Source organism: Cynocephalus volans, chromosome 5 (genome assembly GCF_027409185.1).
Source record: "Cynocephalus volans isolate mCynVol1 chromosome 5, mCynVol1.pri, whole genome shotgun sequence".
Classification (NCBI taxonomy): Eukaryota; Metazoa; Chordata; class Mammalia; order Dermoptera; family Cynocephalidae; genus Cynocephalus; species Cynocephalus volans.
This window is the reverse complement of record NC_084464.1, coordinates 144,743,824-144,815,912: the sequence shown is the minus strand read 5'-3', so window position 1 is coordinate 144,815,912 and position 72,089 is coordinate 144,743,824.

Here is a 72,089-nt window from a genome sequence, read left to right as displayed (position 1 = left end):
TTTGTCTGGATAAAATACAGCTTTTAATTCATTTCTGGGGCACCGCTACCCAAAGGATATGAAGGATCAGTGAAAAAAAAAAGGCAGCCACAGAAAGCCAAGATTACCCCAAGGGCAAATGCTTTTACTAGTGCTGCCATCCATTGGGAGACTAAATCGTGACAGTTAGAGGTGGAAAAGCTGAGTCAGGACGTTCTTCATTAGTCCACACAACTATAAGGGGCTAGATTGTTCCCAGAACACAAATACTGTTAACTTCCATCAGAAACAAATGTAAATTTCTCCCTAGCCCATGTATTCCCAGTTTAGACTCACAGGCTTTCCACATAATAAAAATATCCAAATTTGAGCTCATTATCAAAAAATCACCAAATAAACAAGGAAATAAGCTACCATGAGTAAGAGTCAGCAGAAATAATTGCCAAGATATTTAAGCCCCAAAAGACTTTAGATGGGAAATTATCTACTTTAGACATAAAATGATTATATAAGAGATATTTTAAAAATTTGAGGGGATAATAAAAATGAGCAAATAATAATAGACTATCAAAACTTACTGGGTAGAATTAAGTTTCAATTAATTAGGAGGTATAAATTTTCTATATATCTATGTCTCTAAATAGCTTCAAGATGTAGTGAAAAAAGATAAATTGGACTTCAAAAACAAACACTTTTGTACATCACAGTAAATTATAAAGAATGTAAAAAGAGAACCTACAGAATAGGATAAAATATTTGCAATTCATGTATCTGATAAAGTATTAACATGCAGAATATATAAAGATCTCCTACAACTTAACAACAAAAGGACAGATAACTCAATTAAAAAACAGACAAAAGATTTGAATGGATATTTCTCAAAAGAAGATATATGAGTGGTTAATAATCACATGAGAAGATGCTCAACATCACTAATCATTAGGGAGATGAAGATCAAAACCACAGTATAAAATACCATGTTACAACTATTCGCATAGTTGTAATTTTTTTTTTAATAGAAAGTAAAAAGTGTTGGCAAAGATGTGAAGTAATTGAAACTCTTGTACACTGCTGGTAAGAATGTAGAATGGTGCAGCCTCTGTGAAAAATAGTTTGGTAGTCCTTCAAAATGCATAACAGAATTATCACATGACTCAGCAATTTCACCCCTAGGTGTATATCCCAAAGAACTAAAACAGTGGTTCAAACAGGTATTTGTATGCCAACGTTTATTGCAGCCTTATTCACAATAGCCAAAACATGTAAACAACACAAATGTCCATCAACAGGTGAAAAGATTGTTGCAAGGTTGCTTGTACAGAGGAATCCAAGACCAACGTTTGTATTACAACTCTTTATTAGTTAATAGCTCTTTTTGGTGTGACAGCTCTTTTTGGTGTGACAGTGCTTTATTGCTTGCAAGCAAGAAGAGCATGAGCATCAGGATAGTGTCTCCCCAATTAAGGAAAGGGGCATCCTTATATAGCCGAAACTTCCTGCCCAAGTTCTCATTTAGGTCCTCTTATACAAATGAGGGATGCAAGTCTGTTAACTCAGATTGGTTGGCTATGAGACACAGCTCATTGGTCAGCTCTGGAGCCAAATTTGCATTCGGCCCTTAGGGCGGTACAAAACTGCTGTTACCTTTCCTTAGCACATGGGTGCAGGAAGCAAGCTAGGTTACAGAGGCTAAAGTTTGCGATTAAGACAGCCAAGCATAAAATTTCTAAAACAGTTTCTCCAGCAGAAGGGGGCAGGTTTAACAATCAGAAAATGCTCAGGGTTCCCTGCTTCAAGATAAACAAAATGTGTTGTATACATACAATGAAAATTATTCAGCCATAAAAAGTAATAATGTTCTGATACATGCTACAATGTGGATAAAACTTGAAAACATTATGCTAAGTGAAATGTCAGTCATAAAGGACACATTTATGTGATTCTGCTTATATGTAATATCTAGAATAGGCAAAGTCATAGAGATAGCAAGTGGATTAGATGTTACCAGAGGCTGGGGAAGAGAGGAAAAGGGAGTTATTGCTTATAGATTATAAAGTTTCTGTTTGGGGTGATGAAAAAGTTTTGTAAATAGATAATGGTGATGGTTGCACAACATTGGGAATGTAACAAATACCACTGAATTATACACATAATAATGATTAAAATGTCTAATTTTGTTATATATGTTCTATTTTTTTTTCTTTTTCTGACTGGTAAAAGGTTTGCAACCCTTGGCACGGTGTTGTCTGCACCAGGCTCAGCCAGTGAGTGCACCAGCCATCCCTATATAGGATCTGAACCCACAGCCTCAGCACTACCAGTGCCGCACTCTCCCGAGTGAGCCACGGGGCCGGCCCCATATATGTTCTATTTATTACCACAATAAAAATATGTTAAGCAAAAGCAGATAAAACTACAGAAAGTAGTGGATAAATCTTCATTACTGGGAGACTTCAACTTACCTCTCAAATATTTATAAACAGACTTTGTCATTATGGATAGGACAGGAAGTCAAAAACCAGTAAAGACAAAAATTTAAATGGCACAAATAACAAGCTTGACTTAATAAATTTTAAAGCACAGCATTTCCAACTTAGAGCATGGAACTTTGACTCAAGCACATGGTAGAACTTTTATAAAACCTGATCACAAATCAAGCCCAAAGCAAATCTTAGTAATGTGCATAAAATCATACAGACTACATTCTCTGCTGTGTACGCAGTAAGGTAACAAGTAAAAGATAAAATAAATTAAGAAAACATACACAATTTCAAATAATTCATGGTTGAAAAAGTAGAAATCATAATGAAAATCAAAAAGTACTTATAACAACTATAATGAAAATATTATATTAAATTCTAGGAGTTCTTACAGAGAAATTTATAACTGCAGATGCTTATTTTAGAAGAGAGACAGCATCCATGTAAAGAAGTTACAAAAAGAATAATTGAATAATTCCAAAAAGTAGAAAATATGGAGAGAACAGACAGGAGCATAAGTTAATAAAACAGAAAATAAATGAATAAGAACAAAGCCAAGAGTTGAGTAAGGTTGATGAAATAGACAAATTCCTAGAAAGGTCAATTAACAAAAAAGAGGGCAGACCCAGATGCTCAATATTAAGAACAGAAAAGGAGAACATATAACTACAGGCATAGAATTTAGAATATAGTATGCGAATATTATGAGCATCTTGAGGCCAATAATTTTGAAAATTTGTGAATAGACAAATTTCATAAATAATATAATTTGCCAGAACTGACTCGAGAGGAATGCCTAAATTGTCCTACAACAATTAAATAGAGTCAACAGATAAAAATTTTCCAACAAAGAAAGTTCTAGGCCCTGACAGTTTTGCAGCTGAGTTACCATGGCACTTAATATTATGATTACACATTCTGTCTATGAGGTTAATATATCTTTGATACCAAACTAGTCTCTTGTGCTTCTGCCATTGCCACAACAAGAACTTTCAACAAGCCTGATAGTTGAGGGTGGACGAAAGACATGTGCAGCAGACCAGACCCCTCTTGTAGCTTGGAGTCACATATATATGGGCCCAGCCTAGATCAGCTGACCACAACCTACCCACAGATATGTATCTGAGTAGAAATAACTGAGTTTGGTCATGGTTTTTTATGTAGCATTATTTTGTCAGTAGCTAACTTATTTACTGCAATAAAGCATTTAATAAAATTCAACTATTCATGCTAAACTATTAGTTAATTAGGAATAAAAGAGAATCTCCTTTTCTGCATAAAGTGTATCTTCCAATAAAACTCAGTAAGCATGATGAAAACTTGTACACTCATAATCCTTACACACTAGAAATGTGCATTTCTAAGAAATGTCCTAGAGAAACTCTTGCACCAGAAGACACGTGCAATCATTTCACTAGCATTACTATTTATTATTATTGCAAAAAACTAGAAACGACTCACAATGTCTTTGGAATGGCAAATATAAAAATAAATAATTGAATATTCACACAATGGAATATTAAGCAGCAGTGCATATGAAGGAACTATAACAATATGAAAAACACAGATGAGTCTTACCTAAGAATACTGAAAACAGCAAAATGTTCAGAACTATGTACAGCATGAATTTATTTTTATAAATTTCAAAACATAGATGTTCTTAAGTTGAATGTGGTTCCTTACTGCTTATTTTACTATTATGACTATAATTTGTGTATTTGTTACATATATCCATCTATTGATATGGTATTAAATATGGTGATATGGAATAAAATATGTGATGTTTATGCCAGAATTGTATTATTATAATAGTTGATAAGTCAATAAAAATGTATTAAACGCACCATATTTTAGCCTTGGTAAGTTTTATGAGGAACTTACAATGTAGAGCAATTGAAGGAATTTGTAGTATTGCTATTTACGTGGTATTATATTTTTGTGATTATTTTTGCAGCTATAGGAATGTAAATGTCCTTTGAAGAAGACAGGTGAAAGGAAATTTGAAGCTTTGGAATATTATATTTTATTTATTTGTGGATGGCTGTCATACAGTCAGGAAGAATATGATAGTATCTACTCTCGGTGTTACTATTCAGAATTTCACTGGTATCCATTGGTCAGGCAAGTATAAAACTATCATTTGTATATGATCTGATCATCTATCTAGAACGTCTAAGAAAATCAACTGAAAAAACTGTTAAGGTATTTGTATATAAAATTCAGTACACAATAACTTTTCTAATTAGGGCAATTTACAAAAGCAGCAAAAACCAAAAAGCAGTGAGAATTAAACCTAACAGGAGATCTGAAAGACCATTACGAAAAGCAATATAACACTCTTTGAAAGATATATGAACCAACTTAAATAAAGGCAGAAGCATAGCATGTTCCTGGAAGAGAATATTTAACCTTAAAAGATATTATTTCTCCCCAAATTAACCTACAAATTTAATGCAATCCCATATAAAGTCTAAAAGAGCTATTTATGGAACTTGACAGGTTTAGTTTAAAGTTCAGCTGAAGAGAAAAATAGCCAACAATAGCTTGAAGAAAGATCAAAAAGTGGCATTTGCTCAATCACATTCAAAATATCTAGTGTAAAGCTATAGTAGCTAAACCTATATGAATAATTGTTCAGAAATAAGGAGCTTGATTGTGCAGAAAAAGAGAGTGCAAGGTTAAATTCAGCTTCATAGCAAAATTTGATATGTGACAAAGGCAATGCCATATGTTACCTTTTGGGGAAGTTAATGAGGAAGAAACTGGCTATTAAAATATATAGTCATGGCACAATTAGCCAACAATTTGGAAATACAATTAAGTTTTTCCCTACTCACACTTTCACAAAATTTTTTTGAGATGGATTAAACAACTATACATAAATAAGTGAAATGAGTATAAAATTATGTTGAAAAAATAAAGAGAATATTCATTTATAAATGAGGGCTTTGAAGGGTTTCCTTAAAAAGGCCCTAAATTCAGAAGTCATAAATGAGAAAGTTGTCATATATAGGTACATAAAAATTAAAAACTCTTAAATAACAAACATCACAATAATTAAAAGACAAATGACATACTGGGAAAAAATATATTATACATGTGACAGACAAAAGACTATTCACAATAATTTATAAGCAGGCCATAAATTATAAAATAAAAAAACAAGACAATTAAGTAAATAACTACAAATGGCTTAAAAACATTTTAAAAGATGCTCAACCTCATTAACGAGCAGAAAAATGTAAATGAAAAGAATGAAATCCTGCCATTTGCAGTAGCATGAATGAGCTTGATGAAAATTTTAAGTGAAATAATCCAGGCACAGAAGGAGAGATACCATGTTCTCACTCATAAGTGGGAGCTAAAAAAGAAGAAGGAAAGAAAGAAGAGAAAGAGAAATTAAGAAAGAACAAAGAAAAAGAAAAAATAATAAGTTGAACTTTCAGAAAGAGAAAGAACTGTGGTTACTAGAGGCGGGAAATGGGGAAAGGAGATGGTGAGAGTTGGTTAATGGACACAAAACAGCTAAATAGGAAAAATAGGTTCTATTGGTGTACAATTGAGCTAATTATCTATAATTATCGATAATTTTCTGCATGTTATCAAATGGCTAGAAGAGATCAAATGTCCTCATCACAAGGAACAATTAAGTTTTGAAATGATGAATATGCTAATTACCCTAATTAAAACATCACAGGTTGAATACATGTACTGATATTCAACTCTGTACCCCACAAATACATATAGTCAATGTTTCAATTTAAGAAGAAACAACTAAGAACAAACTTACAAAAATGAAAAGAAAATGGTATTTTTCCCCATTAGGGTAGCAAAACTTACAAAGCTTGATCATATCCACAGTAGTTGGGAAGATTGTAGTTGGGAGTACTAGTTCACACTGTTTGTTGTGTACAGCCTTTAGGAGGGAACATTTTCAGGATCTGACAAAATTTAATGTGCATAGTCTTTTACCCTGTGATTCTATCCCTAGATGTGTTTTCTAAAGAAATCAACTCCATTTGTTTAAAGATGCAAATACAAGGATTTGATAGCAAAGAAAAACCGGAATCAACCTACACATCCATTGGTAGTGAACTAGTTGAACTCCAGTATGTTTGTTCTGTAGGATAATCACACAGATTGTATATGTGTGTGTGTATATATATCTCAACATGGAAAGATCTTCAACACATACTGTAAAGTGGAAGAGCAAATTGCTGATATTAAGTACAGATTATGTCATTTAGGCAAAGATTTGTTTAAAAACAAAATTACATGTATGTATGTGTGTGTACATACACACATATATAAATATATGCATATATGTAATGTATATATAATATATAATAAATATTTGTGTGTATACATACACACATATCTATAAACATATGCATATATATATAATATGTCTTGCATATTGCATGGAAAGTGATCTGAGAGAATTTACAGCCTGCTATTAACTCTGATTACCTCTGGAAGAGGGGAGTGAGATTTAGGTGTGTTTGCACAGGTAGTAAAATTGGACTATTCTTATGGTGTAACATTTCTGTGCTTGAATTTTTAAAATAAAATATGTTTTTCATATAATTAAAAATAAATCAGAACAGGTGTAAACAAACCACAGTAACTGAAAATGTAAGTAAACGAATATGACATTTTGTAATATGTAAGTAAAAATGTAAGCAAAAGAATATGAATTGATCAGCAGAGAAATTTCTGGAACTGGGTTTTAGGGAGGTGGGTTGGTGTAGTGTACATGCTTGAGTGGAGCGAGTGGAAGGCAGCAAGCAGACTTCCTGAGTTCCGGCTGCACGGACTGTCACTCCCACCTCAGTGAGAATCCCAACAGACATCTGTCTGGGTCATCGCTGAGTAGAGTATCAAGCTGTATTTCAAGTTATGACTAAGATTCATTGCTTTTAATTAGTTACTAAAGGTAGATGTGTGATAAAATAGTCTACAAAAATGCTTATGTATGAGTAAGCTAGAAATACCTAATTTTTTGAGAATTGATGAAAGTTAGGATCTTCTCTCTGGAAAAATGTACTTACATATAACTTTTTGTACACAATGTCTCTACCGTAAATTTGCCACTTGACTTTATGCTAAGAGGGAATGATATATTTATTGCAGAGGGTTAATCCTACATTCCTCCCTCCCCCTCATCACACACACACATGAACACAAGTTTTTTTGGATGGTTTCAATTACCATACCCAGCTTGGTATGTTCTCTTTTCTTCTATCCAGTATTTCTGAAAATGTGTAAAATACAAGACAGGAACTCTTGCAGGATAGTCACATTTTGTGAATAAACATAAATACATGTGAAACAATAAAACAATATAAATTTGGTTGTCATATTTTAATACTGTTAATATGTACTCAGTGTGTAGTAGTGCCAAGCACTCTTCTAACTGAGAGGAAACAGGAAAAGAGAAGTTAAGGAACTTGCTCACGGTAGCACAGCTGGTAAGTGGCAGAAGTGGGACTGAACCCAAGTAGTCTGTCCCCCGAGCCTATACTTTTACGAACTGTGATAAATGAAAGTGTCAAGTGAATCCCACTTTCTTCTCACACTTGTATCCTGGCTTTAAGGAGATGGAGGGTCTTCCCAGAAAGGTTTGTCATGGCGGAACTTGCTGCTTGTCCTTGAGGATTTCCCCCTTCTAAGGGTCCCTCTGAAATCACTGTCCCAATAACTTCTCAAGGACCTGATATGCTGGCTCATATCTAGGACTCATCACCCAAACCCAAATACTTCGCTGGAAGCAAGAGAAACCAGTTTGCTTTTGCTTGCACTCGCTGTCTTTTCTGTTTGCTCTGTTTTGGAGACCTTATTTATCTGTCCTTTCTCTCCTCCTGAAAGTCACTTTCAGTCTCCTCAGGAGGCCGTCTCTCTTCAGTTAGCAGTTTCTTTTTCCTGTGATGCGGCACACAACATATGGCACTGGGTTTTCTGGTTGTTGCTCCATCACTAAACATTACTACTGTAGGTTTAGACATGAACGGAGCCTAAATCCAGTGTGGACAGAGAACAGGTATGTCTCTCCTTCAATCTCTTCATCCTGGCTTCATTCACTGCTTTTCCTCTAGGCTGCTTGTACACAAACTGTGGCATTGACTTTTAAAATTGCTCCCCAAATGCACAAACCTCCCAGCTGCCTCCTATTCAAATTCCTTCTCCAGTCCTGACTGTATTGACTGGCGTGTTTAAAGCAAAGCAAAGCCCATCGGCCACTTCAATAAGCCCAAATGACAAAAGGTTCTACACAAGAACTGACTCACTGCTTATGATTTTTGCTCAACTGTTCAATTTAGGCAGGGATATTTTTTCAGACAAGAAACATTTTTCAGTCTTTTAAGTAGACTTAGATCCCACTTTAAAAGAAAGATCACAGTTGATAAAGGTTGAGAACAAGAACGGGAAAGGGATTTAAATGCACACTCTCCTAAGCTGATGAACGAGGGGATTGAGGAGAAAAGAGGCCATATTTCAGTCAGAGTGTTTGATCACTGATTAGAAAGGCCACTAATGACCAGTTTTACATTAATATTTCATGCTGATATGCTCCTGTTGGATATTTGATATGCCAAATCTGCACAAAGTTTAGGGTTATTTTCTTAGAGAACATGTCTAGATTTGACTCTTAAAAGTAAAGTTATAAAATTGATTACATTAGTGACTTTTTAAGGAGAATATTCGTTGTGTTATATGGTTAAACTTTTTTCTCTTTTTAATTTATTTTGTACCATTTCCCTTAGGATTCAAACAGCATATTCTAAAATTTCAGTCAAGTAAATAGTCTGTAGTCTGTGGCAGCCTGCTGGCTAACACTCACGTTCACCTGCCCTCCCAGTCTCCTGCTTATTCCCTATTCCTCACCTTCCATTTCACACCTGAAGGAAGGAAGACAGGAAGGAAAGAAGAAATAGTAAGGGTGGGGTCAGGGAGAAACCCCCTTATTATACAAATTTTATTTTGAGAATTTACTGTGCACCAGCCCAGCGTGAAGTACTTTCTTTAAATACGGTGATTTTATTCACCCCAACCAAAGTACAGCAAGACACAACCAGTATTTTCAAGCTGTAAGGTACCTAAGTAATTATCCCTTCCTTTTATTTTTTAGATGAGAAGACTGTAATCAGGAAGGTTATCACACAGTTGGTTAGTGACAGTGTCAGGAAAAAGCTACAAATTTCTCAACTACTGGATTAAGGCTTTTTCTATAATTCTTATCCATCTTTGAACAGAACTCTGGAAAAATTTAACACATTCAGTGGAAATCTCAGGAGGTACAAAGTTCTAGAAACGCTTCAATCCAGCCAATATCATATCAACTCCTTCTTAGCTAAAGATGATGGTGACTAGTCCCTACCTGTAATAGTCTGTTTCTGTTGCTTATAACATGGAACTGGGTGATTTGTAAGAAAACAAAATTTATTGCTTACAGTTCAGAGGCTAGGAATTCCAAAGTCCAGGGAATGCTTTTGGATAGGGTCTTCCTTGATGGTGGCTTCAGCGACACAGGGTATCACCTTGCAAGATGGCAGAAGCAGAGAGAGAGAGATCCTTTCAAAGCTCTCAGAACCACGCCCATGACAACCACTAAACCATCAAATTAATCACTTCTTCAAGGCTCCACCTTTCAGTTACCATAATAAGATTTGGTGGGACTGTAAATCAGTACAGCCATTATGGAAAACAGTATGGAGTTTCCTCAAACAACTACAGATAGAACTGCCGTATGATCTAGTAATTCCACTGCTGGGTATATACCCAAAGGAACTGAAATGTTTATCACAGCCCTATTTACAATCACTAAGCGTTGGAACTAACCAAATCTACCCTTAAAGACCCCCCACTCTCAACAGTTACAGTATGGATTAAGTTTAAGGAGGAAATTCAGTCCAAGGCATCCCCTGGCCCTGCAAAACTCAAGTCCTTTTCACATATGAATGTATTCATTTCATCCCCAAAGTTTTAACTCGTGTCAACTCAAAGATCCAAAGTCCAAAGTCCCATCTGTGAAATCAAAACAAGTTATCTATGTCCAAGATACAATGGTGGGACTTACTGCCATTCAAAAAGGGAGAAATAGGCCAAAAGAAAGGGGTACCAGGTCCTAAGCAAGTCTGAAACCCAGCAGGGCAGGCATCAAATCTCAAAGCTGGTGAATCATGTATCTTGATTCCATGTTTGACATCCTCTTCATGCTGGTGTGGGGATTGGGTCCCCAAGTCTGTGGGCATCTCCTCTTCTATGGCTTTTCTGGTCTCAGGCCACACTTCAGCTCTCCCAGGCTGGTGTTTCACTCTGGTAGCTTCACAGGTTTGGGGTCTTGATGGAAGTCCTGCTCCCGTGGCTCCACTAGGCATGGTGCTGTTGTGATTTTTCTGCTACAACTCAGACTCCACATTTCCATTCAGCATTGCTCTAGTGAAAGCCGTCTCTGGTGACTATGCCCCTGTGACAGATCTCTTCTTGGGTCCCCAGGCTTTTCCGTACATCGTTTGAAATTGGGATGGAGGCTCCCAAGCCTCTACATCTCTAGCATTCTGCCAGCCTGCAGATTTAACACCACGTGGTCACCGCCAAGTCTTCTGGCTTGTAGCTTCCAAAGCTGTGGGTCCAGCCACACCTGGGGCCAATTTAGTCATGGCTGGAACAGCCAAAAACACTAGGATGCTGGTATGGGGAGAAGCATCCTGAGGTGTCCCTGGGCAGTGAGCCTGTGGAGGGTACCTCAAGCCTATTCCCCAAGACCATCCTGTCTCCCTAGGTCTCTGGGCCTGTAATGGAAGATGCGGCCTCCAAGATGTCTGAAATGCCTTCACAGTCTTTTCCCCCTTCTCTTGATAATCCCTTTCTTCTGAGCTAATCTCCTCAGCAAAATGTCACTGGGCTACACCATAGAATTGTTCTCCTGAAACTGTTCTCTGCTTCTCTACCACATGGCTAGGCTGACAATTTTCCAAATCTTTATCCTGTGCTTTCCTTTTAATAATAAGTTCTGGTGTTATGTCATGCTTTGCTGCTATAACTCAGCATAGGCTGTTGTAAGTAGACATTTGCCTTTCTGAATGCTTTGCTGTTTAGAAATTTCTTCTGCCAAGTACCCTGGTTCAGCATCTGTAAGTTCCACATTTCATAAAACTTTTGGGCATGAACAGAATGCAGCCAAGTTCCTTGCCCATTCATAGCAAGGGTGATCTTTGCCCCAGTTTCCAATGAACTCCTTCTTATCTCTATCTGAGATCTCCTTATTATGGCCTTTACTGTCCACATGTCTATAGACATTCTGCTCACCATCATTTAACCAGTCTCTAATAAGTTCCAAACTTTCCCTCATTTTCTCATCTTCTAAACTTGCACCAGCAGCTAGGCTTTTTCTAGCCTGGTCCTCCAAATTCTTCCAGTTCCTCAACACTCAGTTCCAAAGCTGCTTCCACATTTTCATGTATATGTTATAATCAACTACCCACTTCTCTGATACCAATTTTCTGTATTAGTCCATTTCTGTTGCTTATGACAGAAATTCCTGGAACTGGGTGATTTTTAAGAAAACAAAATTTATTGCTTATAGTTTCTGAGGCTGGGAATTCCAAAGTCCAGGAAATGATTCTGGTGAGGGACTTCTTTGGAGGTGGCTTCAGCAACACAGAGTGCCACATTGCAAGATGGCATAATTAGAGAGAGAGAGATATAGCTCCTAAGGTGTTCTGCTTTTAAAGCCCTCAGAACCTTGCCCACAACCACCACTAAACCACCAACTTAGTCACCTCTTCAAGACCCCCCCTTTCAATAACCACAATAGGATTTCCCACCCTCATCGGTCACAGAGGAGATTAACTTTGGGGGAACATACATTTACTTATTTTTTAATTTAATTATTTTTAATTTTATCATTACACAATGCAAACATTTTTTGTGGCCCTTTACCAATTTCTCCTTAAATCCATTCCACCTCCTTCTTTCCCCCCTCTGGTGACCTCAGTATTGTTCTCTCCTTTTGAAAGTTCCAGGAATTACTGCAATTATTCTTCCTTTCTTCCTTCCTTCCTTCCTTCCTTCCTTCCTTCCTTCCTTCCTTCCTTCCTTCCTTCCTTCCTTCCTTCCTTCCTTCCTTCCTTCCTTCCTTCCTTCCTCCCTCTCTCTCTCTTTCTTTCTTTCTTTCTAACTCCCACTTATGAGTGAGGATATGCAGTATTTGTCTTTCTGTTCCTGGCTCATTTAACTTAACATAATTTTCTCTAATTTCATCCATGTGGCCACAGATGGCAGAATTTCATTCTTTTTTTATGGCAGAGAAGTATTCCATTGTGTATATATACAACATTTTCCTTATTGAATCATCCATTGATGAACATTTAGGTTAGTTCCAACGCTTAGTGATTGTAAATAGAGCTGTGATAAACATTTCAGTTCCTTTGGGTATTTACCCAGCAGTGGAATTACTAGATCATATGGCAGTTCTATCTGTAGTTGTTTGAGGAAACTCCGTACTGTTTTCCATAATGGCTGTACTGATTTACAGTCCCACCAACAGTGTAGGAGGGGTCCCCTTTCTTCACATCCTCATCAGCATTTGTTATTCTCTGTCTTTTCCACACTAGCCAGTCTAACTGTTATGAAGTGATATCTTAATGTAGTTTTGATTTGTGTTTCCCTTTCTTCACATCTTCATCAGCATTTAGTATTCTCTGTCTTTTCCATACTGGCCAGTTAACTGTCATGAGATGATATCTCAATGTAGTTTTGATGTGTGTTTCCCTGATGCTTAGTGATGGTGAGCATTTTTTCATGTGTTTGTTGGCCATTTGTATATCTTCCTTTTAGAAATGCCTATTGTGTTCCTTTGACCATTTTTTAATCTGGTCATTTGTTTGTTTACTGTTAAGTTGTTTGAGTTCCTTGATATTCTGGATATTAATCCCTTAATGGATACATAGTTTGCCAATAATTTCTCCCATTTTTTAGGTTGTCTTTTTTCTGTTAACTGATTTCTTTTATTGATCTTTGGTATCATTTTTGGGGTTTCTGTTTCATTTAGTTCTGCTCTGATCTTAATTATTTCTGTCTGTCTACTCACTTTGGGATTGGACTGTTTCTTGTTTTTCTAGTTCTTTGAGGTATAGCATTAAGCTGTTTGTTTGAAATCCTAGTGTTCTTTTGATGTAAGTATTAATTGCAATAAAATTTCCTGTCAGTACTGCTTTTGCAGTATCCCACAGTTTTTGGAATGATGTGTCTTTATTTTAGGTAGTTTCAAGAAATTTTTTGATTTCCTGTCTAATTTCTTCTTAGAGTCATATATTGTTCAGGAGAATGTTGTTTACTTTCCACGTATTTGTATAGTTTCCTGAGTTTTTCTTGTTATTGCTATTTAGTTTTAATCCATTGTGGTCTGAAAAGATACTTGAAATGATTTCAATTTTTTAGGTTTGTTGAGGCTTGATTTGTGACCTAACGTGTTCTATCATGGAGAATGTTCTATATGCTGAAGAGAAGAATATATATTCTGTAGTTTTTGGATGAGATGTTCTGTAGATATCTGCCAGGTCTAATTGGTCTAAATTGTAGTTTAATTCTTGTGTTTGTCTGCTGATTTGTTGCCTAGATGATTTGTCCAGTGCTGAGAGAGGGATGTTCAAGTCCCCTATTATTATCATATTGGGGTCTCTTTCTTTATGCTGAATAGTCTTTGCTTTATATATCTGGGTGCTCTGATGTTAGGTGCATATGTATTTATGATGGTTATATCTTCTTGCTGGATAGATCCCTTTATCATTATATAGTGCCCTTGTTTGTCTCTTCTTATGGTTTTTTGTTTAAAGTCTATTTTATCTGATATAAGAATAGTCACTCTTGCTCATTTTGGCTTTCCATTTGTGTGGTATGCCTTTTTCTATCCCTTCACTATTAGTCTGTATGTATCTTTACATGTAAGGTGAGTCTCTTGAAGACAGCATATAGTTGGGTCTAGCCTTTCAATCTAATCAGTCAGTCTGTGTCTTTTGCATGGGGAGTTTAATCCATTTACATTTAGGGTTGTTATTGAAAGTTATTGTCTCACTCCTGGCATTTTATCAATTTTCAATGGGATGTTTTAAATATATTTTGTTCCTTTCTTCCCATTTTATTGTTTTTCTTTGATATTTGTTGGCTTTTTGAGACGGTAAGATTTAGTTTCTTTCTCTTTCTTATTTGCATTTTTGTTCTATCAGTGAGTTTTATTTTCTCTTGTGTATTTGTGGTAGTGATTATCATTTTTCAGATTTCAGATGCAGGACTCCCCTATGGATTTCTTACAGGACTGGTCATGTGGTGGTGAACTCCCAAAGTTTTTGCTTGTCTGGAAAATAAACTATTTCTCCCTCATTTCAGATTGATAACCTATCTGGGCATAGTACTCTTAGCTGTCAATATTTTTTTCTTTTAGTATTTTGGATGTATCATCCCATTTTCTTCTTGCCTATAGAGTTTCTGTTGAGAAGTCTGCTGTTAGTCTGATAGGGTCTCCCTTACAGGTGACTTGACTCTTTTCTCTTGCTGCTTTTAGGATTATCTCTTTGTCTTTGAGTTTTGCCAGTTTGACTATGAAGTGTCTTAGAGAATATCTTTTTGGATTGAATCTGTTTGGGGATCTTTGAGTCTCCTGGATATGATGGTCCATGTCTCTCCCCATATCTGGAAAGTTTTCTGTTATTATTTCATGGAATAGTTTTTCAATGCCTTTTTCTTTCTCCTCCCTTTCTAGAACACCTATGATTTGAATTTTTGGGTGCTAAAGGTTGTCTGCTAGCTCTCTTAGATTTTCTTCATTTATTAAAATTCTTTTTTCCTCTTTTTATGGTCTGCCTGGGTTATTTCAAAAAGACTATCTTCAAGATCAGAAATTCTTTTTTCTGCTTGCTTTAGCCTGCTGCTTAAACTCTCTTCTGTTTTTTTATTTCATTAAATGAATCTTTCAGTTCCATGAGTTCTTCTACATTCTGTTATTAGGATTAATCTCTTTTTATATTTCTTCCTTCATCTCCTTGATTTTTTTTCTCATTTCATTATGTTGTCCAACTGAGTCTTCTCATGTCTCTTTGAGTTTCCTTAAGATCATTGCTCAGAATTCCTTTTTGGTCATTAGAAGGATTTCCTGCTCTACAGGGTCTGGTATTTGAGAATTACTGTACTCTTTTGGTTGTGTCATATTTTCTTGGATTTCCTTATTTCTAGTACGTCTACATTGATGTCTGGTAACCTGGTAAAGTGATTATTTCTTTTATTACTCTGGAGTAGGCTTTGAGGAGAGAGATTTCCTCTTTTTCTGGTCTCTGCTAGTGACTCTCTTTGTGTCAATGCAGTCAAATGGCTAGCAGGCTGTCTGCATGGTGGCTGTGGCTGCTATTGAGGTGGCTAGCTGCTTTTGCAGCAGCCATGGCTGTGGTGGTTGCTGTGTTGGGCCCTCCACACAGAAGTGGTGTTTATGGCATGTTCCTGCCTTCTGCCAGGCAGGGGGGTGCTGCCCACGGCTCCTGCTTAGGACCCTGTGTGTGCTCCTGCCTTCTGAAAGGCAGTGGGGTCTGCTCACCACTCTTACTTAAGACCCTGTTTATGCCCCTGACTTCTGCTGCATGGTGGGGGCTGCCCATGGCTCTTGCCCCTATAGGCACCTGAGTTCAAAAATTGCTCTAAACAGAAGTAGGAGTAAGTGGCCTTTTACATTCAGAGATTATTTATTTAGCTCTTTTTAAAAGATATTGAACTCCACAGGTTTAAGTTTAAGTCCAATCCAAGAGTCTGAAGGAAAAAAGACAGGAGAGAAGGCAAATAAGAGAGGGAAAGAATCCCAGCTACTTTGGGGGAGACATTTAATTCATGGCACTACCCATCTCTCCTGATAGGAGTGGGAGGAACTAGTATTTTCTATTATGTTTAGTTCAGGCCTTTAAAAATTCTCAATTATGACTATTTTAAATACTTAAATGGATGTTAAAGTTAAGAAATAGAAACCTACATTTATTCTTAGCTCAGTATTAACTCCCTCAAACTTAATTAAATCACCATCTGGTCTGGACCTCTGTTTCCTGAATTGCTAAATGAGGGGGTTGGGAGAGATGATCATTAAAGCCTTTCCCAGCCACAGCATGATTTTATGAATTTTGGAAACTATTTCCTACCTAAGTAGATTACAAAGGATGAAATAGATTTTTTACAGATTATTTATCTAAATTAATGACTGTGAAAATTAAATTTGTAAAGTTGTGTGTGCATATAGGAAAAGGAAATTTATAGTAGAAATAAGTAAAAAAGAGAGAGCAGTGAGTTGGTTGCCATCATTTATAAAATAAATAAGTAAGAGCATACATAATTTGAGGGAGATCCAAGGATATTATTGTTACATTATTTGAATATTATGATTTGCATACATCCCAATTTCAGAATCTTCTATGACCTTTTGACAAAGTCACAAATACTTTTTGAAATTGAGTTGACTGGAAAGTTACCTCTTGAGCAAAGTTGAATGAATAAATACTGAAGTGCAATAGACAAACAGTTACTCTGTATGTCCTGACCTTCAAAGCATTGTTTTCAAAGCCTGAATGTAATTCTGGTATGTGAGATTAATTCTCAGCATTGTTCTCAACTATTGATAAATGACTTCCTCCATGTCCAAATTTTAGTCAGGCTTCTCTGAGCCCTCTTCTCAGCTAGGTCTCAGCCTTGGCCTGCCTTTAGCAAGAATCTACCTATCTTTGACATCTCCTCAGTGATTTTCCATCCACTGACCCCTCACTCTGTCCATTGGATATAAAGCTCCACTTGTCCCAATTCAGAATTGTGTTCCATCTCTCTTCCCCCAACTGCAATAGTTTCGGATAAAGCCTTCCTTATCATTTTAACAAGTGGTGAATAATTTTTCTATGACATGATTCTATGTGAAAGACTTAAAACCAAGTCCTTTCCACTGCCCAGGGGCCTGCCTGCTTGTCTACAAGGCACATAGGTGACAACCTCCAAGACTGTGAAGAGTGTTTGTTTGGAGACACTGAATTTTGCAGTTTGTGCTAGGAAATTTAGTAGCTTGTTGATTTCTTTCCAATAAAATTTATCTTTGACACATTTTAGCTAACTTGTTTTTATTGGAACATAGTTGACTGTACATATCTGTGGGGTACAGAAGTTGAATATCAATACCTGTGTGTAATATTTGATGCTCAAATCAGGATAATAAGTATGTTCAACATTATACAATATAATCATTTTTCACGGCTCCTTATCAATTGCTCACTTACCCACCCAACTCTGTCCCCCTTTCCCACTTCTGGCAACCTCGGTTCTGTTTTCTCCTTTTGAAAGTTTGAAGTGTTATTATGATTATTGTATCTTTCTTTTTTTATTATTTATTTGGATATTTTAACTCCCACTTATGAGTGAGGACATGTGGTATTTCTCTTTCTGTGCCTGGCTTATTTCACTTAGCACAATTTTCTCTAAGTTCATGCATGCCACTGCAAATGGAAGGATTTCATTCTTTTTTATAGTAGAGTAATATTCCATTGTGTAAATATACCACATTTTCCTTACCCATAAACAGACTTGATTATATCAAGCTAAAAGCTTCTGTACAGCAAAAGAAACAATTAACAGAGCAAAAAGACAAACTATGGAGCGGGAAAAAATATTTGCAAACTGTGCATCTGACAAAGGATTAATGTCCAGAATATACAAGGAACTGCAACAAATTCACAGTGAAAATAAAATAAAATAAAATAACCCAATTAAAAAATGACCAAAGGAGCTATACAGGCATTCCTCAATGGAAGATGTACAAATGGCCAACAGACACATAAAAAAATGCTGAACATCTCTCAGCATCAGGGCAATGCAAATCAAAACCACATTGAGATATCATCTTACCCCAGTTAGACTGGCTATAATCAAATAGACAGAGAATAACAAATGCTGACAAGGATGAGGAGAAAAGGGAACCCTCCTTCACTGTTATTGGGACTGTAAATTAGTGCAGCCATTATGGAATATGGAGGTTCCTCATGCAACTACAGATAGCTAATGTTTTTAAAACAGGAACTTACATCAGTGCCTAAAAAAATATTAGTGAAGAAATTTCCTGGCCACAGTCCAGTGATGGAGCTGAAGGAGGGGGATGTCTGTTTCATGAGGAGATTTCAGTTGCATACACTCATCAATTGTGATCTGACTGAGCTGTACTGGCTGGTAGATAAATTTGCCTCTGAAATTAGATGACCCCCATTTCCTATCTCAACCCCCCATTCACTTCATGACAATGTGTCTATCCCCCACTCTGATAAACTATGGCTTTAGCTATAGGGAGACATTTATTACTGCCATCGTGATTCATAGAAGGCAAGACTGAATCTGAGAAGAAATACCCTAAGGCCTACAGAGAAAAATTCACCATGAGAGGAGAAGGCATCTTGCTTGATATATCCAACATAAGAATAGAACCAAGCTACGAGCTCCGGGCCTGTGAGTGCCTGGAGAGAAGAATGGCTATGTTTAAGAATGGATAGAGCGTTTTCCTCCAAGTTCAGCATTGCTGAGAGACAAACTAGCTTTAGGCTGCCCCAGCTGAGCTCAACACAGAGGGTAGGGTCATTTTCCTCTCACTCTCCTAGCATGCATTATTGCAAAGGGATAGTTGGCAGGGATTGGCACTGTTTTAGTCCGTTCTGTGTTGCTCTAACAGAATTACCTCAAACTGGGTAATTTATAAAGAAGAGAGGTTTATTTGGCTTACAATTCTGGGACAGTTGCATCTGGCATGGGCCTCAGACTGCTTCTACTCATGGCGGAAAGTGGCAGGGAGTCAGTGGGTACAAGAAGATCACATGGTGACAGGAAGCAAAAGAGAGAAAGAGAGAGAGAGAGAGAAGGTGCCAGGGTCTTTTTTTTTTGCAACGAGCTCTCGTGGGAACTAATCGAGTGAGAACTCACTCATTAATCCCTCCTCCCCCAAGGAGAGCATTAATCCATTCATGAGAGATCCACCCCCATGACTCAATCAGTTTCCAACACTGCCACATTCAGGATCAAATTTCCACATGAGTTTTGGAGGGGACAACACATCCAAACTCCATCAGGCACTGAACAATGGTGACTGATGACCAGTCACAAATGACTAATGATAGACTGACACAGGGACATATATATACTTCAGTAAAACATTGAGAATGCCCAGAAATACTCCAAGAATGGGAACTCTGAAAAGGTCTGGACTTCTCACGTAGGTTTATGTAGCACTAGAGATCTCTGAATTTGAGCATTAATTTTAATTATAATGATTGGACACAGAGGCTTGAAATATTTAAGACATTTATGTAAAAGGCATCCCAGATATAAGTTACCTGAATTTTATAGGTATTGCCTAATAAGTTTCTTGGTTTATTTATTCTTCTCAGTATTACATTTGTATTTGATTAGATCTTAATAATTCTCTACATTCAGACAACTACATATTGACAAATCCCACAAATACGCATGTTTTGTCTTGTGGAACACATATTTTTATAACACACTTCAGCCCCTTGCTGCTCAGGGGAAAAATGAGGCCACATCTGACAGTTGGGAAAAGTAGTGATATTCCCTGCCCTATACCCATGTGACTGCATCTCCATAAGTCACCTCATTTCTCCAGCCGCAGGTTCTGATTGGCTTCTTACTTTAATCACTGTTCTTCATATGCAGTAAAAAAATTAAGTGAGTGAATTAGGTGATGTGAATGTGAAAGAGATGCACTGGCAGCAGTTTTTCAGCATATGTATGAAAAGCAGGATTACCTTGTTTAAGTGCTGATTACTTATTTGCAGTAAAACTTTGGCAAATTATTTAATTTTTTGCTTTTATTATCAGTAAAGTAGGAATAATAATTATATTTAACTCATCTGATTGTTGTGAGCATTAAATGAGCTAATATATGCTAAGCTCTTATAAACCTCATATAGCACATAAGCCATTAAATACGTATATTTGAACTTACAGACTTTTCTTTTTTCATAGATTCCGTTTGTCTTACTATTGCTTGATATCATCTGTAAAGTGGCTCAAGATAGAAATGTCTAAAATGTATACATTAAAAGTTTAAAGATTTTGGATGGTGTGGTTGCAAATGGTCCAACTGGAGACCAGTATTTTTTTTGCAAGTATGTGCACATTTTTTAATTCATCCAAAAAGATTTATTTAGTGCCTATTAAGTGTTGAGTACAGAATGTAATATTTTAAGGTTAGGGTAACTACCATGGGCTGGCAATTGGTAATTTTCATTATAGTTTGTTTTATTTTCTACATTTATTTGCAGTAAGTAAGTCATTACTGTCATAGCAGTAAATTCACCTTATGGTCTTCTACCTCATAGATTAACTTCTGCCAGTGACACAGGTCACGGGTAACTTACTTATGTATCTCCCTTTTAGTGAAATTTTCTCATCACCTCTTTAATCCACTTTGGTGTGCACATTTACACACAGTTTGAATAACACACAGTAGAGAGTTTTAATTTAAGAAAAGAAATCACAATAATTTATTAAATATTAATATCATGACTTATTCTTCGAAGTGTATCTAGGGAAATTTTTAAAGTCGTTGTACAATGATTATAAAAGGCATGCATTTTGCTTACTAAAAATGAATATTCAAATGGTTCCAAGGAATCATTCATGGAGTTTATAAATTTATATTCTCTTACTTAAATGATTTAGTACATAATTTTTTAAAAAACTGTAAAAGTATATTTTTTATGAAAAACTTACCAACAAATCTTCAGAATATGAGGCAACTAATTCTTTCCTAACAAATTATTCACCAAAGTGAAAATATATAGAGGACTTATTGAAGAAGAAACAAGTAAAATGAAGTGATCATATATGGTAAAAATTTGTTAAGTTGTATATTTTAAAACGAATTTTCTAAAATATGTAAGTAAATAGTTGTTTCTTCTTTCACCTTTATATTTGAAAGCACTCTTTATTCACTTATAAATACATGCACACACATACACATATTTAGTATCAAAATTTGATATACATTTATTTGGAGGGAAATACATTTACATGATACTTCTGTATTTTCCTATTTACATTTGTTACCATTACATGGTTTTAAGGAATCCCATATGCCCACATACTTAGAGATATTACCTCTAATATATCACTTAACCACTGATAAAAACCAATGTAAATATGTATATATATATTCACACATATACATATATATTCATATATGTATATAAACATAAATTCACATATACATACATGTATATTAAATTTTTACACAAAATTAAAAAATTTCCAAACAGAGTCAGTTTTTCCAGTTATTCTTTGTTATTAATTTCCAACTTAATTTTATTGAGGTCCAAAAAAGGTGAATTGTATACCAATCTTTTGCAATTTATTGTGTTTAAACTTATAGGCATAGTATCGGGTCAGTTTTTATAATTTTCCATATATTTTGAAAATACTATTGATGAGTACAAAATTTTATATGTCCATTTGATCAATATTGTTAATTGTGCTTTTCAAATCTTCTATGGCCTGATCTGAATGATCTATATATTAATGAAAGAAATTTTCTAACATACCAGTAATCTCTCTTTAGATCTCCTGACCTGCCAAACCCAAGGTCCAGAGGGAGGCAGTATCACCAAACCAGCAGGGCAGCCACTGCTGCTGCACTAGGGGACACAGCGCAGGTGAGTCCCTGCCCACTCAAGAGGCCTGACCTGCTAACCCCCAGACCCCAATGTAGAACCACCGAATCAGCAGCCCCTGCAGGATCCAGTTCAGACATCAGAATGGAACTAGTGGACTGTGAAACCCTCTGCCACAATAACTAAACACCAACAGAGAGATACCAGAAATATGAAAAATCAAGAAAGTAGAACACCACAAAAGGAATATAATAACTCTCAAGTTCAAGATCCTATAGAACAAGAAGTCCTTGAAATGACTGACAAAAATTTCGAGGAACAATTCTAAGGAAACTAAATGTGGTACAAGAAGACTCAGTTAGACAATACAACAAAATGAGAAAAAGTATACAGGACCTGAAAGAAGAAATGTAGAAAGAAATCAATGCCCTGAAAAAGAATGTAGTAGAGCTTGTGGAGCTGAAGGATTCATTCAATGAAATAGAAAACACAACAGAGAGTTTAACCGGCAGGTTAGAACAAGCAGAAGAGAGAATTTCTGACCTTGAAGATGGCCTGTTTGAAATAACACAGGCAGACAAAAAAAAAAAAAAAAAAAAAAAAAGAAAAAAGAATTTTAAAAATTGAAGAAAATCTAAGAGAAATAACAGACAACCTTAAGGGCTCAAATATCTGAATCATGGGTTTTCCAGAAGCGGAGAAAAGGAAATGGCATTGAAAACATATTCAATGAAATAATAGCAGAAAACTTCCCAGGTATAGCGAAAGACACTGATCTTCAGATACAGGAGGCTCAAAGGTCCCCAAACATACTCAACTCAAAAAGGTTCTCTCCAAGACATGTTATAGTCAAACTGACAAAACTCAAAGACAAAGAGAGAACTATTAAAAGCTGCAAGAGAAAAGCATCAAGTAACCTATATAGCAGCCCCTATCGAACTAACATCAGACTTTTCATTGGAAACCTTAAAAGCCAGAAGAGACTGGGATGATATATTCAAAATACTAAAATACAAAAATTGCCAACCAGGAATACTTTAGCCAGCAAGGCTATCCTTCCAAAATGAAGGACAAATAGTATATTGATCAGACAAACAAAAACTGTGGGAGTTCACTACCACACAACCAGCCTTATAAGAAATTGTCAAGAGAGTACTGGGTCTGGTACCTGAAAAACAACCATCACTATCACGAATACTCAAGAAAGAATGGTAAAATAAAATAAAATAAATATGTAAAGTATTTATGCTAAATAAAATAAAAATGCTAACAATAAAGAGAAAAAAGTATATCTACCATTCCAGGAAACCAACAAACACAGAAGACAAACAGTAAATCAGAAAGAAAGGAACAAAAGATATTTAAAACATCCAAACAAAAATCAGTAAAATGCCAGCAGTAAATCAACAACTTTCAATAACTGAATGTAAAAGGTTTAAATTCCACACTCAAAAGACACAGACTGACTGATTGGATTAAAGAGATGGACCTAAAATTATGCTGCCTTCAAGAGGCTCACCTCACCTGTAAAGACACACATTGACTAAGAGTGAAAGGATGGAAAAAGATTTACCATGCAAACGGAAAAGAAAAAAGAGCTGGAGTAGCTATTCTTAAATCAGAGAAAATAGACTTTAAACCAAAAACCAGAAAAAGAGACAAAGAAAGCTACTATATAATGATAAAAGGATCTATCCAACAAGAAGACATAACAATCATAAATATATATGCACCCAACATCAGAGCAGCTAGATTTGTAAGGGAAACACTATTAGACCTAATGAAAGAGATGGACACTAATACATAATAGCAGGGGACCTGAACACCCGGACTGTCAACATTGGAGAGATCATCTAAGCAAAAAATCAACAGAGAAACACAAGATCTAAACAACACTTTAGACCAATTGGACTTGGCAGATATCTGCAGAACATTTCATCCAACAATGTAGGAATATTCATTCTTCTTATCAGCACATGGAGCATTCTCCAGCACAGAACCACAGGTTAGGTCACAAACCAAGTCTCAACAAATTCAAAAAAATTTGAATTCCATGTATTTTTTTAGACTACAATGGATTAAAATTAGAAATCAATAACAAATGAAACTCTGGAAACTATACAAACACATGGGAATCAAACAACATTCTACTTAATGACATGTGGGTAGAAGAATAAATTAAACAGGAAATCAGAAATTTATTGAAACTAATGAAAATAATGACACATAATACCAAAACCTGTGGGATACTGCAAAAGCAGTACTAAGGGGGAAATTTATCATATTAAATGCTTATTCAGAAGAATGGAAAGATGGCAAGTAAACAACCTAACACTGCACTTTAAAGAACTAGAAAAACAAGAACAATCCAAAGCCAAAGTTAGTAAGTGGGAAAAAAATAATCCAGATCAGAGCAGAACTAATTGAAATTGAAAACCAAAAAATGATACAAAAGATCAATGAAAAAAAAGTTGGTTTTTGAAAAGATAAATAAAATTGACAAACCATTGGCAAGGCTAACTAAAAAGAGAAGACAGAAGACATAAATAACAAAAATTAGAAATGAAAAAGGTGATATTACAACTGATAACTCAGAAATACAAGGAATCATGAGACTACAATAAACAACTACATACCAACAAATTTGAAAATCTGGAGGAACTGGATAAATTTCTGGACACTCAAAAACTACCAAGACTGAGCCAAGAAGACACAGAAAACCTGAACAGACCAATAACAATCAAAGAGGTTGAAGCTGTTATCAGCAGTCTTCGAACAAAGAAAGGCCCAGGACCAGATGGCTTCACTGCAGAATTCTACAAAACCTTCAAAGAAGAATTAATACCAATTCTCTGCAAACTATTCCAAAAAATTGAAACAGAGGCCATTCTCCCAAACTCATTCTATGAGGCAAACATCACTCTGATCAAAAATCAAAGATACCCAAAAAGAAAATTAAAGGCCCATATCCTTGATGAATATAGATGCAAAAATCCTCAATAAAATACTAGGTAGTAGAATACAGCAACCCATACATAAAATTATACACCATGATCAAGTGGGATTCACTCCATGGATGCAAGCTTGGCTCAACATACACAAATCAATTAATGTGATTCACCACATCAATAAAATCAAAGACAAAAACCCTGTGATCATCTCTGTAGATGCTGAAAAAGTGTTTGACAAAATTCAACATTCGTTCATGATCAAGACTTTCTATAAATTGGGTATAGAAGGAAAGTATCTCAACACAATTAAAGCCATATATGACAAACCCAGTGCCAATATTATCCTGAATGGGGAAATGTTGAAAGCTTTTCCCTTAAGAACAGGAACAAAACAAGGATGCCCTCTCTCTCCACTCCTGTTCAACATATTGCTGGAAATTTTAGCTAGAGCAATCAGGCAAGAGAAGAAAATAAAGGGCATCCAGACTGGAAAAGATGAAGTCAAACTGTTCCTGTTAGCAGATGATATGATCCTATATATAGAACAGCCTAAAGATTCTGCAAAAAAAATTTCTGAGTTGATAAATGATTTTTGCAAAGTAGCAGGATACAAAATCAACACACAAAAATCAGTAGCATTTCTATACTCCAGCAGTGAACTATCAGAAAAAGAAATCAAGAAAGCTAGCCTATTTACAATATTCACCAAAGAAATAAAATACCTTGGAATAAATCTAACCAAGGATGTGAAAAATCTCTATGATGAGAACTACAAGCCACTGTTGAGAGAAATTAAAGAGGACACAAGAAGTTGAAAAGTTATCCTGTGCTCATGGACTGGAAGAACTGACACTGTGAGAATGTCCATACTGCTCAAAAAGATCTACAGATTTAATGCAATCCCCATCAAATTCCAGTGACGTTTTTCTCAGAAATGGAAAAAAACAATCCTAAAATTCATATGGAAAAACAAAAGACCATGAATAGCCAAACCAATTCTGAGCAAAAAACAATAATAATAAAATAAAGCTGGAGGCATAACACTACCTGACTTTAAACTATACTGCAAAGCTATAGTAATAACACAGTATGGTACTGAATAAAAATAGACACACAGACCAATGGAACAGAATAGAAAATCCAGAAATCAATCCATACACCTACAGTTATCTGATCTTTGACAAAGACACCAAGTCTACACACTGGGGAAGAGACTGCCTTTTCAGTACATAGTGCTGGGAAAACTGGATAATCATATGTAGGAAAATGAAACTAGACCCATACCTCTCACCATATACCAAAATCAACTCTAAATGGATTAAAGAATTAAATATACACCCTGAAACAATAAAACTCCTTAAAGAAAACATAGGGGAAACACTCCAGGAAGTAGGAATGGGTACAGACTTCATGAATACGACCCTGAAAGCACAGGCAACCAAAGGAAAAATTAACAAATGGGATTATATCAAACTGGAAAGCTTCTGCACAGCAAAAGAAACAATTAACAGAGTGTAAAGACAACCAGCACAGTGGGAGAAAATATTTGCAAAATACACATCTGACAAAGGATTAATATCCAGAATATGCAAGGAACTCAAACAATTTGACAGTAAAAAACACATAACCCAGTTCAAAAATGGGCAAAGGAGCTGAATAGGCATTTCTCAAACAAAGACATACAAATGGCCAACAGACACATGAAAAAATGCTCTACATTACTCATCATTTGGGAAATGCAAATCAAAACCACTCTGGGATACCATCTCACTCCAGTTAGGATGGGTAATATCCAAAAGACTGAGAGTGATAAATGCTGACATTGTTGTGGAGAAAAAGGAAGCCTCCTTCACTGTTGGTCACACTGCAAAATGGTGCAGCCTTTATGGAAATTGAAATGGAGGTTCCTCAACAGTTACAGATAGATCTACCATGTGACCCAGCTATTCCACTGCTAGGTATATACCGAGAGGAATAGAAATCATCATGTCATAGGGATACCTGTACTCCCATGTTTATTGCAGCACTATTTACAATAGGTTAAGAGTTGGAACCAGCCCAAATGTCCATCATCAGATGAGTGGATAAAGGAAAATGTGGTTTATTTACACAATAGAATGCTACTGTGCTATACAAAAAGTGCAGTACTACCATTCACAGCAACATGGATGGACTTACAGAAAACTATACTAAGTGAAATAAGCCAGGCACAGAAAGAGAAAAACTGCATGTTCTCACTTATTTGGGAGCTAAACATAAATAAGTAAGTAAATAAATAAATAAACAAACAAACAAACAAATGGGGGGGGTGGAAGAAGACTCAGCAATCACAATTTCTTGAAATTGTTAAGTGAACAGATATGGTGTGGATGGGGGTAGGGGGAGAGGGAGTGGGGAAAGGAGGAGTTGGTAAAGGGACATGAAAACCAACTACATTGTATATTGATAACGTAAAATTTAAAAAGAAGGCACTATATTATACACTAATTTTTGAATTATATGTTATATTTTGTTTTATATTTTGAAGAAGAACAGTATTGTTTGTATACATTTGTTTATTAAATCTATTTATTGTTTTAATTTCACTTTAGAAAATCCAGTACTGGGCTGACCCTGTGGCGCACTTGGGGAGAGTGTGGTGCTGGGAGCGCAGGGGCGCTCCTGCGGCGGGTTCGGATCCTATATAGAGATGGCCCGTGCGCTCACTGGCTGAGCACGGTGTGGGCGACACCAAGCCAAGTGTTCCGATCCCCTTACCGGTCACAAAAAAACCGAAAAAAAAAAAAAAAATCCAGTACCAGCATTCTCTATAGCTTAGTAAGATATTAAATCATATTTTTTTAAAAATAAATTTTCTAACACAATAGTAATCTCTCTTTAGATTTCATAATTTTTTCCTATAGTTTGAAGCTATTTTATTAAATATATACAGACAGAATTATTACATTTTCCTGGTGAATTGAACCTTTAAACATCATTAGTAATCAATGTTTCTAAAAAGGTTTTTTGGTTATTCTGTTTGTTTGTGTCAGTCATAAAGCCCCTTTGCTTTATGTAAGTTTTCCTTTGATTAGTGTTTGCTTGGTATATATTTTCATCATTTGCTGTTAATGTTTTGGTTGTTCTTACGTTTTGTGTATTTCCCTTGCAGACAACATGTTGCTGGATTTTTTTCTTAGACCAATTTGAAAATATTTCACTTAACTGTAGTATTTAGAGAGATTTCTTATGTCTAGATTTATTTCTATTATCATGCTTTTAGTTTTGCTCACATTTTCTTTCCTTTCTTCCCTCTTCTCTTAACTTCTTTCGGACACTTTTTTTCCGTACTCTAGTTCAATGTTTTTCCTCAAGTGCTTGGATAGAATACACTCTATGCCTTATTTGTTATCCTAGCTAATTTTTTAAATTTTAACTTAGTCACTCTTTTCATCATCCCACACACTACAAGCAATTTTGAATTCTTTTTTCCAGTCACCATTCTCCAATCTGTATGCTGCTTTCACCCAATAATTTTGTTTAACATATTTGTTCCACTAATGACACACTACTATTAATGTTCTATAAGTCAGGATTTGTTAGATTTACTCACATATTTACCCAGTGCCTTTGCATACCCGTCTCCTCATGTGTGCCACCTCACCGCTCCCCTTTAGGTCTGTCTGTCTAGCTCTCTACCTTTCTCTCTCCTGTCTAAAATACATCCCTACATTTTCCTTTGGTGAGGAAATTTTGCAGTCAACTCTGTTTTCTTTATCTGAAAATGTCTTTACTGCACTCTCATTCTTGTAAGATAGTTTCACCCAATTTAAAATTCTAGACTTGTAGCTATTTTCTTTCAATTCATTGAAGATATATTTTCCTTCCCTTTGGCTTCTGTTGTTGTTGATGAGAATTCAGCTGTCAGTCTTACTATCAGTCCTTTAGGAAAATGTCTTTTCTTTCTTACTATTTTAAAGATTTCTTTTGTTGTTATTGTCCTTTTATTTCTGGTGAGCTTAGAAATAGATTTGTATTTATTTATGTTTTTTAGAATTTTTTTTTTAATTTTGTGGATTTAATGATATTTTTTAAAAATATCGTGTGGGTTCTATTATCTGCATCATCTCCTTCAGGAATACTGATTAAATGTATATTAACAACTCTTGTTACATTTTGTATGTCTTTTAAATTCTTTATTTTCCTGTCTCTCTATATTCTAGATATCTTACCCATATCTATTTTTCAGTTCACAATTTTTTTCAGGTATATTTAATCGGCTGTTTGCTGTTTGTCTGTTGAATGTCTTGTATGAATATTTACTGTTTTATTTCTAGAAAGTTTAATTAACTCATTTACAAATCTGCATGTTCCCTGATCACAGTTTCAAGTTTCTGTTTTGTTAAACATCGTTACTATGTGTTGAGTCTCTGATATTTTCAATATCTGAATTAATTTTTAATATTCTCTGTTGACTGTTGTTTCTGCTAGTTTATACCTAGGATTTTTCTTCCTTTTCTATTTGTGAGTTTTGGCAGTGGGCAGCTCATATTTTCTACTAGTTTATACCTAGGATTTTTCTTCCTTTTCTATTTGTGAGTTTTGGCAGTGGGCAGCTCATATTTCTCTTAGACCTGAGTTGAAGTTGAATCCCTACAGAGATTTGCACTTGATTCTGCCAGTTGAATCACCCAGACTGTATGAATTAATATGTCAAGAGCACTACAAGGGCAGTTGGGATTATGAAAATTCAAAGAAGGATTTTATTCTCCACTTAGTGCTAGACGTGAGATAGGAAAATTTTCTCAATCTCTCCTTTGCATGGCCAGGCTTATTTCTAATCCTTACTTTTACTGTGAATCTGAGCATGATGGGATCATTTCTTATTAGATTCCCTACCTTGGGAATATCCTGAGTTTTATCTCCTCTCTCCCACACTCTATACCACCATAGAAGTTCAAGATAACTAGAGATGTATAGTCATCCTTAAGACAAAAAGTAGCTTTGGGGCTTGCCGACCTGCTAAGGTTTCCTGATTTCATTCATTGGGGGCTTTGTAGGCTATGAGGATCTATTGAATTCCTGAAAGTTCAGAAATGCATTTTAGAATGGAGTTATACATATTTTAAAGCATTTTTCCAGCAATTTAGTTTCTTCCACCACTCCCAGCACTTTGGAAGATTATTCTGTGTGACTAATCTGCCGTATTATTGGAAACAGGAACATCTAAACATATTCTTAAGAAGGAAGTGACATGCTGAATTTTGAAAGTTTTCACAGAAGATAAATTTGATTTCACAGTCCAGGCATAATACTAGATACCCATGGAAGCTATCAACATGACAAAAGTCATTGTCTTCAAACTAGAATAATAGGACAAAAAAAACCTGTAAGATGTGCTTAAAGTATTTTTTCCCTTATTTTAAATGGAGATAGTATCAGACAAAGTAAAAATGAAAATAAATTTATTGAAGAAAACACCACCATCAAATGATTCAAAAACAATCTTTTAACTTAAGGGAGCACAATTACTACCTGAAAGCAATAATTCTGAGCGCCTTTTACTGGAAAAGAGCATCAGTAACAGTAACACATAATGATGTACTTGGTTTGTCAGTACTGTACTTCCTGGTGTTAGCTAATAATGGGGCACTATGCCAAGCGAAAAGTGCTCATCAATTAAGTACTTTTTGATCTGCTATCCTGAGATTGCCAGACTCTCAAATGAGGAGAGAAATGCAGTGAGTTAAAAAGGAAATCATTTGCTCAGGAAATCCTACTCTTCTTAATCCAATCTTAGCACAGCTACAATGCAATTACGAAGACAAGTTACAGAGGTGTGTGTGTGTGCGTGTGTGCATGTGTGTGTGCGTGTGTGCGTGTGTGTGTGTTAACCTCATGACATTGTCTCTATTTTTTAAGCAGCAGGCAATTAGATATCAAAGAACTCTGAGTTTTTTGTTTTTGTTTTTGTTTTTTAAATTTCAGAACAACAGGGAATGGGATATTATCTGGATAGAAAACTCTAAATGATAAGGATCTTTCTTCTTCCCCATTTCTACTCCATTGATCAACCCTCAAAATTGATCTCATGTAATATTTTCTATGAAATGATCTGATGGAAAATAACTTCACAGAAATAAATACACTCGTAGATGACATTATGCTCTTCTAGGTAATACATTGTGCAAGTGTTGGGATAATTGCATGGAGAGATTGATTGAGAGCCTGTTGGACAAAAAAATGCAATGGGAAGTTTTAGAAACACTTCAAAAGTATGGGACTTTAGAAAAGAATTTAAACAATAAATATAGGAGTATGGTCTTCCAGTTACTTGTTACAGTATACAAAATGCTTGGGAATCCTGAGTACCCACTATCTGAAGCCAAACATTCCACAGAAACTTTATGTTATTGTAACTGAACAGGCAAGGATAGAGTTTCACATAACAGGATAGACAGGTGTTTGATTGGCAAAGCACCAGGGATTCCCCCAAATCGCTTTTTATCCCCGATACGTGCACACCCAGCCCTATAGGAAGGTATACAAGAGGACTTCGAAAAGTTCATGGAAAGATTCATATTATCTTTTAATTCTGTTTTTTCATGATCTTTTTGAAGTTCCGTCATATTTTACTACTAGATGTCTTCTTAAAATATGCAATGCCTCTGCAGAAATACTTTTAAATTCAAACACTCCTTGAAAGTATACAATTATTTTTTTATCTGCCAAAATCTGGGTTTAATCTCTATTGATAAAGTAGAGAACAACATCTGAAATTCAGGGGGGTAGACATATTAGCCTCAGGGAGTAAGAGCATGGAACTAAAAAGGCCCTTGGAAATGCCCAGGTTAACTCAGTTTACCACAGCAAGCAAAGAAAAGGAGCATGATGTTGTGGAGTCAGAAACGTATTTGTTACAGGACGAGGGCAGCGATCCAGGCTGGCCCACAATTGCATGAAGTAGTTCTTGCATGGGTGTCTGATGCCTGGATCTGGAGAATGGGATATGGAACTAGATTCCCAACCCTGGGGGGCAACTGGGACCTCCAGGATTGTAACAGAGCCCTGTTAACAAAGACAAGGTGGGATGGAAAGGGGCAGACCAGAGAAGAACAAAGGGCTGGACTGACAAGAAGATCAAGAAGAGAATTTCAAATGAGTAATGAGGAAAGGGAGTTGGAAAGAAGTCTTCCAACCTGTGGTTTTCTATAGCAGAGGCTTGCAAAGCTTTTGGTTTCAGCAGCCCTTTACCCTCCTTAAAATGATTAGGGATCTAAAAAAGCTGTTACTTATGGGGTAATATGTAATGCTATTTACCATAATAGAAATTAAAATTAAGACATCTCATAATTCTTAATTCATTAAAAAACAATAAATATAATGCTAGTTAACATAAATGCCTTTTTTATGAACAATAGCTATATTTTCTAAAACAAAAGTATTTTGTGAGAAGATTGATATTGATTTACATTTTGGAAATCTATGTAATGTTTGTCTTAATAGAATATACTCAGATTCACATATCTGTTCTTGAGTTCAATCTATTGCAGCATATTGTTTCTGTTGAAGAATATAAAGAAAATATGGCCATTATATATCTGCATTTGAAAAATGGAGGAATATTATAATAGCCTTTTCAAATAACTGTGTGTATTCATCTTTGATACTACATCACAACTCAAGAAGTGGTCATTCCTTAAAAGGTAATTGCAGTGTGGAATCTGAAATTGTATCACTGATGTTACATTAAAATCCACCGGTCTATCTTGTTCTTAAAATGGATTTTTTATCCATGCATGATTTTGTAGCTTCATGCATTGGTCATTCGGAAAACTGGTGCAGGAAGTAATGCAGACCTTTCCATGTTGCCACATTTCATTATATATATTAGATCACTACTGATTTCATTAGAAACGGTCAAGCTAACTTTGACAGGTACACATTTGCTAAAATCCTAAATTTTGCTTGAAAGCTTGAATTTTATCATTAACAAAAACTACTATTAGTTGTTTTTCTTGAAGTGAGAGTCTCACTTTGTTGATCTTAGAGAAAATGTGTGCCATACACCTAATTCAGAAGAAGCATAGACTGGCTGTCAGTTGTTCTTTCAGGAAAAAATTGTGTTCCTAAGGATTTTAGCTTCTGGACAAGACGGAGTAACAGGAACTGAATCTACCCAACTTGAACAACAGCAACAAAAAGGAGAAACTATATTTAACAACAGTTTTCAAGACATTGGAAAATGATCCCTAAGAAATGGAAAACAAATGATGTGCATCTATAACTACTCCAGCTTACCCCCTTAGAGAATTTCCACATCATGGTGCAGAGAGCGGGAACTAGAGCAGAGCCGGTCAGAGTCCCCAAGGTGAGAAGTTGACCTGGGAGCTTAGACAGAACAAAGCAACTAGAGTTATCAGGGCAGAGAACAGGAAAGAAACTTGGAGATTTACAGAAAATTTCCCCAAGGATATTTAACTGCTTACTGATCAGTGTATGTGTGTAAGAAAACTACCCAAGTGAGGGAAAGAATCACTCAAAAGGATTAGAGATTATGGTGCTATGATCATTCTTGTATGTGCCTTTTGGTGAGTATGCATATACATTTCTGCTGGGTAAATGTTCAGGAGTGAAATTGTTGATTAATATAGTATGCATATGTTTACCTTTAGTGGTTGCAACAATTTATGCTCTCACCAGTGATTTCAGTTTTTCTACATCCTCTTTAACACTTATGTTGGTGACTATTTTTATTTTAGTCATTCCAGTGGATGTGTAATATTACCTCATTTGGTTTTAATTTGCATTTTTCTTGTTACTACAGAATTAAGTTCCTTTTTATGTATTCACTGGCTTTGTTCATATAACCATGATGGTATAACTAATCATTAAAATAACTTAGTGCAATAGAAACCAATTTCTTGTTATGTTGAGTTAACAGGACTTTTTCCCCCTTAGAAATAATATACTCAGACATCAAAGCTTAAAGGAAATCCTTTGTCAGAGTTGTTTAACCGTCTTGGGAACAGTTTGCTGAAAATCTGAAAGTTAGGAAAACAGTATTTAGTAAGTAGCTGTGGAAAAGCTTCATTGATTGCACTAGCTGTAAATACTTTACTCAACTGAATAAGTTTGCTTACCTGTTAATTAACCAGTGGGTGATGCTAAGATCTCAAAATGAACTGAGTAGCAATACTTTCTCCTGGGGCTTGTGGGGGAGGCTTGCTATTTCCAACTTTTATGTTAGACCAACTCACCTCTCAAAGTGAGACACTTTGACAAATGGCACAGAAGATGCATCTTATGATTCTGGTAAATTTTCTGTCAACAAAATTAGACCAAATTGACGAATCTCTTTCAACTTCATAAATAACTTTTCTATGTAAATAAAAATAAGACTACACTGAAGGGGGGCATCTGGTTGTACAAAAATAGACTGCACATGGCCCAGTGAAAATTAGCTCTCATGAGAGAGTTTGCTAATTATTTTTTTCTTTGGTGCTGTTATTCCTGAAATACCTCTACCACCTGAAGCCTTCTGCTTGATTTCTCTCAAATCACTTGATTTAAATGTTTAGAAAAATGGTGGTGGTGTCTAAATATGTTAGCAGCATAATCCCAATTAACATAAATAGTCTATAAGTCACAGTAGCCCTCACAAAGGTAGTAAGGCGAATCACTAGATGTTCTACATCACCCCTTAGGTGAAATGCAAAAACTGTGACACTTCCCACATAATACCACAAAGTAAAACAGAGATGAAATAGCTCCCTGGTCTGATACCTCTGCTACTTACATTTTGCACTATTCATTTTGATGAGACCTGTAGTTTTTCACTGCAATTCTCATGGCAGTCTTTTGTAGACCATTGTGATAACTCACGAGTTAAATTAAGGGAATGTTTTGCAAAACAGGAAGATAGTATTTGTCTAGTTTATGTCTCTTTAAATTTTCAATTCATGTATCATCTCTGTTTCTATTTTTCTGTTTAAGTAAATAAGATAAGCAATGATTCAAAGAGCAAGTACTCACTTTTGGTCGTATGAAAGTTGCCTTATGGTCTAGGTATAAATTTGGTTGTTGGAGCACCAAATTATTGATGTTTTATTTCAAACAAAAGAGCAATATATATGTGTGATTACTAAACAGCAGGCATTATATTAAAAGTTCTCCTTGAATTAACACTTTCCTCATAATAGCTTTACAAGTTAAATATTATTATTTCTATTTTACAGATAAGGAAACTGAGGATTAAACATTTACATCCCTTTCTTTTTCCTTAATACGCTGACTCCTTCAATGTCTCTTTTGCTGGTCTTTTTCTTCTGTCATGCCCCTCAAAGGAAATGTTTCTCAAATTCTTTTGCCTTTTTTCCTGTATGGTCTCCACGGAAAATGTTATTTTCTTTATGGTATCCTATAAGTTTGGGTAACGGGATAGAAAATGCTAAATATACTAGTAATTAAGAATGGAAACCAATGACAGCTGACGGAATAGTTCATTAAGAGTGTTAAACATTCTGATCATATTTAACATTTTAATTAAATAATCATAATACTGTATTTTACTTCAATTAATCAGTTATGTAGAATCACTATTCTTTGTGCCTTTTGAGAGGAAAACAAAAACTATATCTTAATGTCTTGAGGAATTAGACAATGATTGACACAGAACAGGCACTCAGTAAGTATTCAGGAAATAAAGTAATACTAATATAATTTTACCTATTTGGTTCCAATATTGCATCAAGTATAAGAAACCTGATGCTTTAAATGTCAGTTTTTGAGAATTTTTTTGAAAGTAGCTATGTATTCAAACTTTGCTCGCTAACTAATGTAAGCATAAATGTATACATTATGTTTATATACCACTTTCTTCAGTCTAATCATTATTATATTCACTCTAATAATTATTCCTCTAAGTCATTTTTTGTCCATTAATCACTATGCATAAAATCATAGTGGCATGCTTATGGTCTTGGATTTTTAGATGTTTTAAAATGGATATTATGATGATTTTGAGATTTATTAAAGACTTCCTATGTGTCATGCTAAGATATGCTTGAAGTTTCTTGTATCCCATGCAAATAGAAGTCAAAATTGTTTTTATAGTATTTATCCTTGTAGACAGTGTTGAGCCATTGGTATTTTTAGACAGTTTAAGCCCCTGAAATATAATAAAAGATGTACTTGAAAAAAAATAATGAGAACAGTATGTAAGGGAGAGATAAAATGAGGGGAAGGAAAACTAGAAGTAGGGCATCAATTAGCAGAGTTCTGTAGTAACCAGATAAGAGATGCTGAGACTTCCAAACTAAGATAGCAAGGATGAAGAGAGAACGGCATATTGGAAAGATATTAAGAATATAGAATCAACAAAACTTAGTGGCTAAATGGACTGGAGAGTAGGGGAGTGGAGTAAATTTAAAATATACTAATTAAAGAGGATAAATGGAAGTTCTTAAACCAAGTTTCCCTGGTGTTTAAGGAAGAATCATTAGAATAGCAACATATCAATTGGTTTCCTTACTTTCTTCTTTCCTTCCTTCAAAATTATTTATTGGGTACTTTCTTTATACCAGCCAATTTTCTGGCTGTGTGAATACAGAGTGAACAAAATTTAGTTTATGCTTTCAGCACTGCATTGGAGAGACCTAAAATTAATAAACAAGTAAGCACAGAGTATGTAACATACTCTGGAGAAAACTACAGCAGGATAAAATTCTGTTTTTGGCTGTGATAGCATAACTGGTATCAAACCAATCCTCCCATCAAGAACACCTATAAAAGCTAGATCAATAAAACAAAACAAAATATAAAAGGACAACTGTTTGAAGGCATCAGGGAATATCCAAGGTAACCAGAACAAGGATTCCAGAGGAAAAGGATAACATGCAGATGTGAACCTTACATACAGTGCACCATTTTCCCTTGAGGCATTCTTCTGAGGCATTTGCTGACTCCAAAGTTATTCATGTGTGGGAAAATTATTCAAGAAACCAAGCAGAAGAAGCGGTGATAAGAGGTTAAAAAGATAAAGCTATCAAGGTACCAGAGAAAAAGGAAAAGTGTTCCTGCCAAGGAGGTGAGACCATGGTGAACAACCCAGGAGCAGGGCATATGAACAAGAGCAAATGAGAAATATATTATCATCAATTGGATCAAGGAGATCCACCAACATTAAATACTCTTTAGAGGAAGACAGCATCACATAGTGCCTCTGCTTTTCATGTACAATGTCCACTCTTCTGTAAAAAAAAAAAAAAATTATATAGTATGTTACAAACAGGACCAAAGTGAAATCCAAGAGAAAAAACAGACAACAGAAAGAGGGCCCCTAATGATCTGGATATTAGCGTTCCAGGTACTTTTGCTGCATAACACATCATACAAGAGCTTCACGGTGTAAAACATATGAATGGTTTTGAGGTGAAAAATTGAGGAAGAGGTTAGTTTTGTAGTTTTCACTTAGGGTCTTTCCATGAAATTGCAGTTAGATGCTGCCTAGGCCTGCAGTCATGTATAGGCTTTACTGGTCTGTACATCCAAGGTGGTTCATTTGCACATTTGCATGGCTGGCAGTTGATGCTGATTGTTAGCTGGGAGCTCAGCTGGGCTGTTGACTAGAGCAACTGAGCATGGCCTCTCTAGCTTTGTGCTGTCAACGTAGTTGGACTTATTTGGTAACTTGTTTGCTCAGTATAATCATCCCCAAAGAGTAGGGCAGAAGCTATAGGGCCTTTAATAACAGAGCCTTGAAAATTACTTATCATCATTTCTATGTACTTTTTGGCTAAACTAAACATAAACCAGTGAAGATTCAAGGGAAGAGGGCATAGAGCCTGCCACTCAGTGAGAGGAGAGCCAAAGATGAAACCATTTTAAAATTGCTACAAGAATGAATCTTGAAAACATTATGCTAAGAGAAAAAAGACAGATATAAATAGTCAAACATGTACGATTCATTTATATCAAATATCTAGAGTAGGCAAATCCATAGACACAGAAAGTATTATTGGTGATTGCCAGGGGATAGAGGAAAAGGAGACTTGGACTGACAACTAATAGGTATGGGGTTTCTTTGGCTGTAATGAAAATATTCTAGAATTAGATACTGGTGATATTTGGATAACATAGCAAGTATATTAACAACCACTTATACTTTAAAATGTTGAGTTTTATGTTCTGCAAATTATGTCTCAATTTTAAAAATAACTATAATCATTAATATTTTCTAGCCAACAGTTAAAAGGTAGAGATTTGACTAGAGAACTGGAATCAAATAAAAATACCAGAAATAAAAATGATTACTTAAATTAAGAATTTGATACATAGTTTTATCAACAAATTAAATGGAGTGTAAGAGAAGATTAGTGAAGTATAAAGTAAATAGATTGGCAAGAAAAATTCAGATTAATGGGCACAGGGAAAAATATGGAAAATACAGAAAAGAGGCTAATGGAAAATGGTGGAAAAGGCTAACCTAGATGTATTTTGTATACCAGAAGGACAAGAAAGAAAATGGAACAACAAAATTATTTGAAGGGATACTGGTAGAGAATTTTCCAGAAGTGACATCAAGACACAGATTTAAGAAGCTCTAAAAGTCTCGAAGGATTAATACAAAGAACATCACATTTATGTACATTATAGTAAAACTATTGAAAATCAACTGAAAGAGAAAAATTGAAAATCATTCCGGCAAAAAGGACATGTTATTTCAAAAGATCAACAGTAATACTAACAGGCAAGTTTTCACCAAAAAATAATGAAAGTCAGAAGAATACAGTGGAATGACATCTTCAAAGTTCCAAAGCAGGTAACAGTCAATCCAGAATTCAGTACCCAGTAAAAATATTTTTCACACACAAGGGTAAAATCAAGATATCTCCAGGTAAAAACAGAGTGCGAGAGAGATGCAATAACAGAAAATCTAAAGTGTATTTTTCAGGTAGAAGGGAAATAATCCCAGTTAAAACTACATACATATGGAAAAAATGAAGAGCATTGGAAACAGTACATATTTGGTTAAATGTACATGAACACTCACTGTTTAAAACAACAACAATATTGTATTGCGGGGTTTAAAAATATATAAAGAATCATATACATGTAAATATATATATCTAGGCCCAAAGATAATCGTTAAAAAATATACATGTATTACTAACAAGCTAATAAGAAGGTGAGAGGAAGATGGAATGATTAGAAAACTGATTAATCCAAAAGGAGAAAAGAAATGAGTACAGAAAAAATATATATAGGTTGAGAAAATAAAATATGGGATGAATAAAAATTATGATAGACTTAAGCCTCCAAATATTATAGATTTAAATGCCAAAATATCAAAATTACATTTTATGAATAGACTGAGTGTTATAATTAAATAAAAAACATTGCCAGCCTAGATAAAAATAAAGTCAACTACAATTCATTTATAAGGAACACAGAACACAGTTTAAATATAAAAAGAAAGAAATATTGAAAATAAAAAAATGGAAATATATATATCAAGAACACAATAAACAAAAAAGCTGATACTCTAAACCAAAGTACATCTTGTGAATATAGCATTAAAATTAGATTTTGTTTTGTAATCCAATCTAAAAATATTTTTCTTTTAATAGATGGATTAAGATAGTTTGCATTTAAATTAGTGATTCATCAAATAAGTTTTGTCTCAGCTAAGTCAAATAGTTTTATATTGTATTTTCTGGTGGATTGCTGTAATTACTGCATGTCTTTTACTATGTGTTCTGTTAATATTTGTCTTTATATTTCTTTTGCTATATAGGAAAATTTGTATTCTTGATCTAATGGTTTTCTCTATTTTAATATAATATCCTTACTTCTCTTTTTATTCATAGCCTTTTATTGTTTGTCAGCTATATGTGCTCTCCTTTGACTCATTATTTAGGAAGCAATCAAATAGTTTATCCTTTTCACTTTATCTTTCTTTTCTCCAATTTTTTGTTCTATTATTTCTGAGCATATGACATTTACATGTTATTCATCCAGCTTTATCCAGATCCTACTTTAACAGCGGATTTACGATTAAGTATGATCAATCTTTAACACAATTCTTTAGTTGAAATTTCCACAATCATCTTTTCATTGTTGGAAACTCTTTTCTAGTACATTTCTCCTACAGGCTCATGAGTAAAACACTCTCTCATATCTTACACACTCAAAACTGTTTTTCTATATGCTCGATTTTGAAGGAAAACTTGGCTTGATATAAAAAAACCTTAGCTCACAATTTTTTTCATAAATTTTTGAAAATGTTGTTGTACTGTCAGTTTGTCTAAAAGCCGCATATCTCTTGATTTCTTTATTCTGTAAGTTACTTGGCTTTTTGTTTAAAGACCAAGAGGTTGGGCCGAGCCCGTGGCGCACTTGGTAGAGTGCGGCGCTGGGAGCGCTGCGACGCTCCCGCCGCGGGTTCGGATCCTATATAGAACTGGCCGGTGCACTCACTGGCTGAGTGCTGGTCATGAAAAAGGACAAAAAAAAAAAAAAAAAAAAAAAAGACCAAGAGGTTCATTTTTTAATTTACCTTTCAAGTTTAATAGTTTCACTGGGATATGCCTTGGAGTTGACCATACGTGTCAGTTTTGCCAGATACACAGTAAGCCTTTTTAATATGGAGTTTTTAAATTTTGTAAAAATAAATTATATATAAGTAATAATAGTAACAATTACTATTGTTCCATTGTTTTGCTTTTCTTCCCAGGATTTTCAGTTATATTTATGTTGGATATTTATTGCTTACGTTCCAAACTATCACTTTATTCTAATCCTATTTTACATTTTTATTTTGTTTTCATTTTCTAAATTATCTTGATTTTTGTCTCCTGCATTTCTTACTGTATTTTTAATGTTGATTTCTAGACAAATTTGTCTTTTTCTTTTCTTCGCAAATTTGGTTAGCTCCTATTTGACATCTTTCTGTTGTTTGTCCATAACTAATCTCAGTTTTGAATTTTAATTTTCACGTATGCAACTACCTGTTAATTTTATTTACTTGAATTAGTGAATTTTATATATTAGTGTTATGTTACAGTTTTCCATTTCTTCTTAACTATTTTTTGGTGTGTTTTTATATACCCAAAATGTTTTATTCCCATTTTATGTTTTATTTTTAAGAAGTTACTTTGGATGGATATTGGATACTGGGGATTCTATTTGTTTATTTATTTGTTCATTATCAGCTGTAATGGTTTTTCCTGGACAAGGAATAAAAAGTCATTCTACAGAGTGGGGAAGATGGGTTTCGACTGAAGGGGATGTGGCTTTACTTGGTTTTTTAATTCCAAAGTGCTGTTGTCTGTGAAGTACAAATTATTTAATACAAGATGACTTTGGGGGAGATTCTTTCTCTGCATCTTTGATAATATTTTATTTTTATAAAGCCATTACCATCAGATGCAATCACCAAGCCTCTAGAAAGCATTTTTCCAACCAGGTTGTCATTATCTTTCAACAGAAGCACTGTCTTTCTAAGAGTGCTATTGTAGGTCTTATACTCTGTGCAAGCTGCTTTCTTTTTATTCCCTGATGTCAGTGTTCTGATCTACCCGGCTTTGTATCTTTTCTTGGCATTCCTCCATTCAGGACACACTCCTCTCTTTCTGAGGGCAAATCCTAATCAATATATCTGTATTTCACTACGACTAGGACACTGGTACATTTTGCTCTATTCTGCACCTTGGCCCTTGGTCTGCAAAAAGACAATGTTTATTTACATGTAAATAAAAATTTTCAATATTCTCTGTTTCTCTGTTATTACCAAAGGTTATTGGTTATTTTATCAATAACCTATGTTCTTCTTGTTCTTCTTGTTGACATACATGGTTTGGGGAGGAGTTTATACATAAGAATTTGAAGTTAGTTTAGAACAATTAGCCTATGGGAAACCAGAAGCTCTATTATTTTTTAAGCTCTGGTATTTGAAATTAAGAAAATTGGACACATCTGGAAAATCCTGATTGCATAATTACTAGTTAAGCATTCATGTTTTATAGGATAATTTTATATTTTGCCTAAAAAATTCTACCTGAAGCTAAAACTATGGATATTTTTTTCCAGCATCTTTCTGCATGAAGATTTAGCTCTTCAGCATCAGTTAATTTGAAAATAATTTTGGTAGCTTATTTTTCTTATTCATCTTTAATCAAAGAGGAACAAATTTGCTGCTTTTTAAAACCTAATCTTGGATATTAGACAGACGGAGTTAAGGAAAGAAGAAATTTTATTCCACTTGTCTTCTTTTGTATTCTATTGCTAGCTTTTTGTCTTGTATGCTATCAATGATTCATTTTTAACCTCCAGTTTCCCCACATGAAAGATGTAGATACAAATTCCATTTCTCATCTTTGGGGATTATTTATTTCTTTTGCTTTCCCTCAAACATTTTTTTAACCTGTGTAGAAGAATTCTACTAGTCACACAGAAAAGTTTTAAGGGGCATTTGGCTTTCAGTTGGGCCATTAAAATATCACAGTCCTATATGCTTTTTGCTTAAAAAACAAATTTCCTGATTAAGTCTCTTATAAGAAAAGGTTAAAAACATTCTCTTATTTTTTAAAAAGTCATCAATAATTTCTATAAGAGATGCTATTTTTTTCACAAGGATATATGTGTATTCCCCTTCTTGTCTATTAGAATCTTAAATTTTTGGTTTTTTGGCCATCTTATAGATAATTAAGAGCAAATAATTCTAAATTCTGAAAGTTTTTAAAATAAAGTGTTATAAAATCCTGGATACTCAATCTGATCATTTTGTTTTTTGTGCTATATAATGATGAAATTAAAGTTTATTTATTATTTCAAGATACTGTAATATTCTTTATCTTTTGAGAAATAAAGATTAAGCACCTATAATAGAGGCCAGGTCTTGTTCTAGACACAGGAGATATGGACATAAATAATTTAGACAACACCCTTGCTCTCAAGCAAGAAACAGATCAGATAGTCAGATAAATGGACTAATGGACAGATAAACTAAAATATATCAGACTATGGCAAATTTTTGTTTAAGAACTTAAACAAAGTATAATATGATAACTAATGGCTAGTTAAATTGGATAGTTAAGGTGAAAAAGATTCTAGAAAATGGAAACGGACAGATGGCCAGTATTGCCAAAAGAAAGCTGGGGTGAAGAAAGTATATATTTTTTCTTTTTAAATTTGACCACCAAATTATAGTAAATTAATATTTGTATAGATAACTGCACAATTAATATTTCTGTAGAGAACTGCTGTAGACAGGATGCCCACCCCCCAACCTCACTGAAGCTTAATTCTCACTGTACCTGTTGAGGGTAGGAAATCTTATTGTGGTAATTGAAAGGTGGGACCTTGAAGAGGTGATTAGATTGTAGGACCATGCCATGGTGAATGGATTAATAATGGTGGTCAGGGGCGTGGTTCTAAGGGTTTAAAAAGAGAGTGAATGAGGAGGTTAGTGCCCCCTTGCTCTCTCTGTTTCCACCATCTCGCAATGTGAGACCCCTGGGTCACTGTTGCCACCACCAGATGGACTTTGGAATTCACAGCCTCAGAAACTTATAGCAATAAATTTTGTTTTCTTTATAAACCACCCAGTTTCAAGTATTTTGCTACAAACAACAGAAACAGACTAATATAATAACATTTGATAATAACTTGAGAATCTAGTGATTCTAAAATACTTCATTGACTGAATCATTTGTCAATGGAAAACTCAGTTGGCTCTTTTGGTTATGAGATGTCTTGTGTTGAGTAGAAATCTGGCAATGTGGTCTGAAGGAAACTGCGTTCTCTTTGTAAGAAGTATCTTCCCACGCATAACTGTTCAGCACTGACAGATGGGCAGCTCTCTAGTTTAATGATAAGAAGTACCGAAGCAAAGAAAATATGGTGTCTGTCTCTATAGTCTTCCTCGAGGCTCTTACTGTGCAATGAAGAAGATAAGTTATCTGTGCTGCCTGCGAATGTTAAGGTCTTCTGAAGTAACTTGTCTCCTTTGCCACATTGATAAAACATGTAAAACCATCTGCCACAGCAAAACAAAAACAAAAAACAAAACAGAAAAAAGATTTCCTCAAATAAAGCCCAAATAAGTATAATAAGATATGTGTGAGTGTGTATGCATTATAAACTCCGTTTTGTCATCAATGAAAATGATACAATTCTATGTGATAGGGATAATTGTATCCTTTTCTAAAGATGGTGATGATTATTCTCCTATTGTGAAGAATAGCTAATGTTTATTGAAAGAGAGAGGGAGCTCCATCTGGATGTTCAATGCTATTCAAAATAATAGATTAACTGCTCAATGGGAAGGAAGGGCTCAGCTATGCAAAGAAGAAGGTAGGTATGAATAAAAAGTTCTTAGTGCAGGGGAGCCAGAGAGACAAGTAAAAGTTAATACCTGAGCATATAAAGGTGGAGGTGGACAGATTCAAAGTTACAAGGAAATAACTTGAAAACTAAAGGAATTGTGAAATAAGATGAAAGGGAGAAAGATATAGATAATAAGTAATTCAAATAATTTTTTTTTTAGGTAGCCAAGAAAATACAAGTTTAAATATGTGTATTATAATTTTGAGGGCTGTCCACTAGAATAATAAGATTAGGATACATAACTTTCGAACTCCTGAAAATAATGGAATGAAACAGCTACAACAATAGCAAAAGCTATCAACACAAAAAGTCAGGAAAAAAATAAAGCATAATAGACAAAAAAAAATTAAACGGCAAAAAAAATCTTAAATATCTGCCATTAAATAGTATTAATGGGATAAATTTCTGTTAAGAGACACTCAGACTGGTTAAACTATTGGTCTACTTCCTGGATTAAGCAGACATACCTAAAGCAAAATGTCATTTAAAGCTGAGAATAAAGTGTAGAAAAAAAAATTTTCAGGCAAATACTAAGAAAGCAGACATGGATATTAAATCAGGTAAATCAGAATTCAAATTTAAGGCTTTGAATGGAAGAGAACAAAGTGGCATATTTTATGCTGAAATGTTCCGATCTGCTGAGAAGACATAAGTAGTAAGGACCATCACTATTCCCTGCCTGTATTACTTTAATAGTTTCCTAATTGCTTTGTCTTCTTTTACCCTTGCACCTGCATATCCTATTTTTAATAGAAAAGTTAGATTTTAAAACAGAACGCCTTTATTCAACCTTCCATCTCTCTCAAATTCATTCAGAGCAGAAGCCAGTTCCTTACCAGGGCCTTAAAGTCTCTGCGAAGTCTACCCAGCTCCTGCATCCCCATGACCTCTCTGATGATCTCATATCCTCCCACGTCCCCTGTGGCTCATTCTGCTCCAATCCAGTGACCTCCTTTGTTCCCCAGACATGCCCCAGCACCCTCCCACCTATGTCCTTGGCACCATCTGTTCTCTCTGCCTGTTACACCCTGTCCCCAGAAATTGACATGACTAACTCCCTTACCTTCTCCAGCATTTGCCACCCTATTTAAAATGACTCTCTGCAGCCCCCACCAAACTTCACATGCCTGGTTCTGTTTACCTTGTCTCTTATTCATTGGTTTTGTCAAAACATTATTATATTAGCTACAAGACAGTAAGCAAGGGGTGTGAACTTGATATTGACTATCTAAGGTTGTCAGAATCAGCATAGGATGAAATTTGCTGAAAGATGCCATGTTAGGAATACTTCTGTGCCCTGTCCATGAAAATTTCTTTGAACTCTGTGAATGACTGAACAAAGCAAAAATTGCTGCCAAATATAAAGGAAAAAGTTGCTTCTGTTTTCAAAGCTTGCTATTATTCACAACGAAATATATATTTATGCAATTAAACTAAAGAAGAAAAAATTCTTTTTGATCATAAGGTCATCATCTGAGTTGCATTTTGAAGATGATTAAGGAATTTCTGGAAGATGTAAACAGATACTGAATGAAATACAGTCTCTTTGAAGTCAATTAAGAACATGGATGAAAGCAAGGAAATACAAATGAAATGTCACATGTAAAATATTTTAAAGATATGTTTAAAAATCAAATTCCATTTCAATTCTTTACCTCTCTAAGTTTTTGCAATTTTATGCTTAAGAAGCTCCAGAGTAAAAAAGCTTGATATTCAAACTTTTACATAGTATACTTGCAAAAAAAATGAGAAAAATCTGTGTATACATTTGTGTATATATCCCTTCCTCATGATTTCAAAAATGCATGGTTGTGTTTGTTTTGACATTTTATATATATATTCAACCCTTCACTCTACTATTCCATCCCTGAAAATGAAATTAATCCATTTAGATGTTTAGAATAATATGTGCTGCAATGTTAATTGTGGAAATTATTGATGTGAATCTGGTTTTGATAGATTGTAATGCTAAAGGAGACAGCTGTACATAAACAAATAAGGTCAAGGCCCGACTCACAGCATGAGCTATACACACAAAGGGAACAGTGTGAAGACTGCCATGGTTCTAATGGAAAGGACAGAGTGGAACAAGGAGAAAAAATGATGGCTCCAAGTTGAGCGTATTTTTGCCTGCAGTGAACATTAGCCAATAGTGAATTGATTCTTTCTGAAAGAGTAAGGATTGCTGCTTGATGCCTAGAATATCAACCAGAGAAGAATTCAATGGAAACTCCTGGAGGTAACTTATAGTATTTAAATGTTGCTATATTCTTCACAAAGTTCATTCACACGTTCTTACTTTATTATTTTTAAAATTTTAATTCCCACAGAGGCTTTTTATTTCCATAATTTAAAATATCCAACAACAGATTTGGGTTGAGTAGTAAACAATAATCTTCATGAATGTGATGAGGAAAGCATTTACTAACAACACCTAGATGAACTATAGACGTTGCAGTGGAAAGGCCTATTTTTTGGCTGGACAGACATGAGACGAATGAGACAAACAGTGCTGCCTTCCAGCCAGTGGCTGTGCGTCTTCAGTGAAAAGCAAATGCCTCAGAGGACTCAGACAGTCCCCTGATATCTGGTCTTCCCAGCAACTAAAGTATAAATGACAACAGGTGCAGGAGGTAACTGATAGTGTTTCTCATTCTTTTCTTTGTTGTTCCTAAATATCTGGCTCTTTTACCGGAATGGGTTGATTTAGATAAAGAAACTATAACTAATTTGGCAATCTCAAGACTCTTTAAAATACTCATTCTCACTGACCTAGTAATTTTACTTCCAGAAAATAATACAAAATTGAGACAATGACTTAGATACAAAGTTACTAATTGAAATTTTACATATGAGAAAACACACACACATCAACTGCATGCTACATTGTACTGTATACATAGCTCTATAGATTAGGTAGATACGTACACATAGATTAGACAGATAGACATATAGATACAGACTTATATCTACATCTATATATCTATATCTATATATCTATATCTATATATGTCTATATCTATATGTCTATATCTATATATGTCTATATCTATATGTCTATATCTATATCTATGTCTTGGTCTGTTCAAGCTGCTATAACAAAATATCACAGACTGGGTAGCTTATAAATAACAGAAATTTATTTCTCACAGTTTAGAGGCTGGGGAATTCAAGGTTAAGTTGCCAGCACATTTGGTGTCTGCAAGAACCTGTTTTCTGGTTCATAAATGATTCCTTCTCGCTGCATCCCCACATAATAAAAAAACAAGGCAGCTCTGTGTGGCCTCTTTTATAAGGGCACTAATCCCATTTATGATGGCTCTACCTTCATGATCTAATCACCTCTAAACGGCACCACCTCCTAATACCATCACAGTGGGTATTAGGCTTCAACATATGAATGTTGGTGGGACACAAACATTCAAACCACAGCAATCTATATCTATATGTATATCCAGTACAGAAATATTTATGCTTCTACAGAGATGCACACCGTGAATTATTTATTATGCTGTGGTATACACTTTATATTTCTGGACTTCTATAAGCATCTGTACTTATTTCTCTATAGCTAATCTGATCTTTATTAATAGACCACACATACCTTGCTAGGCATCAGGGCAAAAATAACATATTTTAAATTTCCCAATTAATGCTATTACTTTCTCTCCCAGTTTAAATAATTTCCTTCAGTTTAAAACAATTTCTCAGACAAATGTTTCATCAGTTCAAAGTTAAATTCACCATCTGGCTGTTTATCTATTCTTCTTCCTCCTGCCTGGGATGGCGTCTGAATTAAGGGAAAGCTTACTGTCCTGCAGGGTTGGGGAAGGGTGCCAGGTTTTATGCCAGTCTTGGTTGCAGGGCAGCTGGTGGCTGGCTGGGCTGGCTCTGTGCATGGGTTTCCTGCTGGAGTCTGCCTCTGTAGTCCATGGCTGCTGTGACCTGTGCTGTGTTCACTCAGCTTGGGCAGTGCTCCAGGGAGCATAGCCATTTCAACTTGTTTACTGGCCCCATTATTTATCACTCAAATGAGAGACACCCTGGTTTCTGGCAGGCCAGAGACTCCTATTTAGTCTCCAGCCCAACAACACATTCTATAGTACTTAACTACGAAATGATTTCTCCTGTGCATTAATGACCCCTGAATCTTCTAGGAAATTTCCCCAGCCATTTATTCAGTTGCCCTCTTAATCTCTACTTGGGAGGCTGGGGAATGTAGGAACTACTGAGCCTTTCCTTGTCAAACACTGAGTAGAAGGTGTCTTGGGATTGCCCCCAGACTCAACAATCTGACCACTTTTCTCTGCAGCTTCTGTGCCATCTATTACTGTTCCCACATTGGCGAGGTCACCTGGAGTGGCCATCTCCACCCAAAGTTCTAAATAAGAAGTGGGTAAAAACCCTTCAGCTTACCATTCTTTTCTCACTGGAACTTTTGTGCATGTGGGGAGGTCTGGACCCAAATGTCTGAATATTTACTTCCCCTACTTCTGACTTTTCCTTTCACAATCCACTGTGGTAGAAGGAGCAGGCTTCTCCCTTTCATATGACAGGACACATTCCATGTAATCTCCTCTCACTTCTCCACCCTTGATTTTAATAAAACTGATGGCCTAGACCACAAAAATCTAGGTGGAAAAGCTCTTTCTCTCTTGAGGGAGGTGGGAGGGAGGTTTCGGTAATGGGCCACAACAATCAACCACATTGTATATTGACAAAATAAAATAAAATTTTTTTAAAAATCTGCTTATAACGACTATTGTCATGTTAGGAGAAATAAATAAATAAATAAATAAAACACCAAATATGATAATCAAAGCTGACAAATTGCTTTTTCTTCTAGATAGAATATGCTCTCTTCAAGAGCAGTGAAAACAAAAGTTTTGAAAGACATTAGAGAGGCTTAAATCAAGTGGTTAAGAAGTGATAGCCTATTGAAGATCACTGTGGGAGATTGGCAACAGGAGAGGAGATTTTTAAAAAGATGATGATTAAAAGAAAAGATGGTGAAGGTCTGGAGGCAGAGAGGATGGCAAGAGGCCATAGATTTTTTTTTTTATATACTTTCCTTTTCTAAGTCCTCCTTTAAGCTTAGTATAGTGGGCTCTAATTAAGATGTCAGTATAATTTATTGTATGTGAAAATATGTGACAAATATTCATTCTAATAAATATAACCAGGGCTAAACATTTTAGGGTAAAAGAGAGTTAGTCATGGAGTCAAATGCTTAGGAAAATATCTTTGGTGATTAAGTATTAAAAACACCAGTCCCCTGTTGTTACTACCTTGTTGATCAATTATAGTTCTATAATTTCAGTTTAGGAAGGGTTTAGGGAAGGCAATCTAGTCAAAGGTGTAGAAAGAAAGTAGGAGAAAAACAACAGAATTATATTGTTATTGCACTGCACATAAAACTAAAAAGAAATCAATTGCACATATCCAAGAATGTTGGTAATAGAGTTGCTTCGGTGGCTAAAGACCTTTTGAGCCCTGACTAGGGGTCATCGGTTTCTCTGATGGTTGGCGAGGTCAATTTTCTGAGACAGGTAGACTGTCTTGAGTTCATTTACATAGAGTGCAGTTTGAATAACATTTCTGGTTTCCAGTGACACAGTGATAACTAATTTTTCAGATGTTTTCACAAAAGGTGACAAAATTATATGACATATCTGTAAGCAGAAATCCATTGACTTAAAAAGAAGAGAATTAAAAAATAAAGAAAAAAATATCATATCCCAATTATGAAAAGTACAAAACTGGTACTTTCAGGTCTTCTCAACTAATCTCTGCCTGTAGACACACACACACACACACACACACACACACACACACACACTCACATACACACACACACACACACACATACACAAGCACATGAGTATATATACATAGGCACATGTGTGATTACATATATTTAAATATATATAATATATATTATTGATTATATATTCTATTTAACCTAGTATTTTTAACAGGTAAATTCAAATCTGTGCTTTCGTAGATTTTTAAAAGCTTTGTAATCCTGTTGTTTTCACTTTATATATTTTGAAGATATGGTTGAATGGCTTTTTTTAAATCAAAGTTTAGTATCTCTGTTTGTCTCTTTTAGTACTCCTTTCTTAAATTCTATTTTATCTGATAGTAATGTTATTCGGTTTAGTATTTGTCAGCTGCATTTTTTCCCAGTTATATTGTTTTAAACCTGTCTTTTTGCTTTAGATATATATCTTATACATAGCATGTACATCTTTTATTTTTAATTCACATCTGATATTCTCTCTCCTTAAAACCTAATTCATTGATATTTACTGTTATCAGTGGCATATTTGAACTTGTTGCTACCATCTTATTTTAGTTTGCTATTTACCCACCTTTTTTGCTCTCTTTTTTCTTACCTCTCATTGAAACTGGAGCTTTCTTTTTTTTTACGAATTTTCTTTAATCATATCCTTGAAGTTTCAAATAAAATCTCTGTAATCTTCCCCAGAGACACCAGAGAAAATAAATTTGTTCTATAATGTTTGTTTCCCCTAGATTTCTTTACAAAGATATGCAAATGCATAAACATGATGGTAGAAAACTCCCTTCATCTCTTCCAAACACAACAGCAAGGAAAATATTTGTTAGTCAATGGTAAGCAAAAAGCAAGAAACTATTAATGTGATGTTCCCGCAAAGTATTATTCTTCTTGTTTAGTTCTTCACTGTCCATTTACAGCACATTAATCCTGTATTTTAACACCTCTTGATGAAATAGTGAATTAAACTTGCAAAACAATAAATGATACCACTGTGAAGTCAGCCACAGGGTTACCAAAGCATTAGTTCTCAAAGAATTTGATTTATAAAGTACTATGGTTTGAATGTGTTTCCCAAAGTTCATGTGTTGAAAACTTGATCCTCAATGCAACAGTGTTGGAAAGTGGAACCTTTAAGAGTTGCTTAGGTCATGAAGTTATTGCCCTTGTGAATGAATTAATGCCATTCTCGTGGGAGTGGGTTAGTTATCGCGAGAGTGGGTTCCTGATAAAAGGATGAATTTGGCCACCTTCCTCTCTCTCTCTCTTTTTCTCTCTCCCCCTCTCATGAGCACATGCATGCTTTCTTGCCCTTCCTCCTTCTGCCATGGGTTGAGGCAGCAAGAAGTCCCTCGCTGGATGTAGACCCCTTGATCTTGGACTTGCCAGCCTCAAGACTGTAAGAAATAAATCTCTATTCTTTATAAATTACCCAGTCTCAGCTATTCTGTTATAGCAGCACAAAACAGACTAAGATTGTATGATACAGACACTTAAATAGCATAATTATTTTCATAAATTATATACTTCTTTGTCCTCCTGCCAATGCAATTACTATTAAAATAATTAGATGTTTCCTAAGTGGATGCTCACTGCCAGGGTAAGGAACTAGTTAAATTCATGACTGGCTTTTAAATTTTAATCATCTCATTTTTTTGAACAAATGTTTCTTACTTGTTACATAAAAAGAACTTGCAAAACATGTACAAAATTCAATGAAGAAGATGAAGTTACAACCATAATTACATGCAAGCATTAACTGCTGAAATTATTAATGCAGCAGGATAAACCATAGTTTTAAAAGTTCTAGTAATATCATATGGTGAAAAATTCACAGAAATTGCAGAACATTATAAGCATACGGGTCTATCCCATATGATATGAAGCAATTTTAGAGGCAAGAAATATCATCTCAAAGGGTCTGCTTTTTTAAGTGTCAAAATAGAGCAATATTAAACAATATTAAATACTGTTGGTCTAAATTCTGTGTTGGTCTGTATATGTGTGTGAATGTGTAAAAGAGAAAAAGAACATAAGAATAACAGATGGTTTAATTAAAATAAACTATATTTATTTCAAATATTTCATTTGTCTCTCAGGAAGTGATCACATCGAAGTTGACTGGCAGTTAAAAAACCGTGGTAATTTCAGTATTCCTAACAGTTCCCCAGTTAAAGAAGCCGGTAACACAGAACAGAAATGATGACTCTTATATATTGTAAATTTTGATTTAGACATTTCTTTAAAGTCTTAACTATTCAATGCTTAATTCATGTTTCATTTTAGCACATTAGTGTGCATTTGATTTATTGGAGCTCTTTTTCTTTTTTGTGTCACTCACATTTGTACTATAATTCATTAATGAATAATAAATTATTCAGAAAGATTTGATACCAAGTTATTCTAGATTAGTAGTTTTCTATGAAACTCAAACATCTTTTCTATTAGACATTGAATGTTAGTTATTACATGACTGCATTGATAATCTTAGTATTTAGTGCAATGAAAATTTTCTAAGTAAAGAATGTGTTAAACATGTCATTTTGCTTTTCGGTTTTTGATTTTTTTTTTTTTTAAGTTTAGTTGTCTTTTTACAAAATTGAAGCCTCTTGTGCAAGAGAGTTAAAATATGAAAAGTCTCATGATTCCTAACCAATATATTTGCTGCAAGTTTTATCATTACACTTAAGGAGACTCACATGAAAATCTTTGTAATCATTCTTCCAGTTTTTGAGATTTGATTTCTGATTCTATTCCTAGGTCTCCATCTGCCTGCGCTTTAAATTTTTCATAACCTGTCTGAAACATTTGTATTTTTGAAAAAGTATCTCATCAACCCAAAAGGATATTAGACCTTTGGAGATGTCCTAGCCCAGAAGAATGTTTTTTCCACCTTCTGTTAGGAATGGTGGCTCACGTTACTGTAATTTTCAATGTCAAGGCCATACATGTATGGTATGAGGAGCAGGGAGAGGCGTTAAACATAATTTGCATGGGGAATGAGTGTGGATAGTTTTTAAAAGCCACATTTGTACATACCTCCTCATTGAGAATCCTCATTCTGCAGGTAAAGTGACAAGGGAAGAAATAAATCCCAGCTGAATGTAGCAAAACTAGAATTAAAACCAAGGTCTTCATTGCCTAGTCCAATGCCTTTTCTTCAATACCATATTGCCTTCACATGTTCCAGTTCTATAACATTTAGATTTCTTTGTCTGCAAGAAATATAAACTGACTTTGAGTACTTTAATTGAACTACATAGCACAGTTCATGGAATTGATGCGAAAATGGAAGAGTAAGGCTTCCAAGCATCTCTGGGCACTCGCCTTCAGGAATGAAGACAATTTCTTTCATTGTCAGTATGAATCAGAGCAACAGCTCATATGTCACTGCTCAAGAATCAAATTCAGCCAAGCTGGGGTCATGCACCCATCCTCTGGCATGAATGGAATAGGTACCTTGATTACGGAGACTGAAGAACGATTGGTTTCCCAAAGGACAATTAGCGTGTTGTTACCCAGGGAAGGAAGAACTCGTAGTGGGCAGCCAGAGCAATACCTGTCCACTAAAGCCCACTTCTTGAGAGAAGTCTCATTCCTGTAGAGTCTTTGAAACGTTTTTTTGTGTTTGTGCGTGGCACCAGTCCTGGCATAATCTCTAGATGCCTGTGCAGTGATCACAGCAGAGATTCTCTTCTCCAAATCACACCACTCTCCCACTTGAATCATCCTTCCCCTCAGCCCACACCCAACAGATGGGATAAAGCACACAGTGGAGGAGGTATTCCTGGAAAGAGCCTTTGCGGAAAGGTATAACGTGAGAGTGGACAAAAACTGAACAGAACACATGTAGCATAGGAAAGGAGCATTTGTGGGAATTCATGCCAGTTCTCTGTTTTCTCAGCACATTCACTGAGGAGAAGGTGTAGGAAAGTATGGTCCAGTGTGCAGCAGATTAGAGATGATTTGAAGTTGCTGAATAGCTTCTCATGCATAGATGGAAATCAGAAACGTGCAATGGTCGGACCAGGTGACTAAACAGCTTTTTCCTAGCTCTGCTCTTCTTCCCATGAGACTGAATGAAGGGACTAGGAACTGGAATTGAGTGGTGGGGAACCAAGTGGAGTGGGGTAGTGAACTGTCAGGGAGTGAGGGCATGGGAATCTGCGGTGAGGATTTTGATTGTGGGGTCCAGGTGGGCAGTAGCACCTGAAGCAGCTGACAGAGGCTGGGTGATGGAATGGTTCAGTGACTGGAAGCTGTTGTGTCAAAGAGCTGCTCTCAGGGAGTGTGGGGATGTAGCCATGGGTTGTCATAGGGGATGGGACCACAGGGAGGGCTTCCAACATTCAGGATTCAGATGTGCAGTCTGGGTATGGCTGGCTCACATGTGCGGCTGAGGGGCGGTGGGTATAAAGTTGGTAGGGGAGGAGCAAGGTCTAAATTGAGAAAAAAAGTCACCCCCTCAGTCAAAAAAAAAAAAAATAAGAAAAATACAAATGAAATTCTGCCATTTGCAGCAACATGGATGAGCTTGGAGAAAATTATGTTCAGTGAAATAAGCCAGACACAGAGGGAAAAATACCGCATGTCCTCACTCACAAGTGGGAGCTAAGAGAGAAAGAAGGAAGCAAAGAAAGACCACAGTTTTGCATTGGCTTGCAGAGGGAGGGAACATACCTGGGGTGTAGAATGGGATGGGGATGGGGGAGGGAGAGGGAGGTTGGGGATTAACTGGGTGGGGGACATAGGGAATAATAACAATTTGTGGTAAGGTGCATGCATAGTATTGATCTGGCCATCACATTTTGGGTACAAGGGGTGACGGTCAGCTTTGTACCCCATGAATATGAATAACAAATAAAATAAAAAGAAAAGACAAATATAAAATTGAGTGATGAGAATTGATATGTTATTGCCTTGAGTTGCACTTAGAGTCAAATTATATTGGAGCCCCAGCTAGAAAATCCATATTAAAGTTCTTTTCTGGGAGAGTTATTTTTTTTACCTACATATATTAATGCTCTATGCTGTGAAAAAAACACACTTACTGAAGAGAATTTTAGCCCCTGAGCCTAACTCAGTAATCCATTTTTTAAAAGCTATAAAGTGGAAGACAAAGTGACAGACCAACTGCCTGGAATGCTAAAGGGTCAAGGCATTTGCGAGACTGCCAGCTTTCAGAGCCATATTCCATGGTATGAGATGCAAAAATGTGTTTTTCTGTATGAAACGTAGCGATACAGTTTTATAGACTTGCTCAGCATTCGGTGCTGCTGAAAACCAGAATAGTAACAGCAGCTTGGAAAGCTAAGTAGGAGCTGGCTGAGGAGAAAGCCAAACTGAAATAAGTGAAGAGCAACTACCACCTCTGGGAAATCGTACCTAAACTCGAAGCTGCACAGACCCACTCTGACAAGCCTCGTAAGCTCCCTGGGAAACACCAACGCTGTCTTAACGTTGCCTCCACAGACGCTGGGCCGCTTAGCTGTGAGAGAGATTTCAGCCGTGAGGGGAAGCGATTCAATTCCTCTACAGACTTCTCTAACGTTTTGTAGGAACTCTTTATAGATTTTTTTCCTTTTATTGTTTTACCTTTCTTTTCACAAAATGCACTGACTCTGGAAATATAGTGACAGTAAAAAAAAAAAAAAAAAAAGATAGAAATCAATTTGTGTGTCCTATAACCCCTGAGCCTAAATCACATTCAAAATGTTGCTGGTTTACCTATTTTGCAACAAATCACCTATATTTTAACAACATAAAAGTGAGAGTATATCCTGTAATGCCGTAAACATATAAGTAAAAACATTCACAACAGTTTTCTCAAGAAATATGGAACGACTTACTCTGAAATATAAATATCTCTGTCTAGACTAAAGGCTGCCATGTGCAAACTGTTCCTATAGAGGCAACAATTAGCTATCTGTGATCTCCCTACATTATTCCTTTTCTTTAGGCTTTCTGCCATCTCTGTATTTATCTGCTCGATTTTTAATTTTTACAAGTCATTGACAATCTTGTTGTTCAATATGTTCTACTTCTGGGTAATAGGAGTAATTTGTGAAAACTGGAGCTGTATGTATCAACATAAATGTTAGAAAAATGGTATGCTAATACCAAATCTTTATTTAAAAAAAGACAAAAAACTGCCTGCTTTCAAAATAATGTGCTGACTTCACTGAGGATATCGTATGCTTCCATGAGGGAAGAAATTAGCATCTCATTTAGGATCTCTATATGGAGGGGGGGGCGTTAAATTACTCCTTTGATGACAATTACACTGATGACCTCCCTCCCTATGTGAGCATGGTCAAGACTGTGGTTTTACCATCTGAAGCTGGGAGTGGGTAGCAATGGCATTCAGCTTTAGGACACAGAGCAAAGTGGAATCAAAGCCCATATTCTACAGTAAGGCCAGCTTGAGGAACAAGTGACCATGTTAAGACTAAGGGAGAGAATGGAGAACAAGAACAGGAACCAAATCAACAGCTTTGCAACTGAGGTCAGAGAAGCATAAGCAAATGGGCTTGGGAGCCTGGAGAGTTAGTTGAGCAAGGGAACCAAGGCGGAGGTAGCTCTCTGTGGAGAGTCTGCAGCGGAGGAAGTATTACAAGCTCTGAGAGGTTCAGTCAGGGACAAAGTAGTCCTAAGCATCACAGGTGCATTTTTAGAGTTAAATAAGATAATGTACACAAAAGCACTTTGTCAGGTGTAACACAAATGGGAAATGTCGTTATTATCATTAACATCATTACCATCACCACAAAGTCCTGAACACCTAATAAGTCTATATGCTAGAAAAGAATGAAAAGAAATGATGGAAACCTGATTCTTTGCCTAACAACTTAGAAGCTAAACATCAGGCACAGATATAGCTGGAAGTAAAAAGATTTAACATATTTCCAAAACCTAAATTAAAAATGAATCTTATGGACACATTTTATGTTCGTGGTGGAAGGCTAAAGTATGTACATCTGTGGACATAACACGGCCAGAATTGTCAGAGTTAAAGAAGTAATCCTCGTCTGAACACTGTGAAAAGACTTCACACATCAGGAGAGATTTCAGAAGGTCTTTTAATCTTATGGAAGCCATTTCATTGTTCAGGTGAAAATCAGCACATTGTCAGATTACATATTATAATATATTGAATATTGAACCTTCTCCTTTTTTTTTTTCTATGTGTTCTGTCCAGACCAATAAAAGTATAAAACTCCCTGAGGGCAGACCTTAATTTTCCATTATCTTGCATGCTGCCAAGAACAGAGCTAAATGCTCTGTAGGCATTCTGTGAGTACTTGGTGACTATGGCTGAGGTGACTGTGTAGGGTCAGAGTATGACTCGGTTTTGACAAAGGAGGAAGCCTAAGTGGAGTGAATGGGCAAGTGGATAGCAAATAGGAGACACAGTAGGTTGTTGAGGAAAAAAGTGAACCAAATGGGGCCTTTGAAAAAAAAATGTTTAAAAAATTATATATTTTTAAGAATGTAGAAAGTCACCATAGAACTTTCTAGAATGAAACACTAAAAACCAATAGGCTGAAATGAGCTGTAGCAGTGGTGATCAGTAGACAGAGGAAAGGAAAGAATATTTTCAAAGGCAGGAAGTCCAGCAAGGAGAAAGTACAGATGAATGGGGTATGAGGAAGAAAGTGCTATCCAGAGGAATTTGGATCTAAATTGGACTTGCAGATCAAAGATAGAGAAATGCAAGAGAGTAAATGGTGGTATTTGTGAAATAGGATGTGGACAGGGCACTCTCTCTGCCTCAGATTCAGCTGAGTCCTCAAAGAAGGTGGGCAAAGCAGAGTTGCTAGATACCTCTCTTAGTAATTCCAAGTATGATAGATCCTCCATGCAGGTATTACATGGGAAATAAAAGCAAACAAAAAAATCTGGGAGTATTTAGTAGGTCAAAGTCACAAAGAGCTGACAGAGCTGGCTTTGGAGATTCTTCAGGAGCTGAGTGCTATGATATTCTTTGCCACCCCATCCCCACCACAGAGCAGAGGAGGAATGATTGAGTGTTTATTCCCCACATCCAGCAGAGACAGATGGGCTTTGAGAAAGCCACTTAGGAAGTTGAACTTACAAATCCAGAATTTATGAGGTACAGACACTGGTACAAAACCCACATCTAAAAAAGCCAAAAGGGGAAAGATTGTGGCAGTCCAGCTGTCCAGAACAGCAGAGTAGAAGGGAAGTGGCTGCCCTGGGAAGTGGCTGTACTTGTGCTGAAAGTGGAACTTAGTGTGGAGGGAGTCAGCCTGGAGGTTTTGATCCCTAAGAGGATCACCTGGGGGATGGGGGTGCATAATAGGACAGCTGTGACAAGCTTAGACAGCACTCAAGCCATGTCATAGCAGTACAAGGGAAATAAACCTTTCCTGACTTTACCAGTCCTCTCTCCCACCCTATCCATCTCTAGAAAAAAAGGGAAAGGCAATGTCAAAAAGGATAGAGAGGGGAGGACAAGTGTAAGGCAGGGAAATATGGAAAAGACTGCCTAAGCAACCCGCTACCAATTTCCCTTTTCCCACTGTAGCCTTCTAAGCCCAGGAGGAAAAAATACATAAATAATTCAGTCTAGTAGCAAAGAGTTTTTCATCTGAAAATATACAAGAGTACTTCAAAAAGTTTTTGGAAAAATAGAATTAAAAAGTACTCTAAATCTTTTCATGAACTTTTTGAAGTCCTCTCATACTTGTTTTTCATGGCCCCAAGGCCTTATAACTATGGCTGTTGGATAGAAATTCCAGGGCTAATATTTTGTTTCAATATAAGAAAGGACATTCTTAAAGAAATATTAAAGTATGCCGAATTCACTGAGTTTTCCTCATGAGGAGTTCCTTGGTGTCATGGTTAAGAGAATGCCTAGTGCTACAGTTTGAATATGTCCCCCAAAGGTTCGTGTGTTGGAGACTCAGTCTCCATTGCAACAGTGTTAAGAGGATGGGAAATCCTGTTACGATAATTGAAAGGTGGGGCCTTTAGGAGGTGATTAGATGGTGAGGATTGTGCCCTTGTGAATGGATTAATCTATTAACGGTTTAATGGGTGGTCATGGCATGCTGCTGATGGCCTTAAAAGGAGAGCAAGTGAGGAGGTGATTTCTCTCTCTTGCTCAGCCCATTCACCATGTGACACATGATTGAAGAAAGCCCTCACCAGATGTGCCTTCTGGACTGTGGACTTTCCAGCCTCCAAACTGTAAGAAATAAATTTAATTTTCTTATAAATTACTCAGTTTCAGATACTCTGTTATAAGTGACAGAAATGAACTAATACACCTGTCACCCTAGAGCTGAAGGGGCTCTTGGTGGAGATACTGTAGAGATGATTCAAGCATGGGCTGGAAGATAAACCACAGGTCTCAGAGGTCTTTCTAATTTATCTACTATTGAGATTCTATGAGCACAATTCATAAATAAGACTTTGTTCCTGCCTTCCTTCTCATGCTGGATTTCACTTTAAAGGGTATGATGATAATTTCAAACTTCATAATAAAATTTAAGTCTTCATTATATAAAGTTGTTATAAACCTTTAATGGCCCCCATCAATGCTTCTAAAAATAATTTGGCTTGTTCTTTGCTCTTAATTGGGAATCACGCTCTGAAATACAGCCGAGCAGCTAAATTTTTACCAAGTTTTCTCCTTGACTTTCACGATCTCCCTCCAGACATTCTCTATATTTAACAGCATCATTTTATTTAAACTGATCCAGTATAGTGACCTTCAAAATAAAAATCATTTCCCCCCCCCATGTATTGCATTATGCTTATGCTATTGCTTCTCCATAGCCACTGTTGATTTCACCAACCTTGGTAAAATAGAAAATTGATAGGACATAAAGAGCAAACCCTGGCATTTGTCAACATATTTAAATTGCCATGAAATCCTTCATGTCTTCCGAAGTGGAAGCAACTAGTGGACTGAAGGTAGGGCTCAAAAAAACCACACTAGGGGAGCCAGCCAGCCAAGGACCCCAGGTGCCCTCCCTCATTCTGTTGCTTAATACTAGTCACAGGCAAAGCCTACAATCTCAGGGACTACAGGATGACAAGCACAACAGGATGCTTATTTACTTGACATGACAGTCTGACAGGAGTTTTATGTTTCTCCATATTGACATGGGCAATGAAGTGGATGAAACATGCACAGCAACTCAAGCCCCAGTCAACTTACTGAGTCCCTCCATAAACACATTCTGAGTTCTGGTCTGTCTTCAGCACAGTTCTAGGCTATATGAGAGATGCGAAATAGAAATCAGACATGAACCCCACACATTAAAAAAATTATAATCTAATTAAGTGATCAAAGCCAAAGTCAATGTTCAAGAACAGTGCTTAGGACTATAGGAATTCAGTGAAAGGGAAAAATTAATTTTGTTTTTGCCTACAGAGTCAGTTGACATGGCATGATTTACCTTCTCTCATTTTCTTTTCCCAATGAGTGTACTTGCATTTGATTCAAGAAACTTTTATAAGGTACCTATGGCATTTCAAATCTATATATTAAATATATTTTTAGGGATGTGTGTATATTATATGTTCTTTGATATCCCGCTATGTATTTATTTTAAATTGTTTATTCTGTGTATAATCTAAATGACATATACATGTCAGTATTGTCAAGGCAAGCATAAATTCCTTCTTAGGTCAATACTACCTGTGAAGGTATTTTTGGAGGTTATGCTCTCTTTTCTCTCTACTTCTGCATTTGTAGAAAGAGCTGGGATGTTGAAGTCACACAGATATGAATTCAAACCCCAACTTTATTACCTACTAATTTCATATTCTTGGACAATGTTCTTATCCTCTTTGAGTATCAGTATAAAGTGCCATGTATAAAATGCTTGACATTTGTGTCGATTTTCATAGCTGGTTAATGGTACATAAGGCATCATTGTACTGTTGCTTATGTTTGAAATTTTCTTAATACAATGATTTAAAAATGCCTGGCATGTGCAGTATTATGAGTTTTAAAATGTTTTGAGCACTTTTGTACCCCATATTCTTTCCCTTCCAAACTTAGTTGATTTCTTTTTATGATCTCCATCACACTTACCATCTGTACCAATATTATAAAATTGATCATATTTTGCCCATGAGTGCATTTGAACTGTCTCAGGTAATTATGACTCAATTCTTTGTATAATTAAATATTTAGCAAATGTATTTTAATGATGATTGTTTTCCTCTTTAAATCAATCAAATCATGATGCCAGGAGCAATACCAAGGAAAACTTGTCATATCTGCACATTTTATATATGAGTTCACAAATGAACTCATTAAGAAATGTATATTGTAATCACAGAAAGCTGAGATCTTTTATACTCATGAAATTGGGGTACTGATCATTAGCTACTAAGTAACACTGGTCAAGTCACAGCAGCTCTTTCAGCCTCAGTTTCAAAACTGATGATCTCCAGTATCTACTTCTATTATTGTATCACATACATTCTCATAGAGGAAATGTAAACACTTATCAGAGTCTCATAGTTTCATATAATAGATTAAATTTCTCACCCTTGTTAACTTTCTTTTCCTCACATGTCTTGGTTTTTTTTCCTGGTTCCCATCTTACCTGTCTATTGCATTTAAATTGTAACTTTATTAAAAAGAACTGGTCAGGGTATCTGCTGAAGCTGCATGAAATATACTATTCATAACAAGAATTATTTTTAATGTGCCAACACTTTTCTAAAAAATTAGAAGTGTGGCTGGGGAGAGTCAAAAATGATAGCAGGTGCTGCAAATGCAAACACAGTTTTAACATGTCTTTTCTTATCTATTTGGCTGTCCCACCTCACACTTAACTTATCCAAGCACAGCTTCTTGTCTTACCACTTGTTCTGAGCCCAAAAAGCTAGCTTCACTGGTTATCACCATCAGCATCCTCATTCTCTAGATTATTCATATTTGAAGACACAAAGTCAATGTTGGCTCTGCTCAGGCACTGCCGACAGCTAACCCTGGTTAATTCTTCTTTCAAAATGTCCTTGACACCCATATCTTCTTCTCCTTCACTTACAACTGCTAGCAATGACTTAATTCAGGTCGTTATCCCTTCAACTTTAAATAATTTCAATGACTTCCTTACTGTAATCTTCTCACAGTATTAATGGCACTAATTAATTATGTCAATCACATGCTTTTCTTTTGCTTCACAGGACTAAATTCCAATTCCCAATTTGGCTTCTATTTACTCTCAAACCTCCCACCACTCAACTTTATGAATATTTTTCTTATTAATTCTCAAACACATTATACTTGGTACTATGGTTTGAATGTGATCCCCAACGTTTATGTGTTGGAATCTTAATCCCCAATACAACAGTGTTTAGACATGGGACCTTTAAGAGATGATTAGGTCATGGGGGTTCTGCCCAATAAATGCTTTAATGCCATCATTGGGTTGGTTATCATGGGAGTAGGTTCCTAGCAAAAGGATGAGTTTAGCCCCTTTTCTTCTTTCTTTTTCTCTCTCTCTCTCATTTTCTCTTGCCCTTCGGCCTTCTGCCAAGGGATGACATAGCAAGAAGTGCCTCACCAGAGGCAAACCTCTTGACCTTGGACTTCCCAGCCTACAGATCTGTCAAAAGTAAATCTCATTCTTTACAATTACCCAGTCTCAGGTATTCTGTTATAGTAGCACAAAATGGACTAAGACACTTGGTCATCCTGCTTTGTTACATTTTTCAGCAAAGCCCTTATGTTACCATGTCTTTTTCATTCCCATATTTACAAATGTTACCATTCTTTCACTTCCAAATTTAGTTCCGCTTCATCCTCGAGGTCTTGTCTACAATTTCAAGCCTCATTGATCTCTTCTTTTTGGACTCTGCAACATTTTCTTTCAGTAACTCTCATTTGAAAACCTGACCATATTATTTTATTTCTTTGGTGTATGTAGTAGCCAGCATCCAAGATGTCTCCTAATATCTATACCTTGTGTAGTCAACTTCCATATTGAATCAGGGCTGGCTTTCATGATCAATAGAGTGAGGCATAAGTGACAGTGAGTGACTCCCAGGGTAGGTCATTTATAAAAGAAATTGAAACTTCAATCTTGTCTTCTTGGGTCACTCACTTTGGAGACATGTCAAGGACACTCAAGCAGCCCTGTGGAGAGGCTCACATGGATAAGAACCAATTTGCCAGCATCAACTTTTCAGCCATGTGAGTGAGCCCCTGAGAAGTGCATCCTTCAGCCCTAGTCAAGCCAAAATGAGCAACCATCTGAGGGACCCTGAACCAGAATTATCAATTCAAGCCATTTCTAAACTACTCACTCACAGGAATTGGGAAAGATAATAAATTATTGTTTTTAAACCATTAAGTTTTTGGAGTGATGCTTTAAATAATAAACAGAAAAATAATAGTGTAATTTGCCTCTCAATTATATCACAAGCTCCTCAAGACAGAACATTTGTTTTAAATTTTAAAATCCAGGCAATAATTTAGATATCATTCAACACCAGAGTATAATAAGATACTTCGTTTGGAATTAGAGCAAAACCCCAACATTTATTGAATGCCTATTAAGATGCTTTACATATACATGAGCTTTATATACATCAAAATGGCTACATACATAGATATAGAACATGATATTCTCTAAAGACATAAAACATTGCATTCAAGCTGCAAAGTAATAAACTCATTTTTTTTCTTTTTTTTAGCCATAGTTTCCCAGACTTTTTTTTGTTTTTAAGTGAGATGATGTGTGTGAGAGGATTTAATAAACTATAAAGTGCTCTATAGACATATAGCGCTATGGCTTGCATCAAGTACATTAAAAGAGAAATAATACTTCTATTCTGGTACTTCCTTTGCTTTGCTAAGACTAGAATTAGACATGTCACTGTGATATAAACAGCTCTGATTTTCGGAAAATCAGCCAAAAATTCAAAGAAAGAAATTTTGTGGTATTGGTACTTGCTGTTGTTTGTGTCTGATGTTTGTGTCTCCCGCAAATTCCTATATTGAAACCTAATCCCCAGTGTATTAAGAGATGAGGCCTTTGGAAGTGATTGGGGTCATGAGGGCTCCACTCTCTTGACTGGGATTAGTGTCATTATAAAAGAGGCCTGAGGGAGCTTGTTATCCCAGGTTGCTTCTGACTGTAGCTGGGTAGTCATCGCTGGGCTGGTTGCAGGTGTCAGGGGACATGTTTTAGGGCTCCAATCCTCCCACATCCCTGGCTTGGGAGACCAGAGGGCTTCTGGTCATTCTCAGTTTTATAGATGTTCTTCAGTGATGTGAGACATTTACTAGTTAATATCAAACTTTGTCTCTGCTCTGTGGATATTTTTTTTTCTTTCAGTTCTGTGTTGGATAATTTGCTGTTCTCACCGCTTAAACTCTGCACTGGAACTAATTTGTTGTCCTTTTCTTACTTCTAAAATGGGGGAACTTCCTGTGGGGACTGTCAGAAATGCCTTCACCTGTCCAATGCCAAAGAATGGACATGGAGACATGAGGTACACCAAAGTGAGATTTTAATAATGGCCTTGCAAGTCCAGGTGTCTGTGAATGCGACAGGCACACAGGAAAGGGCTGTAGCAAGCAATTTATTCCCTAGTATGCAAGTCCCTCCCCCCACTTCCTCATTGGCTGAGTACTATGGGGTGACAATCTTCCCACACTGATGCCTAAAATTTGTTATCCCCTTGCAAGGAATTCCTTTGTATGGGGGCTCAGAACAAGCCTGCAAAAACGGTCTGCAGAAGCCGTGTGAAAGGAGAAACTCCAGGGAATGAAGAAAACAATAGGGGCTAGTAACTAATTACCATCTCAAGGAGAGCTCTATCTATTCAGAGACCCTCTGGGAATGGGCTGGACCAGTCAGACAACTTTTGGGCTGGGCTCGTATCAGTTAAAACACCCTCAGATAAGTCATTTCTGAAAATGAATCACTTAGATTATTTTCTTACAGGAACCAGCACTTGAGCCCTGTGGTTAAACTAAATTGCTGCTTTGCTGCTGATTCCCTGGGAAAGGTTTTATGTGCAGCTCAGATTTTAATTGTTGACCTTGTATGCACTTCCAGGTCTTGTGAGTTCTGGTACACCTGGGTTGTGTGGAAACTCTGGTCTGGGCCTGAGTCTTTTCAGCAAACTGTTCTCCCTGCAGTTCTATATTCCTGACCAGTCTCCACTAAGTGGTCCTGTGCTGACTGGGGGGCAGGTCAATTGTCTGTGCTGTGCCCCAGTGTTCCTTGGTAGGCCTGTCTCCCCCACTGCCCATGCTGAAACACTTCCCACAGGATGGGCCATGCACTGGTCCCTTGCAATGACTCACCAGCCTCAGAGTGGCTTCTTTTTTCAGCTGTTGTGATTCCTCACTCCTGTGTGGGCCCATGGCAACCCTGTTAGTGGTCTTGCTGGCCTGAGGGCCACCAAGGCCCTCTTCTCTCCTACCACCTCCAAGTAACTTCTTATGAAGGGCACAGCAGGGCCTTTTGCCAGATCTTGCTCCGTGTGCTCACCAGGGCCAGCCTTGAAGCAGCCAGGGCTCAAAATGGTGGGTACGGTCCTTTCTTTCTCTCATCACGGCTTCTCCTGCCTTTATGAACTCTGTAGTTCTCTTCTTCTCTTCTCTTGAGCTCTAGCGGCTTCTGCTTGGCTGTTGTTGCTTTTTAATAGTTGTAAATTGGTTGATTTGTGGGAGAGAGTGACACTGGGGACTGTCTATTCTGCCATCTTGACCAGAAGCCCCTATTTATTTTTGAATCATGAAAAAGCGCTTTAAGTTTCAAACCGAATATTGAATGCATGACTATCTTATGTCATTGCCATTTAAACTGGTTAGATAAAACTTCCTAGCTATTTAGCTATATAAACATGTGACATTACCCAGGAGATTTTGAAAACTCACCCTAGAAACAAGCTTCAGTCAAACTGACAGCATTCTTTCTGTAGCCATTTATAACTTCTTGACCTGATGACAATAATTTTTAGAATAATTTCAGTAGCCTTAGATCATGTCTGATATGAAGAAAGATTTATATTTTAATAACCAGCATAACTTTAAAACATCTTTCTTATTTGAACTGTAAAATTTATTTAAGGCTATAAAGGGAAATAATTTTTAAACGTGTAACTTGGAAAAAGCTGCTAAATAGCATTTTAGTTTAATTCATGCAGCACTTCTACAATTTTAAATTGTGATAAACCCCACAATTATATAAAAGCTATTAATTTTCTTATATTTTGCATAGGTGTGCAGAACTTGCAGCGAATATGCATTTATGCTGTAGCCTTTTTTTGACTTGCTCTTGTTATGTCAATGTGACATGATAACCCTATAAAATACTCCTAAATTGTATAGATGATTTTAGAGACTCTTCCAGGATTATATAGGCCCTGATAGGAGTCTCTTAGTTGTAGGCCCAGAGATTATATTTTGCCTAAGGCAGGTTCTTTGCTTAATTTAGTGTAAATGCCTAAGATTGCTCAAATTAAAGCAAATTTTAAAAATAATTTTAGTACATGTCAATTGTCTGAAAGTACCATGGCCAGATCTAGGAATATAGTTTCATCAGGAATAAATCTCAAATGTTCCTTATCATCTGTACCAGTGAGCAGTTTTTCTTTTCCTTATTTGGAAAACTTTATTGCCAAAGACAGGGTCTAGTGAAATATAAACCTGAGTTTAGCCAAGGATTGTGTTTTCAGTATCTGCACACTCTACATTGCCTCTGGGCAAAATACTGCTTTTCCCAACACTTACCCAACTTTGTCCCAACTGAGCTTATAGTGAAGTAGCCAGTTTTTCCTTTAGCAAATGATTGCTTTCTCTAGACTAGTGGTTTTCAAACTTGAGCGTTCAGCAGAATCACCTGAAGGGTTTGTGAGAACACACCTACTACCCAGAGTTTCTGATGCAGTAAGTCTGGAATGTGGCTCAAGGATTTACATTTCTAATAATTTCTCAAGTGATGTTGATGCTATTGATAGAAGCGGGTCTACACTTTGAGAACCATTACTCTCTCCCATTCCTGGGAAGTTTTCTAGAACTAAATCAATACTGGTCAAAGATAATTGCCATATTTATATTTCTGAGACATTCCATTTCCCTAGAAAAATGACTGTCTGAGACCCAGTGTCATTATTTACACTGCATTCAAACCTCCTGCCTGGCTATCATCACATCTCAGCTGACACAGTGGTAGCTGCCATTAGAGGAAGAATTTACAGTCAGATAAAAAGCAATTCTTATGTATCTGTATGCACTAGCTAGAGCATTTTAGCCAACATCATTCTTACCACCACTTTCACATGTAATAGTTGCCTCCTGAAGAGTGGAAATTAAATGAAAATGGATGATGCAATTTCAGCAGCAGTGCACTTATTCTGAAGCACTGCCGTCAGAACATGGATCTAGCATTGTATTAATTTTTTGTATGTGAAAAGAAAAAGGTTATTTGAGGCTTCTTATATATCATGCTAGATAATTTAGGAATCTACATATTCACTTTGCCATGGTTACCTTCCTGCTGTGGAAGATGAAAACCAGGGATTTTAGTTCATTTTAAAACTAATCAGATTTTTAAAAAATCCATTGGTTGTACAAAAAGAAGCAGCCTTTGGCAGCAGCAGTCTTTGACTATTGGTTATGAATGTCATTTCAGCAGTAAAGAGGCCTGCACTGGTAATCTGAATTTTAAAAAGAAAATTATTTGTATATTTGCATGCTGTTACCAAGATTTAAACAGAGTTTAAATAATATACAATGGGGTGTGTGTGTGTGTGTGTGTGTGTGTGTGTGCGCGCGCGTGTGCACGCGTATGTTTGTGTGTAGGTGTACCTCCACTATTAAATATTTTCCCCTAAGAGTTTTTAACGAGCAGCTAATGTTCATGAATGGTATTCAAATTTCAAATGATATTGAGGGAATAATTAGATTGAGGGTATAACCACTCGAACAGAATGCAACAAAATAAAATAATTACAAAAAATGGTGGTTTCCTGGAAAGCAGCTTTACAGCAGTTTCCAGAATGACTATTTCTCACCTGGAGAGTCTCTAATCTAGTAATTCTCCCATTTGGGTATAGCCCCAAGTTTATAAGTTGACATTAAGCTCAACAACTTCTTTTACAGGCACCCTAAATAAAATAATTGTCCTGATTCTTGCTCTTTGGACTTTTAAAAAAATTTTGCATATTTCTGGTGCTATATTTTTCAAGATTTAGAAAATGAAAATTGAAAACTGACTTTGAAAAAATGGTCTGCACAGTATAGTGCTCTATCAGGGAAACATTACCACAGTCATTTCTGTTTTTGGCATCAAGTTTATCTTTTTTCAATTTTATGTTTAACTCCAGGATCCCATTCATATAGTCCCCAACAGAAAGACGCACCTTAGGATAAAAGGGCTGTCTGGTAATTCAGTGATATAGCCAGAAGCTACAGCAGACAAACAGACATGGAGTTTAGTTTAGGAAAAAGACTAGTTTTCATCCAAACATAAACCATAGAATTGATAATGAGCCACTGTGTGTGTTTGTCCAACCGCTGAATCAAATTGCACTTCAGAAAGGATATGATGAGTTAAAGACTGATTATACATGCAAATTCAAATCCAACATCTTCTTAGGTGGTGCGTTAGTGTAAGCCTGGTTTTTCTACCATTGTCAGCAGCTTTTCTATTCAATGCAGCAGCAATCCAATTAAAGTGGCCATCAGAGCAGAGCTGAACTGCATTAAATGGTTCCCATTAATGTCATATTTAATTTACAAGTACAGTGTTGAAGTTGTTCATTACTGTCTCCTGCAAATCTTCATTCAGCTTGTGGACACCAAGTTTTATAAATTATATTTACATCTTTTAGGAAAGACAAAAATCAATCTGCTTATATTCCAAAACAACTCTCTCAGCCTCCTTATACATCCCTTTAAATCTGCAGTATTCAAGTCTCACCTTTAAAGTCGTTTTCTGAAGTCATGTTTCATGAAGGTGTGAGGAGGAAAGACCTACGCTTTAAAACAAAATCTCAAAGCAAATTTCAGATTGCTAGCAGTCTTGCTTAAACATGCCTTCCAGGAGGCAAAAAATAGAATTAGATCTCAGTTTTTCTTTTGGATTTTCAGAATAGATAATGTTGTTGAACTTAGTTGCCCACACAATATATAATCAGGAATAGGAAGCTTTGGTGATAATTTCTAAAAAAAAAAAAAAAAAAAATTATCGAAGAGGGCTACCACTGAGATGAAGTGCAGTGTGGTCAGACAATACTTCAGCTTCCCCTGAGCCTCTATTCAGCATGACTCAATGAACGGTGAGCTTTAATTGAGTTTTTCAGGCTACACACTCTAATTCTGACCCTCAAAAGGTAAACAGCTTTAGACAAATATGTATACACATCTCAAAAAACATTTTACATATAAAATAAAGATTAGTATACATCAATTAAAGAAAGAAAGAAAGAAAGAAAAGCATTTAAAATAGGCAAAAGGTATGAACAGACAATCAATGGAAAGAAAACTTGAGCATCTGAAAACATCAAGTTTGGGGGAAGTTATAGGAGCTTGATAACTCTTCACACTTCAGGAAATAAAAACTGATGCAACAACTCTAGAGAGTAATTTGGCATTAATATTGCAAATGGATGTGTCCTCTGAATAGAAGTCTCACTTCCAGGTTTATAACAGACAATAACTCAGACATGTATAGGGGTACAAAGTAGATTTAACTCCCTATGAAATGTTCTTTGTTCATTTCAACTTTATGCTTTGACCTAAGAATCAAACTTACAGAGGAGTTTGAAGGATAATACTCATATAAGGAACTCACCCAGATAGTCCAAATGTTAACCCATTTTCCCATGAGCTCATGCTTTCTCAGTCTACACTAAATTATTTTTCTGAATCACTTGAGAATAAGCTGCAAACATCATGTCCCTTTACCCTTTAAACACATCAGTGTGTGTTCCCTAAGAAAAAGAAACTTCTCTTACTTAACTAGAGTATAATTATAAAAATCAGGAACTTAATATTGACACCTTATTATTACCTGATCTACAGATCTATCCAAATTTCATCAGTTGTCCAAATATTATTTCTTATAGTAAAAGAAAATGCCAAACCAGACACTGCATTCTAATGTCATGTCTCTTTGTTTCCTTTAATCTGAAGGGTTTTTTGTCATTCTCTATTTTTTAGGACATTTGACAATTTTGAAGGGTACAGGCCAATTATTTTGCAGAAATTCCCTCAGTTGGGATTTAACAAGTATTTCCTCATGACTAGATTCAGCTTATATGTTTTGGGCAGGGATACCAGTAATGCTACATTCTCAATGTGTCTACTGGGAGGCATATGATCTATTTGTCCCACTACAGTGTCATTTATTTTGATCACTTGGATAAGATAGTCTTTGCAGATTTTCTCTCATTTACAAGGTACTATCTTTTTCCTTGTAATTAAGAAGTAATTTGGGAGGGAGCAATACCTTGAGACTATGTAAATATCCCCTTATTCCCCAAACTTTCATCCTCCAGTTTATCTATTGATTATTCTTCCTTAGACCTATTATTTTTCCGATGACTGTCAAATCACGCTTTTCTAATCATGTCATTCTTTTTACATGTATTAGATAGCTTTCTAATCTAGAAAAACTTTTCCCCTCTCTCCATTTATTTATTCATTTATTTATATTAGTATTGACTCACTGATTTTTATTTTATTCAATGGCTTATTATCATTAGTTAATTTGATGCTCAAATTATTCAAGACTCAAGTGCTGGAAGCCACCCTGGGATCCTTTTGACTTCTCCCACTCGTCTTCAAACACTGCCTTACTTTCTGGCACAGAAAGATGTTCAGTGGTAAATTGACAGAGCTGAGGCATTAAAAAGCAGTGCTGACTAATGAAGTACCTGGAGGCAATAAAGTTTACTGATGGAGACTCAGCCCATAAAATCAAAAGACTTGTGTTTAATTTTACCCTAACCTTCACTTAGTGTGTAATGTTGGTCCCATTATTAAACTTTGTTAGCCCTACATTAGGTCAAAATTGTTTTATTTTTGGCTGGGGGAGGATTGGGTAGAATTTAATAAGGTCATGCACATAAAGCCCAGAGTATGACACATGGTAGACTCAAAAGTCAAATATGTTTTCAGCATGAACAGGAAGGGTAACTGGAAACAAATAGAAAATACTATTCCTCTTTAAAAAGATACAATTTCATATTCAAGGGGTGCTCTTTGGCATTCTGGTCACCAGATCTTACAAGAGAGATCACAGATTTTGATAACATTAGGGCAAGTGCAACTGAAATGATTAAAAAAAATAGAGTACTATGTATACAGTATATAAAAAGATGGGTACAAGTATGCACATGACAAATGCTCCATAAATGGAAGATGTTTTCATTTCCTCCTGAATTGATTACCTTAATTTTTTTTTTTTTGTCATATTGGACTTTAGGTGTTTTTTTCCCTGCCCATTCTCATTTACTTGACTGCAGTCAAAAAAGACAAATGAAACTTAATAATAAAAGAAATGTCTTTGTTCTACTAAGCTGCTGCTACATTATTACAATATTATATTAAGAACTATATTAAATTACTAAACCCTTCAGCAAAATCAAAGGTACTTTATTAAACATTTCTTAATCTAGCAGTTTTTCTTTTTATAAAAACATACTTTCCTGGAAAAGCTGCCCTACACTCATCTCAGGAGGCCTCCAAAGCCCTGCCAAGAGGGTAGCAAGCCACACATCACCAATCCTCCAGCCAAAGACAAATAGACAATTTGACCAAGTGCCATCTGACAACTTCACCAAGTTGAACCAATCTGGCTGTTTCCTACGAACT